The following is a 72,089-nucleotide window of genomic DNA, read 5'->3' as shown; positions in this document are numbered from 1 at the left end:
GGCATATTATAGAAGAAGAAACATGAATGGTCAACAAATAAATGAAAAAATGTTCAACATCACTTGTAATTGGAGAAATGCAAATCAAAACCACACTGAGATTTCATCTCATTCCACTCAGAATGGCAATTATCAAGAATATAAGTAGCAATAAATGTTGGATATGGGGAAAAAGGTACACTCCTACATTACTTACTGGTGGGACTGCAAATTGGTGCAACCACTCTGGAAAGCAATATGAAGATTCCTAAGAACACTTGGAATGGAACCAACATTTGACCTGATTATCCCACTCCTTGGCTTATACCTAAAAGACTTAAAATCAACATACCGTAGTGACGTGGCCATATCAATGTTCACAGCAGTTCAATTCACAATAGCTATGCTATGGAACCAATCTAGGTGTCCTTCAATAGATGAATGGGTAAAGAATATGTGATACGTATATACAGAGAAATATTATTCAGCCATAAAGAAGAATGTAATCATGGCATTTGCAGGTAACTGGATGGAACTGGAGGGTATCCCCCTGAGTGAAATGAGCCAAACCAAAGGCAGAATGTTCTCTTTGATATGCAAATGCTGACTCATGGAGGGGAGATTCACCAGATTGGACAGGGGGAATAGGGGGAAGGGAGGAGAGGATGGACATGGGAAAGACAGTAGAATAAGTTGGACATGACTTTCCTATGTTCATATAGGACTACATGACCAGTGTAACTCCACATCATGTACAACCACAATCATGGGAAATCATATTCCATGTATGTATGCTATGTTTCTCCATCGGTGTGCAGTCATGAATAACTAAAAAGAAGAAATAAAAAAATATTAAAAAAAGAAACTTACCTTGCTACCTACCACCTTGATATTGGACCTGCTAGGCTTCAGAACAATGAGAAATAAATTTCTGTTGTTTAAGTTATTCAGTCTAAGATGGTTTTTCCATGGAGGCCAGAGCAGACCAATACATGCTTCTTATATATTTTTTTCCAACTCACAGACCTTATTTGGATTTCATCAGTTTTACAGTGATTTCTTCTTTAAACATTTTTCCTTGGTTGTTAATGTAATTATAACCTTATTACAGAAAACTTGAAACGTAGAGAAGAAAAATTATTCTCAGTTCTATTCTCCTATCTAGCTATTTGAACTTTGTTTTTAATAAAAAATAAACGATAGACATTTTAATAGAAAAATTTTTGTATTCATTTTTATTGTAATTCTTGACAATTCTGATTTATTTTTACTATATTTAAAAAATATCTCCACTTTCCCCCAAGTACTGCTATTGTTTTTTCAATCCAGGTACATTATTAGGTTTGAGACTCATGTCTTGATGGAGCTGCCCAGGGTTAGACAGGGGGAATCTATTCCGTACTCAGGCAATAGACCAGGGGGGGAGCTGCCAGCAGGACTGTGCAGAGCCCCGAACCCTGGATGACCATCCTCTTCTGGATACAGGACCTGCTTGAGGGCCCATTTTGAAATACGCAAATTTTATTTGTGTTTTGTTTTTACAAAATCTGTGTTTGCTCTTGCATTTTAAAAGTTGAAATATAGCATTTAAGCTATTTTCACATAACACCATTCCAAACTTTCCCCCCTAAGTCTTACTCATCCTTCAGAAACCAAAGCGATGTTTCCTCTCTGCCTCAGATGTGGCTTTCACTTATAAGTCAATATAACAATCTGCCAGGTTTGGGGAGTTTAACAATTTGACTGGACTGATCCATAGCAAGGTATGAGTCACAGATCTACTTCAGCCTTTTATGATGAATTTGTATTAAAAACAAATTCACTAACTTGCATAATTATCAAGTTGCTGAAATTACTTATTTTAAAATCATATCAAATATAAACATTAAATGTTGTGGAGTTTTTTTTTTTGTTGTTGTTGTTTTTATGGAGAGATGAGGGTTGGTTAATCACTGGGTACCCCAAAAGCCAATTCTGATAGCATTTTTTATTTTAAAAAAATGTATCCACATCTGTCTGGATTTTTAGAAAGAATTTAAATTTCAAAGTTCTTTGTTTTTGTTTTGATTTTAACTGTAGTATCCACAGCAGTCCAGCTACATATAGGGCAGAGTGGCAGGGCAGGGCCAAAAGAGTCCATTATTAGGTCTGAGCTGTTCCTGATATGCTGTGACCCGTGCAGCTTCAACAAAGGATCTTGAGCAGGGGCAACAGGAGATGGAGAAAAACACCGGAGACAAAGAAAACACAGAGACATTTTAAAGCAAAGTTGGGGCCAGGTGGGACACTGCACAGTGATGGAGAAACAGTGACCCAGAACTAGCTCTGCAAGTTTATTACATAGGGTCTCATAATCAGGGAGTTAGACTCTAGGGAGACTGTAAATTGTTCAAGGCTTGTGAGCTATCAAGAGGTTTCTTTGTGAACTAAAAAGTCAACAGTACTAAAAACATGTTTTCAACTATCCTGCTGCACCCAGGAAGCCCATTGTACAGGAACGACTGATAACAACTGCCAGGCCAGAGCCAGGGTCAAGGTGTTAACATCCTCGCCTTTGGGGCAAGGAAGGTCTCCCAGGCTTGGCTTTTGCTGACCCTGCAGGATCAGCCTATGACCCAGGGCTCATCTGCTCTTCACACTGAGATGTATTTTTTTTTAGACCAGGGTTTCTGATACGGTAATGCAATTTCTCATTATAAAGTTCTTATAATAAACGGTGCCTGGCGTGTGTCCTTTCCTTCATCTGAAACTCCCCGTGGCTTCTTTGTCAGGGTCACCCCTGCTCACTCTCCAGTCCTCTCTGTAATGGCTCCTTCTCCCAGGAACCCTCCTGATTTGTGGTCTGACCCCCTAAGACGGCAGTGGTACAAACTCAAAGGCCTGGACTCATGAACAGACTCCCAGGAAACACCTTATCCAACACCAGGGAGTGTGAGACAAGCTGCACAGCAAAGCCATTTCCACAGCGGTGGCCCCTGGTCCCTGGGACTCAGTCCCTTGGATTCCCTTTTCTGCACTGCACTGATGGAAGCTGGCCTAGGACGGCCCATTGCTTGGGGTTTCACCTTTCCCCAACGGCTAGTCACTGAACTACCCGACTGACTCCCTTCTTTGGTGTACCTGTGAGTCCTGCATCCATAAATACAAGGTGTACTTAGGGCAGGCAGGCCACACAGAGGAGGTGTGTTCCACGGATATTTTTATTGAATTCCCTCACTCACCTTCCCCATCACAGGTTCAGTCAGTCAGGTTTCACAAACCATTCTGGTTCCCAGAGGTGAGAACTGGCCTGGATTTCTGGTTACGTGTTTTCCTGGTGGCCCTTTATTCTCGGAACACACTTATCAAGAACTCTGAGAGACTGACCCCCGCCTCCGACTCTAAGTACCCCAAGAGCACGGATATGTCTTTCAACCTTGCCTCCACGTTAGAGGGTTCCAACCGCGTCTTCCATGTTCAGTGAACACTTGTGAGTGAAGAAAGCTGTTGGGTGATTTTTGCTTCAGCTTTAAGGGAGAGTTTGGCCGTGATGGCTAAGCAGCATCATTGTCTAAACAAGTGGGACTTATTTCCCTGGGGAGCAGATCCATTGGTGGCACCCACGTGAGGCCACAGAGAAACCAGACCTCTCCACAGATCTGTGGGATTTTTCATTGTCTCCCAGCACAGAGAGGTAGAATGGAATATTCTTCTGACGTAGATATATACATTTTTTTTAACCATATGATTTATTTTTATTTTTTTAGACATACATGACAGCAGAATGTATTTTGACATATAATACGTACATGGAATGTACATACATCAATCATAATGTCCATTCTATTCTGCTGCCCTTCCTATCCCCCCTCCTCCTCCCCTCCTCTCCCATCCTTTCTCTCTATTCAATCTAATGTGACACACTTCTTTTTTTCTTTTTCTCCTCACAACATTATACATGTATTCTGTATAATGATGAGGGTCTCCTTCTATCTTCCGTGCAACTCCCCTTCTCCCTCTTTTTCCCTCCCACTTCTCTTCCCTATTTAGTGGTAATCTTCTTCTCATGCTCTTCCTCCCTATCCCGTTTTGAGTCACCCCCCTTGTATCAGAGAAGACATTAGGCATTTGTTTTTTAGGGATTGGCTAACTTCACTTAACATAATCTGCTCTAATGCCATCCATTTGCCTGCAAATGCCATGATCTTGTTATTCTTTAGTGCTGAGTGATATTCCATTGTGTATAAATGCCACATTTTTTAATCCATTCATCTATTGAAGGGCATCTAGGTTGGTTCCACATTCTAGCTTTTGTGAATTGTGCTGCTATAAACATTGATGTGGCTGTGTCCCTGTAGTATGCTCTTTTTGGGTCTTTTGGGTATAGTCTGAGAAGGGAAATAGCTGGGTCAAACGGTGGTTCCATTCCCAGCTTTCCGAGGAATCTCCATACTGATTTCCAAATTGGCTGCACCAATTCGCAGTCCCACCAGCAATGTATGAGTGTACCTTTTTCCCCGCATCCTCGCCAGCTCTTATTGTTGTTTGACTTCATAATGGCTGCCATTCTTATTGGAGTGAGATGGTATCTTAGAGTAGTTTTAATTTGCATTTCTCTGATTGCTAGAGATGGTGAGCATTTTTTCATGTATTTGTTGATTGATTGTATGTCCTCTTCTGAGAAGTTTCTGTTCAAGTCCTTGACCCATTTGTTGATTGGGTCATTTGCTTTTTTGTTGTTTAACTTTTTGAATTCTTTGTATACTCTAGAGATTAGAGCTCTATCTGATGTTTGAGGGGTAAAATTTTGTTCCCAGGATGTAGGCTCCCTATTCACCTCACATATTATTTCTCTTGCTGAGAAAAAACTTTTTAGTTTGGATTCGTCCCATTTGATGATTCTTGGCTTTAACTCTTGTGCTATAGGTGTCTTATTAAGGAATTTGGGGCCTGCCCCCACATGATGAAGATTAGGGCCAACTTTATCTTCTATTAGACACAGAGTCTCTGGTCTGATTCCTAGCTCCTTGATCCATTTTGAGTTGACATTTGTGCATGGTGAGAGAAAGGGATTCAATTTCATTTTGTTGCCTATGGATTTCCAGTTCTCCCAGCACCATTTGTTGAAGATGCTATCCTTCCTCTATTGCATGCTTTTAGCCCCTTTGTCTAATATGAGGTAATTGTAATTTTGTGGATTTGTCTCTGTGTCCTCTATTCTATACCATTGGTCCACCTGCCTGTTTTGGTACCAGTACCATGCTGTTTTTGTTACTTTTGCTCTATAGTATAATTTAATATCTAGAATCGCGATACCACCAATTTCACTCTTCCTGCTTAGAATTACTTTAGCTATTCTGGGTCTCTTATTTTTCCAGATGAATTTCATGATTGCTTTTTCTATTTCTGCAAGGAATGTCATTGGGATTTTGATGGGAATTCCATTGAATCTGTAAAGTGCTTTTGGTAATATGTCCATCTTAATAATATTAATTCTGCCAATCCATGAGCAAGGTAAATCCTTCCATCCTCTAAGGTCTTCTATTTCTCTCTTTAGGGTTCTGTAGTTTTCATTGTATAGATCTTTCACCTCTTTTGTTAGGTTGATTTCCAGGGTTTTTTTTTTTTTTTTTTTTTTTTTTTGAGGATATTGTGAATGGAGTAGTTGTCCTCATTTCCATTTCAGAGAATTTGTCACTGATATATAGGAATGCCTTTGATTTATTGGTATTGATTTTATATCCTGCCACTTTGCTGAATTCATTTACTAGTTCTAGAAGTTTCTTGGTTGAACTTTTTGGGTCTGCTAGGTATAGGATCATGTCATAAGCAAATAGTGCTAATTTAAGTTTTTCTTTTCCTATATTTATGCCTTTAATTTCTTTCATCTGTCTAATTGCTCTGACCAGTGTTTCAAGAACTATGTTGAATAGAAGTGGTGAGAGAGGGCATCCCTGTCTTGTTCCAGATTTTAAAGGGAATGCCTTCAATTTTTCTCCATTTAGAATGATGCTGGCCTGAGGCTTAGAGTATATAGCTTTTACCATGTTGAGGTAATTTCCTGTTATCCCTAATTTTTCTAGAGTTTTGAACATAAAGTGATGCTGTATTTTGTCGAATGCTTTTTCAGCATCTATCGAGATGATCATATGGTTCTTATCTTTAAGTCTATTGATGTGGTGAATTACTTTTATTGATTTCCATAATTTGAACCAGCCTTGCATCCCAGGGATGAATCCCACTTGGTCATGGTGCATGATCTTTTTGATATGTTTTTGTATCTGATTTGCCAGAATTTTATTGAGGATTTTTGCATCTAAATTCATTAGGGATATTGGTCTGAAGTTTTCTTTCTTTGAAGTGTCTTTATCTGGTTTTGGAATCAGGGTGATGTTGGCCTCATAGAATGAATTTAGAAGTACTCGCTCTTTTTCTATCTCCTGAAATAGATTGAAGAGTATTGGTATTAGTTCTTCTTTAAAGTTTTTGTAAAACTCTGCTGTATATCCATCCGGTCCTGGGCTTTTCTTGGTTGGTAGTCTTTTGATGGCTTCTTCTATTTCCTCACTTGATATTGGTCTGTTTAGGTTGTTTAGATCATCCTGACTCAATCTGGGTAGCTTATATGTCTTAAGGAATTTATCGATGCCTTCACTATCCTCTGTTTTATTAGAGTATAGGGTTTCAAAATAATTTCTAATTATCTTCTGTATTTCTGAAGTATTTGTTGCGACGTTGCCTTTTTCATCCTGTAAACTAGTAATTTGGGTTCTCTCTCTTCTTCTCTTTGTTAGTGTGGCTAGTGGTCTATCAATTTTATTTATTTTTTCAAAGAACCAACTTTTAGTTTTGTCAATTTTTTCAATTGTTTCTTTTGTTTTAATTTCATTGATTGATTCAGCTCTGATTTTAATTATTTCTTGCCTTCTACTGTATTTGCTGCTGATTTGTTCTTCTTTTTCTAAGGCTTCGAGGTGTAGTGTGAGGTCATTTATTTGTTGACTTTTCCTTCTTTTAAGGAATGAACTTCATGAAATGAATTTTCCTCTTAGTACCTCTTTCATAGTGTCCCAGAGATTTCAATATGTTGTGTGTGAGTTTTCATTTACCTCTAAGAATTTTTTAATTTCCTCTTTGATGTCTTCTGTAACCCTTTGTTTATTCAGTAGCATATTGCTTATTCTCCATGTGATGTAGGATTTTTTCTTTCTTATTTTATTATTGATTTCCAATTTCATTCCATTATGATCAGATAAAATGCATGGTAGTATCTCTACTCCTTTGTATTTGCTAAGATTTGCCCTGTGACATAATATATAGTCTATTTTTGAGAAGGATCCATGTGCTGCTGAGAAAAAAGTGTATCTGCTTGATGTTGGGTGGTATACTCTGTATATGTCAATTAAGTCTAAGTTATTAATTGTATTATTGAGCTCTATGGTTTCTTTATTCAACTTTTGTTTGGAATCTTTGGAAGATCTGTCCAGTGGTGAGAGAGGTGTGTTAAAATCTCCCATGATTATTGTGTTGTGGTCTATTTGACTCTTGAACTTGAGAAGAGTTTGTTTGATGAACGTAGCTGCACCATTGTTTGGGGCATATATATTAATGATAATTAAGTCTTGTTGGTGTATGGTTCCCTTGAGCAGTATGTAGTGTCCTTGTTTATCCCTTTTCATTAACTTTGGCTTGAAGTCTATTTTATTTGATACAAGTATGGATACCCCTGCTTGCTTCCGAGGTCCATATGAGTGGTATGATTTTTCCCAACCTTTCACCTTCAGTCTGTGTATGTCTTTTCCTATCAGATGAGTCTCCTGTAGGCAGCATATTGTTGGATATTTTTTTTAATCCAGTCTACTAGCCTATGTCTTTTGATTGGTGCATTTAAGCCATTAACATTTAAGGTTACTATTGAGATATGGTTTGTACTTCCAGCCATATTTGGTTATTTATGTTACTTAACATGATTTGTTTTTCCTCTTTGATTAGTTTTTCCTTTACTGTACTACCTCACGCTGTTGGTTTTCATTGTTATTTTTCATTTCCTCTTCCTGTAATGTTTTGCCAAGGATGTTTTGAAGAGCTGGTTTTCTAGCTGCAAATTCTTTTAACTTTTGTTTATTGTGGAAGATTTTTATTTCATCTTCAATCCTGAAGCTTAATTTCGCTGGATACACGATTTTTGGTTGGAACCCATTTTCTTTCAGCATTTGAAATATGTTGTTCCAGGATCTTCTAACTTTCAGAGTCTGTGTTGAAAGATCAGCCGTTATCCTGATTGGTTTACCCCTAAATGTAATCTGCTTCCTCTCTCTTGTGGCTTTTAAGAATCTCTCCTTATTCTGTATGTTGGGCATCATCATTATCATGTGTCTTGGTGTGGATCTCTTATGATTTTGTACATTTGGCGTCCTGTAAGCTTCTAGTATTTGGGTTTCTTTTTCAATCTTTAAGTCTGGGAAGTTTTCTCGTATTATTTCATTGAACAGATTGCTCATTCCTTTGGTTTGGACCTGTATACCCTCTTGTATCCCAATAACTCTTAAGTTTGGTCTCTTTATGTTATCCCATATTTCTTGGATGTTCTGCTCATGATTTCTTAACATTTTTGCTGAGCTGTCTATGTTCTTTTCAAGTTGAAAAACTTTGTCTTCGTTGTCTGATGTTCTATCTTCTAAGTGTTCTACTCTGCTGATAGTACTCTCATTTGAGTTTTTAATTTGGTTTATTGTTTCCTGCATTTCCAGGATTTCTGTTTTTTTTTTAATATCCTCTATCTCCCTGAAGAGTTGATCTTTTGCTTCTTGGATTTGTTTATGTAATTCACTGTCAAAGTGATCTTTCATTGTCTTATTTTGCTGTCTAATGTCTTCCTTGAGACTCCAGATCATCTGAAGCATGTATATCCTGAACTCTTTATCTGACATTCCATCTGCTGCAGATATTACTTCTTCTAATGTTGAATTAACCTGCATTGTTTGTGGTCCTTTATTTCCTTGTCTTTTCATACTGCTCATGTTTCTTTCTAGCTTTGTGAAACTGTTGTGTTAATGTTTTTCCCCTTATATATTTATATTGTTCTTGTATAGCTCCGAAATCCCTCTTTTTCGGAGAAAGACAGTGTTAACAGTTCCCAATATCAACAGTACATCATCTAAGCACAAGTTTTCATTATTAATACATTTATAGTTAGAATCTAAGTCTACAGATATTGGTTTCAATTATTATTTAAAAATATAGTCATTAGTTTCATAAAAGGCATACCATATCTGATGGCATATAGAAAACTGAATTTCAGACGAAGGATGTTATACTTAGAGGGAAAGGAGTGAGGGTATGAGGTAAAACTAACTTAGCACCTTTGGAGAACTCTAACCAATAGACTGGTAATTTATGGAACAATGTATAGACTCAACCTCCTATCTGTATTTATATAGTTACCCTATGTATAGATAGTAAAAGTTAGGGGGTTGAAAGTGGGATAGAGGGAATGTGAATGAAGAAAAGAAAAAAACAAGGAAGAAAAGAGAAAAAAGAGAGAAAGAAAACGAAAGTAAGAAAGAAATAAGGAAAAAAATGGGGGGGAAGGTGGGGCATATGCAAATCCTCTATATTATATTATTTTGGTGATTCAGTTGTTCATGCACAGTTCTTGGTTTCACATATGTTGAGGTTGTGAAAGAGAGAGAAGAGAGAAAAAATGAGTCTCTCAGAACTCTGTTTTCCTTTGTTCCAGTAGGTGGCGTTGTCTATTCCTAGCTTGAGCCTCTGTGTCCAGGGTGGTGGATATAGCCAGTGTGAAAGGACTTGAGCTTCCACCTGTATCCTCCCTACTCTAGTCTCTGAGGTGGAAACCAGGTGCCTGTACAGTTGTTATTTTGTGTTGATAGCTATACCCCCCAAAAGCTCGTGGGAAATATTTTGAGTTATTGCAGCTAAGGGTGGGGGAGTTGGAAACCAGGTACCTGGATCAGCTGCAGAACTGTGCTGGTAGCCACGCCCCCTTTGATGGGTTTTAAGGGTTGATGGGCTTCCTCCGAACTAGTGCGGGCCGGGGTCTAGCCTCCTCCTCTGGTCTGGCTTGGCGCCGGGCTTCCTCTTCCGGTCTGGCTTGGTGCCAGGCTTCCTTCTCCGGTCTGGTCTCTGACGTAGATGTTTTGTGAAATATCCCAACAGCGGTCTCAGTTGGCCCTTGCTTCTCTATCTGTCTATGTAGGCCATTCCCACTTCACAACTGTGTACCATGGTGACCCATGTGACTGGGCCCCCTTCTGGGCCTTGCAGACAGAATGCTATCAAGGTTTGTATGCAGTGCTGGATGTAATGTAGGCTCTTCTCATTCTGTCCTATGTCCCAGCTGTCATTTACCAGTGTAGAATAAGAGACATCCAGTTGGGAAAACTTGAAATTGGGATCCTGTCAGTGGAAACAAAACCAAAACCCAGACGTTCATTTTCATTCCTATAATTTATGGATACCAACATGTTCCAGAACTCCCAGACCTCTTCTCACTCCAAAACTGATTCACATGAATTACAAAAGTATACAAGGAAGAACAATCTTAATAAAGAACTAAAAAAAAAGAAAAAGGCACAAAGCCCTCCAAATAACCCAATTAATAAATGGGCAAAAGAACTAAGACCTTCTCAAAAGAAGAAACACAATAGGACAACAAATATGTGAAAAAAATATTCAACATCTCTAGCAATCAGGGAAATGCAAATTAAAACTACATTGAGGTTTCATCTCACTCCCATCAGAATGGTAATGATCAAGAATTGGCAAGATAAGCATTGGCAAGAATGTGGGGGAAAAGGTACACTCACACATTGTTGTTGGGACTGGAAACAAGTGCAACCACTCAGGAAAGTAGTAAAGAGATTTCTTTAAAAACTAGGACTGGAACCACCATATTATCTTGCTGAGAGCCATTAGCCAAGTAGGTATGACAATTTCCTTGCCAGTGTACCCCATGTTGCTTAGAGGAAGGACTGGTGGTAAAATGGACTTGCCTTGGACATTTTGCAGTGACATTGCATGTAAGGTGACCTTGCTCAAGGACCAGAGCGGATCCGGGTTTAGGGCGGATCAGGGTTTAGGGCTCTCCTTGGGTTTAGGGCGGTTCCAGGTTTAAGGTGCACCCTGCTGGGAATAGGGCGTATCCTGCTACCTCAGGCGTGCCTGCTCCTGGAGTTCCTGTTGAGTTCTCGTGGGATTCAGAGAGTTTTTGGGATCCAGAACGTGGAACTTGGCAGAGAACATGGATTTCCCCAGAAGGTGTTTGTAGAGTGCCGGTGTGAGATCGGGAATAAAGAATTGCTGTTTGAATCTACAAAGCTGTGAGTGGCTCGTGATTTTGTGCCCAGCCAGACTGCGGCATTATCTAGCTATCCCACTCCTCAGAATATATTCAAAATATGGATCTAAAATTAGCATACTGCAGGGACACAGTCATATCAGTGTTTATAGTAGCACATTCACAACAGCCATCAAAGGTGCCCTTCAAATGATGAATGGATTAAGAAAATGTGACATACACACACACACACACACACACACACACACACACACAAATGGAGTATTACTCAGCCATAAAGAAGAATGACATAATGACATTTGCCAGTAAATGGATGAAATTGGAGAACTACTATGCTAAGTGAAAAAAACCCCAACTCAGAAAATCAAAGGTCAAAGGTCAAATGCTTGAGTATGTGGAAGCTAGTCTAAAGTAAAGGGAAGCGGGGTGCCGTGGCACCTGCCTATAATCCCAACAGCTCAAGAGGCTGAGGCAAGAGGATTATGAGTTCAAAGACAGCCTCAGCCACTTAGTGGGGACCTAAGCAACTAAGTGAGACCCTGTCTCTAAATAAATATTAAAAAAGGGCTGGGGATGCGGCTCAATGGTTAAGCGTTCCTACATTCAATCTCTAGAACCAAAAAGAAAGAAATGAATTTACCGCAGTGAATCTCATCATCAGGTACATCCACAAGACACTAAAACAAATAAACAAACAAATAGGCAAATTGGAAAACAATAGCAGAAAGTAGAGAAAAAGGAATGGAGTGGTGGGGAGGGAAGAGAGGAGGGAAAGGAAATACTGGATACTGAATCAGACCTACGTAGAGTCGGTGCTTTTATAATTATGTCAAAATAAATCCTACGGTTACCTGTAGCTAAAAGGATCAATTTTCAAAAAATCACTAAAGAAAACATGTTTTTGTGCCTCTCTGACTCATCCTCTGGGTGGCTGCTCTCACAGCAGCCTCCAGGCTTGCTCTTGGTGGAGGCATTGAGCTCCAGATGTCTTAAAATAGAGGAGTAAGTTAGACTAGTTCACCTTTCACTGACTTTGAAAATGCAATGGCTTTTATCCCCTCCCCCAAGCTTTCTTGTCGTCCTGGGAAGAAAGATGAAAGAGCAGCCAGCCACTGATGGACACTGCTCTCCATTTCTGCTGCTCCTGCCTGACTCACAACTCAATGCAATTTTTGGTTCTTCTTGGGCTTGGGCTGAGTTTAGTTGGAGCACTTGCTACACCACAAATTGCTGTTCCGCTGCTGCCCAGCCCTCAGGGTTTCTGAGAATTTGCATTTCTAATCAGCTCCCAGGGAAAGCTGGAGGTGGCTGATTGGGGACCCACTTTGAGAACCACTGTCACTGCCTCTGACTTGGTACCTTGGATTTGGAGCATCTGTTTCCACTTAATGACCCCACAATGTTTCAGGACTTCCTGTAATTCTTGAGGCTCTTCGGAGAATATATGGTACACATTGGTATATGGATCTGTGTCCTTAGTCATCTCCTGAATGGGATGGCAATAGGTTACAGCATATCATTCCTTGTGCTTTTTCTTCATCTCTCTCTCTTATTGAAATCCAGATGCCCAGAATCAGCGCAGAGCTTAAGCAAGATGCTTTAATGGATACAAGCATTAATGAGACACTGCATTTCCCCAAAGCTACAGAATATCAGCCTGTTAGAATAGTACTACTTAATTCAGAGCCCAAAGCCTGCTCTGAAATTATGAAATAAAATAAGTGAATAATATTATTTATTTTAAATAAATTAAAAAAATAAATAAAATAATTGGAACTATTTTGTAGCACTCTGGGAAGTTTGATGTGGTATTATTTTTATGAACTTGAAAAAAAAAGCACTTGTAATCTCATTCTAGTAATCCATAAATTTCATGGAAAGATGAGTATCTGTTCCTAAGGAGAAATAACCATAGGTATGAGTTTTTAGCAGTGAACATATTCTATTGTAAATTACATTGTTAAAGAGTGTGACATAAAACTGTGTAACTAGGCTGGGTGTGGTAGCTCAGGCCTGTAATCCCAGAGACTAATGAGGCTGAGGCAGGAGGATCATGAGTTCAAACCCAGCCTCAGCAACTTAGTGAGGTCCTGGGAAACTCAGTGAGACCCTGTCTCTAATAAAATATTTTTAAAAAGCTGAAGGCTGAGGGCTGGGGATGTGGCTTGGTAGTTAAGCACCCCTGGGTTCAATCCCTGGTACCAAAAAAAAAAAAAAAAATGTGTAACTAACTTTGAAGAAACCATCAAAAAAATGAGAATTCCTGTATAAATACAGTTTCCTGAATGTGGCCCAACCAAAAGTTCATATTCAATATAATAGATATTTTAAAAGATAATTTAAAAAGAACAAAACAGGAGGAAAATTAAAAACAACGTCAGCAATGAAAAGCATACGATACAGTCCATAAGACAGGAGCAGAGGAAGGAATACAAGAATTATAAGAGAGGGTTACTTGATTGTTAGGAAAGATGCTACCCTTTGCTTTGACCTTCAAAAAATAGAAAACCTCAGAAGAAAAGATTGGAAATGAAATTAAAAGTCTTACCACTTAAAATGTGGCCAGAACCAAACTAATTCTTCTTTAAATTATACATATACCAAAGATAAACACATAATTTTTGTACTAGACCATGGTAACAAATGGAAAAATCCCTAACCCCAAATCTGATAAAGAAACAACAAAAACATTTATTGATCATTTTCAATGTACAAATTATGAATAAAATGTCTAATAATGTGTCAAAAGAATAATAACTGTGAACACATAGAGTTTATTTTAGGAGGACAAGAATGCTTTAGATTAAAAGATCTCTCAGTATAATAAATTCAAGAGGGAAAAGTTATGTAAGTCTACACATTGCCAAAAAGAAAAAAATATCAAATAATGTAAAATTCAGTATTTATTTTAAATGTGAGCCCCAAGAAAATGGGGGCAATGAGAAAAGAAACATTTTGAAGAAATAAGCATATTTTCGAATATAAGTTGTTATGTCCATTTCATTCAAATCAAGAATGAGAGGATGATAAAGCCATTACTATTGTTACTTGGTATTCTTATTATTTTTTGATTGTACATTGTGCAATAAGGCAAGAAACTGAACAGCTGAAACAGATATTAGGAAAAAGTAGCAAATTATCTTTGTTTATAAATTATAGTATTATGTGTTCAGAAAATCCAGGAGGTTCCGACAAACAACAGCAACTCACACAAGCAGGATTTGGAAAGTTGTGTGGGCATATTTGGAAACAAAAACTACAAATAGAAGTCAAGAGCAAAATAATAATACTCTGAAAGAGAAAGTTAATTTAATAGTATTAACAAATAGCACAAAATACCTATGGGTAATTGAATGGAGAGCCACATGGATGGCCCAAGGAGAACACTAAAATTTTACTTAACAGCATATAACACAAACTGAGAAAATTTAGATACATACCATGTTTCTACATGAAAAGATTTAGTACCCCACAAATATCAGTCCTTCCACAACTGTTCAAGAAAGCTAATCCAATTCAAATCCAATTGCCACAGGTAGTTGGTGGGTAGCTGGAAAAATTAAATTCCATGAAAATTAAGTCTCCTTAATGATTCAGGAGACTGAGGAAGGAGGATCACAAGTCTGGGGCTAGATTCAGCAACTTAGCAAGACCCTGTCTTAAAGTAAAAAATAAAAAGGACTGGGGATGAAGTTTAGTGGTAAAACACCCCTGGGTTCAATCTCTAGTATGAAAAAAGAAAAGAAAATTTTAAAATTATATGTATCAAAATCTCAATTAATAAGATAAAATAATGATAAATTGGGAAAAAATTATACTGTGTCTCATTCATGCTAGTATCCCTAATACCTAAAACACTCTTACATAATTTTAAGAATGACACAAATCATGTAGAACACAAGAATGGGATCCTAATTAGAATAAGCTATACTCCATGTATATATGTATGTCAAAATACCTTCTCTATATAACCGTCATGTATATCTGAAAGAACCACCACCACAACAACAGAATGGCACAAAAACCCAGTATAAATATTGTCAAAGGATATGAACAAACAGTTGTACAATAAGACACCATTTGTCATCCATGAGTTTAGTGTAAGTTAATATTCAGTGCTGAGGATGATGGGGGTTGGGGGAAGGTTCTTCCATTTACTTCTAATGGAAATAAAATGTGCAGCAATCTTTTGGGAAAGTAATCTGACAGTGATTACTAGAACTTTGGGAAAAAATTGCCCTTTATTTTGAAAATTTCCCTTGTGGAAATCAATCAAGTGAGAAAATTTTCCAGGTGTGAAGACTTGTAAATAGGGTGTTCATTGAAGCATTGCTTGTAGAGGCAAGAGCTGTGAGCACTTCAAAACCAACAATGGGAGACTGGTTCCATCATTACAGTGCATTTACTGCAATACTATATAGTTTTAAAAAGAATCCATTAGTGCTTCATTGATGGGCCAGGAGTGATGTCTATAGTGGGTAAAAGACAAAATAAAAAGTTATAAAAGAAGAAGTAGCAAAGTATGAATTCATGAGTTTGATACTACAATTACATTGCTCAAATACACATAATAATTATAAAGTTACAGAAATAGAAAAATACTTGATCATCTATAATTATTTAGTATGTGCATTATTATGAGCGAGGACACTTCAAGGGTGTGGGAAAGGAGACAAAAGGTTATTAACTCTTTAGAACAAAGCTGGATTTTTCACTTGCATTATCAGTGCATATTACTTTTGAGATTAAAACTTCATAAAGAAAAAAATTAAATATTTTCTAGTTAAATTTTCCTGCATTGCACTCTTAAAAGTTTTTATTCAAAATTGAATGGATATTTGTTTATTTATTTATTTTATTCTATTTTCATTCAATCAGAATGGCAAGCATCAATAATATAAATAACAAGAAATGTTGGTGAGGATGTGGGGGGGAAAGTAACTCTCACACTATGTTATACATGTATGTATGGCATGTAAATTAGTACAGCCACTAGGGAAATCAGTGTGGAAGTTTCTACAAAGCTGAAACTAGAACTATCATATGATCCAGCTATACCACTCCTAAGTATTTATCCAAAAGAATTAAAGTCAGCATATTTTAGAGATACATGTATACCCATACTTATTGCAGCACGATGCACAATAGCCAAGTTTGGGAATCAACCTAGTTGACCATCAATGGATGAATGTATAAAGAAAATGTGGCATATGTACATGGTGGAATTTTATTCAGCCATAAAGAAGAATGAAATTATGTCATTTATAGGAAAATGGATGGAACTGGGGAACATAATGTCAAATAAAATAAGTCATAATTTTCAGTGAAATAGATCAGACTTAGAAAAATAACAGATTTTTTTTTCTCATATGTAGTAACTACAAGGAAAAATGAGGAAAAAATAGAAGAACTTCATGAAATTAGAAGGGAGATCAGTAGACTAGAGGAAGGTGATCCAGGGCAGAGGTAAAGAGGATGGAGGAGGTATTGAGGGAGTGAAAGTGATTAAATTATGTTTTTATCTATGCACAAATATACCACAATGAAACTCAACATCATGTGTGATGAATATGCTCCAATGAAAAATAAAACATCAAAATAAAAAACCAAATTGACTTTTAATACTAAAAGGGTCATGATATACTATGGAAATAGATTAGGTAAATGAATTCATAGTAAGTTGCATTATTTCACAATCTTTCCATATTCTTATCATATACATGTATGTATATATATGTGTGTGTATATATATACATATATGTATACACACAATGGCCTATTTATATTTTTATTTATTGATTTAATAATCTAGTCTTGTTCAATACAATTAAAGTATGAATTCATGAGTTTGATACTACAATTACATTGCTCAAATACACATAATAATTATAAAGTTACAGAAATAGAAAAATACTTGATCATCTATAATTATTTAGTATACCAACTTTGAAGAAATTAGATCTGGAGCTTAATAAACTATGTGTTAATCAAACTCAAATTGTCAGGAAGCCAGTATCAAATGAACAACTTTAGGGCAAATGTCTAGAAGGAAGACACGGTGGGTCTGGGCTGGCCTGGTTGCTGACCTCTACACCCCTTAATTCCTCAAGTTAGGGCCACTTTATTACTTTCTGCACCACAGTCTTCACCCGACTTGCAAACTAGTCTTGACCAGGTTATTCCTATTTGGGGACTTGGCTTCTGCACTTGCAATGAAGCAGGGCTGGCCCTGAAGCTTTAGCTCACCACTAGATGTCCATGGATTAGGGAAGTTCATAGACTTTAGGGCCAAAAGAGATGTCAGTTTGCATTTTAGCTTAGTCACACCTTCGTGTGACTTCAGCCAATAACGATGGCAAGTAATATTTACAATTATATGCCATGTTCTAAATCTTTGATATAAAGTATCTAATTGAACACTTAAGTAATCCCATAAAAAGAGAGTGAGAATTATTCCCACTTTCCAGGTGATAACTGAGGCTCAGAGAAGTGTCTGTGGCCACATAGCTAATAAAATGGGCAGAGTCCATCTAATTTGAATTCAGGTCAGACAGTACTTTAGAGTATGGTCTTCCAAAGTTGCATCACTCAATATTTCTCAGTGTAGTTTTATCCTTTCTAAATCTGAGGTCTTAATGCTCATCTCCTGAAGTTTCTCTGAGGATGACATTCACTAACAAAGTTGATGAAAAGTTATCATCAGCCCCTTCTCTGTTTCCTGAGAGGCAATTTTTATTAGTAGATATCAGCCCTGGATTTTGGTTCTAAGTCACTGTTCTGATATCACTCTAGAATAGCCTCCTTTCAGCATTCACAGCTCCCCTGCTCTCTCAATGTGCCCTTTAATCTGCCAGTGCCAGCCGTTTCCTCCTTCTCCTCCTCTTTCATTCTTGCTTAGGGGATGCAGAGCCCCTCTGAGGTACCAAGTTCTGAAGGAGTGTCTTCAAAGTTTCCTGAGTTTTCTTTGGCTGTACGTGCATGCCTTGTGAGTCTGGACGAAGGAAGCTCCTCATGCCCTTTGGAGCTGATTGGTCCCACCCACCTGGTCTGTGTGCCCATCTGTGTCTGAGGTCTGATAATGACTGTCTGATACTCTCTGGCCAGGACTCCACCAGCACCTCCACGTTGAAGGGATTTCCGTGGTTGATGTAATACAAGGAGCCGGACACCTGCAGGAGGAGCAGAAGGGACTAGCAGAGGTTGGGAAGGTTGCCCTGGCATCCTCAGAGATGGGTCCTGAGTGTGATAAAGAAGAGAGAAACGAAGGCCCAGAGAGGGTAGCAGGAAGAGTTCAGATGGTCACTAGATGAGTGGTCTCTCCAGGACCATATGGGTGAGAGTGAAGCTACCAGCAAACAGGAAGGACTTGCAGGTGTCCTTGTGGCATGAATACCTCTGTGCACTAACCTCTCTGGGCACTTACTCTGCTCTTAGCATTGGCATTGCATGGATTTATTTAGTGCTCACACAAACTTCAAGAGGTAGATGCTAATATAATCCTATTTTTTAAAATTTTTATTTGTTTTAGCTAGTTATACATAACAGTAGAATGCACTTATATACTTTGATATACATAGATGGAATATAATTTCTCATTTTTCTGGGTATACATATTGTAGAATCACATTGGTCAGACAGTCACATACATACATACACACAGTAGATATATTCCTATTTCACAGACGAAGAAACCAAGGCACACAAAGGAAAGAAACCTGCTTAAAGTTGCCCAACTAGAAAGTGGCAGACTTGGCATGCATACCCATGTAGCTTGGCTCCAAAACCTATGCTATTAATTCCATTCTCCACTGCCTTCAGATGAATGATAAAACCTACAGAAGGGACCCGGCTGTTTCCTTCTGAGAGGCAGCAGCTGCTCTAGATCGGCCTCCTTCACCCCAAACTCCATCCTCATTTGTAGATAACCTTCTGCAGAAATTCAGGGAGGGGGGAAAAGAATTATGAGTCTACTGTTTTCTCACCCTCAACACCCTGTACCCATGTTCTTGACCTTCTGCTGCTCCCTCACCTTCAGGGATTCAGGGATGCTCCCAGCCAAGGATTTGTAGAGGGTCAGCAACTTCTGGGAACACTGAAGCAGCAACATTTCATGGGGTGCTTTGGTCCTCATGCCTGCCTCTCCCTTGACTTATCTTTTCAGAGTTTCTTTTCCTTCAAAAAGAAACTCTGAAAAGATAAGTCAAGGAAGAGTTTTAAGGGAGCAAAGGAATTTAAAATGCATTTTATACATATATATTTAAGCAATTCTCCTGAGGCAGGCACTGTTAGAATCATCCTCATTTTGAAGACACCAAAGCTCAGAGATACTAAGTAACGTCTTCAGATTGTACTAGAAATGACTACCACCATGGTGTCTTGTTACTATAATTCTATAGCATAATTTGAAAATGGGGACTGTGATGCCTCCAGCCATATTCTATTGTTCAGAATTGCTCTGCTGTTCTGGGTCTTTCATTCTTCCTGGTGATTTTTTGTTTTTCCTAATTCTGTCAAAAATGCCATTGATATTTTGATGAGGACTCCATTAAATCTGTAGATCACTTTTGGAAAAATGGCCATTTTAACAGTATTATTTCCTATCCAACATAGGAGGTCTTTCCATCTTCTAATGTTCTCTTCAATTTCTTTCTTCAGTGTTTTTTTACTTTTCATTGTAGAGGTGTTTCATATTTTTGGTTAGATTTATTACTAGGTATTTTATTTTATTAACTAAAATTTATTTCTTTTTCTTTTTTATTGTTACATTGCAATTGTAACTATAGGTAATCAGTTTTTTAAAAAATGACTTGTTCCCTTGAATTTTCATTGCTGAATTATTTTTTATGTTAGGTATTGTAAGCAAATAGGTATTCACACGATATAATTAGGCCCATTGTTTTAGGGATGCTGTTTTTGGCAAATATCAATCTGCTTATTCTTTGACCTTTATTCTTATTTTTCCTTTTTGTCTACCAGTACAAAATATTAGTTTTGATTATGTGTTTGTTAGTATTATGTGCCTGATTGTCTTGTGCCTGTTGTCAGGAGAATTCCTCAGGGAAACTGAGAACTAATACATCTGTCATCTGGTCTGAGGACTAGCAATTATAATCTAGTTAAATTAGTAACCAATCCATGAAGAGGCCTTTGGCCAAACTTTGCCTTAACCACCTCATTAAAATTTCCCTAAGGATGTTTCCCATCTTACAAAATTATGAAAAGAATGGTGAATTTGCTAACTCCACGTTCTGGGGCACAGAATTGTGAGATCATTGACTCTATGGCCCTACAATGTGGGAAAATGGAGACATCAATTCAAATATCTAGCTTGTGTAATACTGAGATTAAACCCGTTTAAATTCGATAAAATTATCATTATGGTTGGGTTTTAGCATATGATTTTTCTGTTTTCCACTTGTTCTCTGTTCCTCTTTTCCTGTCCCCTTTTGGAGCAGTTAGTGCTTTATATCACTTATAGAGACTTGAAAGTTACTTCTATCATCTGTTTTTAATAGTTAGTCTAATAATTACAATATGCAAGGTTACCCTTACCTCACTTTACCTTGAATTAATGTTAAGTCATATAAAAATAATTTCATTTTTCCTCTTATGCTATTCTTAAACAAATTTCCTTTACATATGCCAGAACTCTGCAGAATACAGTTGTTAGGCTTGAATTAAACAATCAATTTTTAAAAGAACTTTAAGAAACAAAAGGAAAACATATTGAACACATATTTCAATGCTCTCCCTTCCCAGATGTAGTTTTAAGATTCCATCAAGTGACATTTCTCATTTATTTTTAAAATTTTCTCTTTATATTCAGTTTTCAGTAGTTTAATTATATGTCTGGGGTTTTTCTTTGTGTTTATCCTGCCTGGAATTCATTGAATCCATTAAACAAGTAAAGAATCTTTACCCCCTTGTCTCTCTAAAATAGGTAATTTTCTTATACTTCATATACAGCCAGAGATATGAAAAATTGTGCTCCATATGTGTAATAAGAATTATAATGCATTCCATTGTCATGTATAAATAAAAAATAATGAAAAATAAATAAAGTAGACAATTTTCTTTACAGATGGTTGGGAAAAGAACTGTAATTCTACACATCAGCTATAAATAGTATCCAGCTTTTGCTTCTGCTGTAGGTGTCTGTGAGAGGTGCATACGGGAGACCCACCAGCTCCCAGCTCTTGGCCAGATGGTTTAACTGCTGAGTTGCTAAGTAGTGGCTGGAACTTCGGGAGCAGAACACAGTTCAATTCCTGGAAAAGAGTCTCAGAATGCACAATGCTAACCAGCCAAGTTCAGAGCCACCTCCCTGAGCATGGGACCTGGAGGGAGGGGCTTGACCTCACACTCAGATCTCAGATGTGTGCACAGCTTGGTGCCTGTTTCTATCAGGAACCTCAGCACTGCATTTCTGGAAAAAAAGACCAAAGTACCTTCCTAAATCGGCATCTTTGGAGGATATATTTCGTGATCTGGAACAGTCTCCTGACTCTAGTCTTTCCCTACAGACGTTTGCAGAGCCTGAATGAGAAGACAGCTTTCAGGTGAGAACAAAGGAGAATTGATGACCTGAGACCCCCCTCTTCTCCTTTATCTCCTTATTGAGGCAGGATGAACAAAATACTCCTGTTGGATGTGGATAAGAATTTCTGGGCTTATTTGGGCTGAGGATTTTTCCAGGGGTAAAAGAAATTCTTTCATTGGAAAATACACTTTCAGATAACTGCTATGTAAAGGGCAGTATGCTAGATCTGTCAGAAATTCTTGACTGGATGAAGCCAGGTCTTAGTCTGTATTAATGAATAAATATGAAGACATTTGGGAGCTTGCTATCAGTGGGTGGGAGCCAGAGACTATAATGGCACCTGAAAGGAGCATGCTGGCTCAGGTGGCATTTATTTGCCACAAAGTATACACATGCCATGCAAAATTATCTTTTTTAAAAAAGAGAGAGAGAAAGAATTTTTTAATATTTGTTTTTCAGTTTTCGGTGGACACAGCATCTTTAGTTTATGTGGGGCTGAGGATCGAACCCAGTGCTCCGTGCATGCCAGGCGAGTGCGTTACTGCTTGAGCCACATCCCCAGCCCCAAATGTTATCTTATGTAATCCTCTGTAGCATTCTAAGGAAGTTGGCTTTACCTAGGATGATTACTGATATACAGGGAATTTAAGTGCCCTGTTTAGTCATAGAGACTAGGTGGATTCTCACATGGGGACTGGAATACAGAGGAGATGAGTTGTTAATTTAAAACCATAAAAAATAAATGTAATGAAAAAAGCCTTCACCTACAATGTTATTTGATTTTTCCTTCTAAGCTCTTATCTTTGTATATGTTGTGTCTGAACGTACACAAAAGTGATATTTGTATCTTCAGACAGTTTTCCCCAAAGTATTTTTGCTCATTGGCATTGTTTTCTTTGGATGAGTTCCAAGCACTGGAGTGACCGTGTCAAAGGTTCCAAGTGCCTCCTATAGGACTTTGCTCATTGCTGCTCTGGCAACCCACCAGAGGACAGCTCCACTGGGTCCCCTGTGTAGGGTCTCAGAGGAGAAGCCTTTTTGTCTTTCTTTTATTTTTGTTTCTAATATCAAAGATGATACGATTTATTTAGGGAATAATGCTAGTATTAATTAAAATAACTGATACATATTGAGTCACCCTCAAGCCAGTCACTTTACTCTATACTAAGACATCATCCCATTTACTATGTGCCATTTTACATGGATTTAATCTCATTGCATCCTTTCTGATTTGATTCAAATCTGCAGCAAGTAGTTACACAGAAGAAATGTTACTCTGTGGAGTGTATTTGGATGGCACTGTGGATTGCCTGTGGCTTCTGCTGAAGACAGATGGAGATGCTTACCCCCTGATTTGATCATTATACACCATACTTATATATCAGCTGTGTACACTGTACCACATTGATTCATGAAATTCAAATAATAATTAATAAAAAGTGTATTAATAATTATTGAACACCCATTGTGTTCCAGATGTAGTTCCAAGCTCCTTATGTATATTGAATTAATTTAATTGTCTCACCTGCTCTGTGAAATAAATTCTATAATCATAACCAATTATTTATAGATGAATAAATCAAGAAGCCAGTGAAGACTAAAGCAACTTTCAGTATCATACAGCTTCTAAATGGCAGAGTCAGGCTTATCACTGGTGGATGGTTAATCTCAAAGGATGCTCATGTGTGCTTAGAGAATAGATCTGTTAATCTCAGTGCATTCTTAATTGTTGGAATTGAGGTGGTATAAAAATGAAAACAAATGTTCATAAATACTTTTAAAAGCTTAGAAGGTCTTAGTAATTCAGAAAGTAGCATCTGTACTTTCTACCAGCCCCATAGGCATCATCGGAACTGCAGGAATGTAGCTCACGACATTAACTAGAACTGCCTTCTCATTCCGTGATGTTTCTCAATCTTCTCTTTAGCCTAAAGCACCTGCCAAGATGTTTCCTTTGCAAAGTCCACAGATGCTGCAGATGCTAGAGAAGTCCTTAAGGAAGAGCCTCCCTGAGTCCCTAAAGGTGAGGGGGAAAAACATAAAACCATCTACAGACTAAGAATGAGGTGGGGGTAAAAGGGGGCCTTCACTGAGTACGTGTGATGTGCCAGTCACTTGCTCTGTGATCACTGATTTAGTTCCCATCACCCTCAAGCAAGGCAGGTCTATTAAATCCATGGAGCTGAAGAGGAAATGAGACTCAGGCATATGTCTTGACGGAGACCATACCAATAATGAGTGGCGATGCTGTGACATGAATCTCATATGATCTTTGCTAGGTGATGACTCAAAGTCATTCCTGTGTACTCTTGCAAGAATTGTGTTATATAACACTGGAAGTTTTCCAGAGTTGCAAAGTTGACTGAAATGAACACATTAATGTTTAATTTGTTTTCCTAAAAAAAATCATGTGTCTGGTAAGATATCAACCACATGATTCTTCTTTAATGTTAATAAGAAATCAATTCCTGTTTTGTCAAATCCCTGATGATTATATGCAGTGAGCAAGAAAAACGAATCAGTGATCTTGCACATAGAAGTTTTTCCACAGCAACATATATTGCCAAGGGACTGCAATATTACCAGGGTTAAAGAGTGCCTTTATATTATGATAAGGATGTTAATTCACTACAAAGATAGGAAAATGAGTAAAATCTATATACCTACTAACAGAGACTCTAGATGCATGAGATAATCACTAATAGACATGTAGGAAAAAAAAAAAGATAAACCTACCACTCTTCTCTCAGTAAATACAAAACAGGTGGAAAACCATAAGTATGTTGAAGACATAAGTAATACTGAACCAATTGACACTGAAAGAATATTTTCTTCAACAACAGCAGGATACATATTCTGGCCAAGTGCTCATGGAATATTTACCAAAATATATCACATTTTTTAAATAATTAAAATCACATGAAGTATCTCCTGATATAATAATGGAATAATTACAATAATAAAATTTAAAAAGTGAATATTTCTGGAAATTCTTCAATTTTCTTCAAATGACTCAAACACATCTCTAACAAAACCATGCTTCAAAGTCACAAAGAAAATTAGAGTGTAATAACTGAATGAAAATGAAAATGCAAGATATAACAATTTGTGAGATGCAACTAAAGCATGGACAAGTGGAAAATACGTAGCATTACCTACTTAAATAAAAAAATTAATCCTCTCATCTCAATGGTTCAAGTTTCCATCTTAGAAATTTGAAACAACTAGGTGGAAATTAACCCCTTAGAATGCAGAATTAAGGAAATTGAAAATATTCAGAAATTAATGATTGTGAATGGAGGAGGAAAAACAGGAAAAAAATCAGTACATCTAAAATCTTATTCTTAGGAAAGTTTCATATAGTTGATATTAAGATCAAATGACCAAGAAATAGAGAAGACATAGTTATCAATGTCAGGAAGGAAATAGGGGACATTACTACAAACTGAATAGATATTATAATCATAATAAAGACATACTATTATGAACACTGTACTCAGACGTTTTGCAATTTATTTTGTAAAAAGCATAAATCACCAACCTAAATTGCTCCATATCTATAAATGAGAACATTATAACAAGAAATCTCCTCATCAAGGTGGCCTCACGGCAAACTCTACCACACACACAAGGAAGAAATAATGCTAATTACACACAAATCCCTTCAGGATAAAGCAGAGTAGGGAGAACACCTCCAAGTTCATTTTATGAGTTAAATTACCCTGATAACAAAAGTGGAAATAGGTATTATAAGAAAATCACAGAACTACATCCATCATTAACACAGATGCAGAAATTCTCAACAAGATACTACTAAGTCAAGTACCGCAGTGTTAAAAGAATAACATTGTAACTCAAAGGAATTTATCTTAAAAATTCAAGACTGGTTCAACATTCAAAGATCAATCAATGAAGTCAGGTGTGTTCACGCATGCCTGTTATACAAGTGGCTCAGGAGGCCGAGGTGGGCAGAGGGCAAGTTGGAAACCTGCCTTGCCAACTTAATAAGACCTTGTCTCAAAAAAGGACTGGGGATGTAATTCAGTGGTAAAGCGCCCCTAGGTTTCATCCCTAGTACCATAAAAAAAAATCTATCAATCAATCAATGTAGGCTACTATATCAACATATCAATAGACTAAAGAAGAAAAACCATATGATCTTTTACTTAAAGGTGCAAAAAAGGTGTTTGATAATATGTAATGTTCCTGATAAACACAGAATTCTCAGTAATCTAAGAATAAAAGGGAATTCCTTCAGCCTGATAAAAAGCATATGGGCAAAGATCACCATTAATATTCTACTAAGTAGGCAAGACTGAGTATTTCCCTTAAGATGTTAGCAAGGCACAAATGTCCACCCTCACTTCTCCTATTCAATGTGACACTATTGTCCTTGCCAATAAAATAGTCTATTCACAGAGGTCATGATTGGCTAATGTAGAAAATATCGAGAAATATGCAAAACAATCTTCTAGCTATAAGTCAGTTTAGCAGTTTAACAAAATTCAAGGTCAACAAAACAACAGATATCAGTTATATATTCTAGCAATGAAAAATTGGAAGTAAAATAATTATAATTTATAATAGCATATACACTAATATTTAATATATATGTATATATATACACAGATATGTAAAACAATGTACACACACCAAACCCCTAAGAACTAAGAGAACTGAGTATAGACCCTTGTTAGCTTACATTTTATTTTGTTAATAACTCACATATCTGGAATCTTCTGGACAAAGTAAGGATGATGTGTTTAGTATAGTTACACATATAGTTATAGTTTTATGGAAACTTGGTAGGAACAATATAATGTTCTTTGTTACTTTTTCCTGGTGCTCTGATACCCTGTATAGGCATCACTTATGGACTATGCCACAGGAGCTTCGGGTAACCCCAAGTTACTGATCTGAGGGAGGTACTATAGAGCAGCTGACAAGAGGGCAAGGTCCAGAGTCAGACTCCTTTGATCCAGCAAATTCACTATTTGCTGGGCAACATTGCAAAAGTTAAACAGCTCTGAGTCTCTGTGTTCCATGTAAAATAAGTAAAATCAGAAAGTCAATATTTTTGACAGGTATTTCCACTATACGTCCACTAAAATCTCTGGTAAAAGGAAGACTAATATTGTGGCCTATTTCCTAAATGGTGGATACTGAATAGGTTTATCTTACTTGCCAACTCTAAGTTATTCAATTTGGGGGTTGCTGTAGGGAAAGAAAGGAGAAGTAATTGCCCTTATATCTGTAATTTGTAGTGTATATGAACATCAGTCATTCCAAATTCCAATGTTAAAAAAAGATAACCTCTTTATTTCCCCCCAAACTAGATCTAACTTCTATATTGAGCTTCTACTGTTGACAGCGAATTTCATAATCTGGTATGAACTGAGAACATACAAACATTTTAAGGGAAGGGTAGGGAATCTCAGGATTAGGTTTGGTCCTTGGATATTGAAAGGTTCATCATTCCACGGTCTTTGATCTTGGTGACTTTCCATCTCACCTTCTGAGGTACCATGTCCCATCCGCACTTAAGTCCTGAGGGAGGACCTCTCTGCTGTAACTATCCCCACAGCCAAGAACTTCTTCCAGTTTGGGAATGTCTTTCTCAATTTCTTTATTGTTCCTATTGAGGGCTCTAATGCTTGAATAGATGATTCTAGAGAAGGTTAAACCAATTGTGCAATGTGTGATGTTCCTGGACATTATTAATCACCAAAGCTCATGATTAAATAGATAGAAGCCCAGTTAACCTCTCTTAAATCTTTAAGTGGCATGTGACCTTTAACATAGAAATTTCCTCATCTGAAATTTGTAACAATAGGCGTATTTTCAAAGACTTAAGCAAAAATCATCCTCGAAGAACTAACCTAAATTATCAGAGAAAACTGAAATGACCAGCAATAAGAGGTAGGAAAATTGAATTATGGTCCTTCTGTGTAATAAACATGTACTCATGAAACATGACCATGGAGATTTCTGCATATTGACATGGAAGTACATACACTATACATAGTGTATGTGGGGAAAATATATGTTAAATTAATATATTTTAAGTGATTTCATCACATAAAATTATAAACATATTTAAATGTATGGATGAAAATAGAAAGAATGTAAGGATAAGTTCTGTAATGTATGAGTGATTGTTAATTTATTTTATCTGTATATTTGGCTATATGTACACACACTGAAGTATAATATTCTCAGTATTTCATACAAAAACATATTTGGTTCTCATTGGAAATAAAACACAACCTGAAGACTGAAGTCCATACTCTATTAGTCACAAACACTGATTCCTAGGAATAAGGCTTGTTGTGGTTAAACAAGGCACTTGGCTGTTCCTTTGTAATGTGCTGACTCTTGCGTTGTTGAAACGTTTTAGGTCTATGGAACTGTCTTCCACATAAACCAGGGGAACCCATTCAAGCTAAAGGCCCTGGTGGACAAATGGCCAGATTTTAACACAGTAGTTGTGCGCCCTCAGGAGCAGGTGAGTTGTCTGGGGTGGAATGAAAATGACTCTGTGTTTGTATTTGCTGTGTGTGTGACATGAACCTGGAAGGAAGTATGGTGGACCCCAGGGAAACAGTCTTGACCTCAAGGAGCTCACAGCCTGGAGAAAACAGAAAAGCAGAAGGATTGCAACTTGGTGTGAAAATGTGCACACAAGAGCACTTATGTTGTAGGGAGTTGTTTTTGTGTTAAAATTATACTTTAGATGACAGAAGTAGCACTGAGTGAAATATGATTTAAACCAGTGATTTCAGAGGTAGTAAGGAGAGGGTCAAAAAGACTTCCAGGGAGTCTGGGGATTTGACTCATAGCACTTGCTTAGTATGTACAAGGCCCTGGGTTTAATCCTCAGTAGTGGGAGGTGGGGAGGCTTCCAGGTAGCTATTTTACCAAAACTGGATTTTGATAGCTTTAAGAAGCTGACAAGAGCTGGTGGGGAGCACATTCTAATTTGATGAAAATATGTGAGGTTAAATATGAAGAATGATAAGGGAATATATGTTTACAATATCTATACATGGGTATTAAATCATCAATACCAGATCTTTCAAAATCATCCCAAATGATGAACATACTTCAAATGCAAATATATTTTATGCACATTAAGAAGGATTAGGTTTTACTACACTGAGATTTCATCTCACACCAGTGAGAATGGCAGTCATCGGGAATGCAAACAATAAAAATGCTGGAGATGATGTGGAGAAAAGGGAATGTTTTACACTGTTGGTGAAACTGAAAGTTAGTATAACCACTATGGAAATCAGAATGGAGGGTCCTCAAAAGACTAGGCATAGAACCACCATAGACCAGCTATACCACTCATTGGTATTTATCCTGAAGAATTAAAGTCATGTTACTGCAGTAATACATGCAGACCCATGTTTATAGTAGCACAACTAACAGGCAAATTATGAAACCAACCTAGATGTCCATCAATTACTGAACGGATAAAGAAAATGTGCTATATACACATAATGGAGCTTTATTCATCTATAAAGAGAAATGAAATTATGGCATTTGCAGGAAAATGGATGGAACTAGAGATCATTCTGTTAAGTGGAACAAGTCAAACACAGAAGGCTAAGGGTCCTGTGTTTCTCTCATATGTGGAAGACAGAGAGGAAAAAGGAAAACAAAGGTGGGGGTGGATCTTCTAAAAACTAAAGGGAGATCAGTAGAGGAAAGGGACCCAGGAGTGGAAAACAGGGAGAGAGGGGGAAGGACTGGGGAGTGATACTGACCGACTTATATTGTTATATTTTGTGCATGTATGAATATGTAACAACAAATCCCATCCATATGTACAATTATGATGCACCGTCAAAAAATATGTAAAAAATAAAAAAAGTAGGATTGGGATTTAAGTACCTTTAAAAAGACTCTGCATTCAAAAATATAAAGGTTAATCATATAGTATTATTTTTATATAAATTATAACATGTAAAATGTAAATTGTAGTAGTTTTTAAGCACACATAAGTAGACAATAACTACTAAAAAAGAGCACATATGGAAATATAAAACTCACTCTTAAAGATAAATACAGAGTGAAAACGTCAATATTCTGATACTGAAATACTGAATCTTACTGACCTCTAATATGAAGGTTAAAAAGTCAAAACAATAAAATGTAACTAAAACGGCAACAAATTGTTCAGGAGTATACATAGATGAAGCCGCCATCACTTTGATACCTAAGCCGGAAAAATACATCCCGAGAAAATGACAGGCCATTTTCTCTGCTGAACACTGATGCAAAAATTCTCAGTGAAATATTAGCAAATTTTGAAATTCAACAATATATCCAAGAGATCATACACTGTGACAAAGTCAGATTGATCCCTGGTATGCAAGGCCACATACAATCAATATGATATACCATAATAACAAGATGAAAAGTTAAATACCATGTGACTATTGCAATTGATGAGGAAAAAAAATTGACAAATTCCAGCATCTTTTTTTTTTTTTTTGACAAAAACTCTCAACAATTCAGGCATACAAGAAAAGCACCTCAATATAAAAATTTAACCCAGCAATCCTTCTTCTGGGCATGTATTCCAAGAAAAATAATCACTACCTTGTAAATATGTCTGCACTTTCATATTTATTGCAGAACCATTCGAAATAGCCAAGACATGGAAAAACCAGGAATCTGTGGACAGCTATATGCCACACACACACACACACACATTTCTTATATGAAATTTTCTGTTATGTATATAGTCCCATTGTTAAAACAGTAATATTTGTAACAAAATGTTAGATCTCTTAAAAAGAAATCCTTGCATTTTCCATAATGTGGGTGACTCTGGGGGACATTATGCTAAGTGAAATATACCAATCACACAAAGGATAAAAATGAATAATCTCACTTATATGTGAATCTTTTAAAAAATTCAGACCCAGAGAAGACAGCAGTGGTTAACCAGGTCCTAAGTGGTGGTGGTGGGGGGTGGGTGGGAGGAGACAGGCCAAAAGATTCAATGTAGTTGGTATGTAGAATGTCAGCACTCCATAACCTCATGTGCAACAAGAAGAATGAAAGCAATAAAATTTACTGTACTTTCTGCTAATTTAGTAAATTTGAGCTGCTATTCCCACAGAAACAAAGAAAAATGGTAATTCTGTGAGATGATGGATCTGCTAACTTGTTTCAGTATAATAAGCATTTTGCTAATTATATCATACCATCAGATCATGTTGTAAACCTAGAAACACAGACTTTTTATAAAAACACCACCAAATGACACAGAAAATAAACAAAAAACCCCAAGAAATTTAAATTATTAATATCTAACAATGGAATAATATTTGCTTTTTAAATGTTATGTTAGAAACAGTAAATGTCAATAGTTTTATTATCAAATGGTGAATCACTTCTGTTTGAAGTTTTCCACCTGCTCTGCATGCGCCAGGGATTTGTTCTCTGGTCCTTCCTTCACCTTCAGATAATCTCAATTCTCATTTGCTAACTTTGAGAAGGTCTTTTTGGATAAATGTTGTGTTTTCATTTTGTTAGGAAGGCAAACTGTTTATAACAATGATGCTTTGTGATTTATATTTTGAGAACAATGCGTGTTCATTTTGTATAGTTTTATATCATAGAGTTAAAAATTCTAATACAAGGTTACCTGTGCCAATTTAAATACTATCGAATTCAAAATGTTTGTTCTGAGGCTGTTTAAAATAGAGTAAGATTTACTCTTGTAACTGAAACTTACCTTTGACAATAATCACTTTTTGTCTTTCTCCTCGAAGAATGCAAAATTATAGAAAAAAAATGTTTCTTGAACTAGGGCAGCTTTGGTTGGTTCAAATTGTAATGGAACATTTATGGCTTAGCAGAAATTTTTAAACATGAATTTGAATAGAATCCTTGACTTGGTATCATGATGTACATGATTGAGAAAAGTAGTGATAATGTGTGCAAAAAAAATGTCTGTATTAAATTTATAATATAACAATAGAGGGGAATTTTAGACACAAATATTGAGATCTCTTGGTATAAGCAATCTGGTTTATTCCCTGTTGCCCAACCAAACAGGACATGACAGATGACCTTGATCACTACACCAACACCTACCAAATCTATTCTAAGGAGCTCAAGAGCTGTCAAGAATCGCTTGTCTCCTCAGATGTCATTAACTGGAAACAACATTTACAAATCCAAAGTAAGGGGGCTGGGGTGTGTGCTGGCTGCTAGACCCCCGTGTCTACCTCTGGGCCACTTTCCACCCTGAGAATATTCCCCTATAGCCCGCCCTTCCTTCCCCCATGCCTAGTGTCCACTGCTTGTATTGACTGTCACCACCTCTGCAGGAGAGTAGAATTCAAATATTTTGCACTATGTGGTTGTTACTAGTAACTCTGAGTAAGGTAATTTCTCCTAAGCTGAAGATTCAAGATACATTTTGCAACATATTCAGCATCCCTCAGGATGTTGGGTGTGAGAGCAGAGGTTGCCCTCTGGTCTTCCATTCCTGGAATAAAAATGAAGCTCCTAGTGCCATAGAGAAGGAGGATACCTGCTGTGGTTATAAACCTGCCCTCTAGAGTCAGACACCAAAGGGTGCATCCTTGCTCTGCCTCCTGCTTTGTGATCTTTAAAGTGATATAATGTACCTATTGCTGAGTTTCCTCATAAGTGAAAATGAGGAACCTAAAACACAGGGTCGGTGTAAGGACTAAATGAATTAGAAGACCAATACCTGGATATATAGCAAACGCACAGTCAAAATAGGCTACTATGAATTGTATATCCCTTCTCCCTTGATTTCAGAGTGACAGCCAGTATTTCTGGTGCTTTTTTGTATAAGAGAAAACCTGCTCCAGGGAGTGACTAGGCCATGTCATACTATTGGTGGCATTACCAGAAGCAAGAGTGACTCACTCTAAATCCTGCATGGTTCCTCTGGGTCCCTTCTTGTACCTTGCACGCAGACAGTTACTTCTCTCCTTCCTTCCTCACTCCTAGGTTCACAGTCCAGCTTGGATGAGGTGATACAAAGTCTTGCTGCTGCTAACTCGGTCCAGGTCAAGAGAACACAGTGCATTCTCTACATGATGCCTCAGACAGCAAGGAAACTGGTGCCTTTTCTGGTGGATACGAAGAACTTATGTCCTGAATCTGGGGAACCCAAGGCCATGTGAGTGTGATTAAAGATGCTCTCTCTGCACTGCTCACTTGTCACTAGAGTATCTTCCAACCTCCCTCCCTGCGTTCTCTCTCACCTCCCAGAGTCCCTCTCCTGGATGATCACCTGCTTAAAAGCCACCATTTCTCACCTCATCTTCAACAAAATGCAAAGTCCTTATAGACCCCACAAGACCTGCACCCTCACCTCCTGGATGTCACCTTGACCCTGCTGCTCGCTCAGCAGCCCTGGCCTTCCTTCTGCCACTTGACCTCATGCCCTTGCTATTGCCTCTGCATCACTGAACTTGCTCTTTGCCTGCCTCAAACATCCTTCCTCAGATCTCCATGTTTTTTTTCTTTTTGCTTCTCATACTCTCAAATTTTATTTCCTTTGACAGTTTTTTTGAGCACCTCATGTAAAACTTTTGACCTGTGGTAATTCTTTAGGATAAAACTCAACGTTAATTTTCTTTATTGGACATCCTATTACCTGAAAGCCGTTTATTGGTGTATCTAGCTCCCTGTTTGTTGCCTCCTCATGGTATTTAGAACAGGGATCTTCTTTACATTGTTCGCTGATGGATTCTCAATAGCCAGAATATCATATGGCACATACTGGATTCTTATTAAATATTCATTTAATGAATCGACTTTCAAGCAGAAAATGTTTCCAAATAATGTGAATCTAAACACATTACATATTTTCTTCCATCCATTGCCAAGGTAACTGATGATGAGAATTTAATCTGCAGATCACCCATCCCATGGCTCTCTGTGTGTTTATATGCCTGGAAGAGCCTTATTCACATCGTAAAGTCTAGAAACTAGCACTGCGTTGGGTCCTTCTGTCTACCTCGCAACGTAGTTAGAGTAGGGGATGTTATTCCTACTTCCTGAGAGAGCGGACTCCGATGTGTAAGTGGCTTGCTCACCACATGTTTGGGTGTAACTGAAGCTTGGATCTTCTAGCCTCACCAGGCGGTTTCCAGGATGTCTCCTGAAGCCTCTTTAAACCATCGTAGGAGTCTTCAGACTTCAGTATTCCCCAACAGGATCTGTCTGTACCTCATATTTTCGCCCCTCTCTGGACTTCATTTTCCCATGCATTCAACATTGTGGCCAAGATCCCTAGTGGCTAAGATTTCATGACTCTAAGCTCTGTCTTTACTTTTGCTAGCAGGTGCTTTGGGGCTCTCATTTATTTTCTTTTATCCACTTTTCTGATCTGTAACATAGGGATGATATCATCCGCTTCATCTTATGTAGAGAGTCACAGTAATGTTGAGGGGAATAATAGTAAATTTTTGTAGAATTTTTATTGTGTGTGGCACTATCCTAGGTATTTGCCATGCAATAGCTCTTATAATGTTTATTTTTGCTTTTGACAGCATGTTATTAATATCTTCATTTTATGTTAGAAGAAATGAAGGCAGAGAGACGTTGTTCCCTGCATGAGATTGCACAGCTAGTCAGATTACTAACCCAGTCTGGCTGCTGAGACTGTGCCTTCACCTCTGTTCCTATATGCCTCTCAATATAATTTTTGGGAAACAAATTTAATGCCTCACAGTGTGCAATATTATGGACTGTTTTCTTCCCCCTTTTCTCAACAGTAACCAAGAGATGTTTAAACTCTCATCACTGGATGTGACCCACGCTGCCGTGGTGAATAAATTCTGGCATTTTGGTGGCAATGAAAGAAGCCAGAGATTCATTGAGCGCTGTATCCGGACCTTTCCCAGCACCTGTCTTTTGGGACCTGAAGGGACGCCTGTGTCGTGGGGCCTGATGGACCAGACGGGGGAGATGCGAATGGGAGGCACTGTGCCTGAGTACCGGGGCCAAGGCCTCATCTCCTACGTCACTCACGTCCACGTCCAGGTTCAGGAGAAGCTTGGCTTCCCTGCGTATAACCATACGGACAGAGCCAACAAAATCATCCAGAAAATGAGTCACAATCTGCATCATGTCCCCATGCCCTGTGACTGGAACCAGTGGCACTGTGTGCCTCTGTGAAGCTGGCCCTGAACGCAAGTTAGCCTTGGATGGGCTGTGATGTGGCTGGAGGCGTGGAGGAGTAGACAGGGAGAGAACAAATCATAACCAGCGCTACAGGAATGGCATCGTTGGGCTCTGGGGAAGCAGTGTGCATGGTTAACAAGACCACTGTGGTCCCTGCACTCAAATTACCCTACGGATCCAGCAGACCTGGCATGGCCAGACCTCTCTGTAGTGGTCACTGGCCACGTTCAATTTCCTACCCTTCTGGATTCCAGTGACACTTTTTCTGTTTACCTGTGTGATTCCCTACTGCTTCTCCTGGAACTCTGGTCTCACACATTGATTATTACCAATGGCAGATACCACTAGTTATGTCAAAATGTGGCTTTACCTTGTAGATGGTATTCTTCTGTCTCTTTTCCTAGGACCTCTCTATTTAGTGATCAATTATGACTGTCTTTGACATACATAGTTTTTAGTGACCTTTTCACTGGTGCTGTCAGGTCTTTTTAATAACCGTGTTGCTATACTCCCTGTGCAAATATATGGTGGTAAGTGGCTACTATACCTGAGAGACTTATTTTTTAAAATAAACTTAATTATTTGTATTTAACCTACACAACTTGATTTTGTGGAATATATGTATACATATATATGTATATGTATTATAGCAAGGAAAGAACAGATCCATCTTGTTACAAAGTTGACCACTCTTTTGTTCTATGGCAAAACAGTTAAAATCTACTCATTGAGCATGATTCCAAATCTAGTACAATTTTATTACTCATGTTTAAAAAACATGCTGTTCTCAGGTTTTACGTTATATCTCTAGACTGTTCATACTACATATGTACTAGTTTTTATCCTTTGATTTATATCTCCTATTTCCCACCTCAGTTTTGTTCTCTATCTTTGCATATTTATCATCTTAAAGATTCCACATATGAGAGATCATACAATATTTTTTTCTGTGTCTTATTTTACTCAGCATCACGTCTTCTAGGTTCAATCACATGTGGCAGGATCTTGTTCTTTTTTAGGGTTCGATAATATTCAGTTGCATATATGTACATATATGTGTATACAAATCTGTAGATATATCTCTCTCTACAGGGAGTGACATCTATCTATCATTTATCATCTCTCTATCTGTATCACTTACTCCATTTGTTCATCAGCGGTCACTTAAGTTGTTTATATCTTGACCATTGCTTCAATGAATATGGGAATGCAGATATCATTCATGAGGTGGTAATCTCATTTCTTTTGGTCATATGCTCTGTTACGGAGTGCACAAGTGTTACAGACCACCCCGCTTATTGAGTCAAATTGAAAGGGGTAAAAGGTCCTTTAATGAGCAAGCCAGGCAAGCGACTGGTAGCAGGCTAGTGACTCAAAGAACTCCCAGCACTTGAATTTTGGAAGTACAGAGTTTATTAAGGCAAAACTCACAAAAAACACAAGGATGTACTTCAGAAAGACCTTGTTGAGACATATTTTGATTACATGAGAGAATGGTTTTAATTAGACATTTCAGAGTCATTTTGTTATACTTCGGGGCCTTCATCAGGGCCACAGGAAGGTCCAAATGTACTGTCAACGTAGATACAGCTTTTCAGGATGCTGAAAAGAAAACATTTTAAGCAAGCATATTATGGAGTTAGGTCAAAAAAAAAAATGGCGTTACTTTGGTTCTTTTACATTTCAGATCCAAAGGAAGGTTTTTAGGTCTCATGTAAGGAAAATAAAAAGAGACACAGAGACAAGATGCAGAGGCAGGAAAGAAAGATGGCAGAGTGGCGGAGAGGCCCAACTGCCAAGTTTTATTTATATCAATAGGCTACATAGGTCATTAGGGCCATAACTACATTATTATTTAGTATCGTTTTTTCCCAAGAGCTGAATGTGTGAAATCAAGGTCCAGGCTGATAAGACTCTAGCACAGAGCCTCTTCATGAAGACTATTACCATAGCAACTAAAGACTGCACCTATATTAGTCATTTTAATAGCCTCTAGGATAAACTGTCAAGCATTCCAAGCATGGGAAACAGAGTGCCTGTTACCCCCAGGGAGTTTGCTCACTAGAGGAACGTTTCCCCGTGTATTTTCATGATCAGAATCCCAGCACTTCCCTGTATATTTCCATGTTCAGCATGCCTACAGTCTTATGGTGTTTCTATTTTTAATTTCTTTAAAAAGTTCCATACTGTTCTCCATGAAGGCTGTATTAACCTAATTTCCCATCAACTGTGTACAAAAGTTCCCTTTTCTCCACACCCTTTCCAGGTAGGAATAGTTATTATAGAGGAGAAAACCGTTTATGTCCATATCCCCAGGCCACCCAACCAGCAAAAGCCAGTCCAGGAACTGAACTCAAAATAGCTCCCAAGTCACTGTTGATCTGTGAATAGATGACAGAGTACGGGGCTTAACAAATATTAACTAATAAGCTGCAGCATGAGTTCCTGACTACTGTCTCAGTTTCCTCTTCTGTAATTGGAAAGAATAATAATTGTGTTAGTCAGCTTTTCATTACTGTAACCCAATTACATGATAAGAACAACTGAGATGAAGAAATGTTTATTTTGGGCTCAGAGTTTCGGAGGTTCATTCCATGGTTGACTGAGTCCAGTTCTCTGGGCCTGAGATGATGCAGAGCATGACAGAAGGCTGTGGTGGTTGGGAAGCAGGAAGAGGGGAAGGGCCAGGGACAGATATAATCTGAGGCCACATATTCACTTCCTCCCCATCTGTCTTCTGTTACTACCCTGTAGTCCATTCAGATCATTTATCTATCAACCAGATTAACCTACTGATGAGGATACAGCTCTCATTATCCTCTATTTTTACCTCTGAACATTGCCAGTTGCCTAACACACAAACTTTTGGGGAGACATTTTTAGATATAAATCATAGCAATAACATTATTCTATTTTGCATGATTAGGTCAGGATTAAAGGAAATATCCTAACTAAGGTGCTTATTGTATAGTTTGGAAGATTATCTCTTAAACATATTTTATGTTTGGGTTGGTATTAATCACCTTACAATGTTATCAGACCCTGCATGATGTTCTCTTACTGACTATGATCCATTACATAATTCTGTACAAGAATTCTCCCCATTCTTTAGAAAAACTCCAGATAGTCAGCGAAGTTGGCTCATACCTCTTTAACCAGTCAATTCCATATAATCCCAGAGATAAAATTAGCTCAAGAAACTCTTACACAAATCTCAGACACTCATCCAATTTCCCAGGTATTTGCTAGATTATCATTGATTGGGTGGCTTCCCCTGAAGGGTATCAACCCCAAATGTTGTACCCAGAGATATTGATGATCCAGTATTTCTGCTTCAGTGGGATTCTGAGAGTGTCCTTAGTCCTCTGCAAAAACGAAACTAGCAAATGATTCCAACTTTACTCCTCTAGGAACCCAATTTAAGTGAAATGTGGAATTGCTCTGAGGTGCCCTTGGTTTGGGGCCCCTTGCTAATACCAAGAGAAGATGAGCAGTCTCCCAAACCACAAACTTGCTAAAAAGTTACCTAAGTTGGTTAGTTAATAGTATTTAGGTTCAAGTGACAGAGTTTAACTTGTGCTACTTTGAGAAAAAAAGCAAAATGTTTTATTTACATAAGGATCATCAATAAAAAAATTAAAGATTTTCAGATAGGAATGTAGATTGATTCCCCAATAAAAGGACGGGCCCTGGAAATGGAAGGCTGTTCTTTCTATGACTTTGTTTTCCCTGTACAGACAAGCTTCAAAACAAAAAATAGAAACAAATGTATGCAGTGGTAAAATATATATGACATATTTGTCATTTTAGCTATCATAAGTATACAATTCAGTGAAATTACATATATTCACCATATTGGGTCACTGTTCCAAGTACCTATATTCCAAACTTTTACACCTTCCTGGACACAAATTCTGTACCCATGAAACATTCACTCCTCATCCCCCTATCCAGCTCTTGGAAACCTCTATTCTATTTTCTGTCTGTATGAATTTACCTACTCTAGGTATCCCAAATTAGTGGAATCATATAATACCTATAACGTCCTTCCACATGTCTGGTTTATTTCATTTAACATACTGTTGTCAAGGTTCACGCATGTTGTAGCATTTATTAGTTTCCATCCTTCATGGTTAAATAACATTCCATGAAATGTACTTAGTACTTTCTGTTTATCCAGTCACCTGTTGATGGACCTATCGGGGTTTTCCACCTTTAGGCAGTTGTAAATGATGCTGCTATGAATTTGGGTATATAAATATCTGTTTGAGTCTTTGTGTTTGGTTCTTTGGTTTGTATCTCTTAACAGCAAAAATTCTGAGCCACGTGGTACTTTTACGTTTGATTTCTTGAAACTGCCAAACTGTTTTCCATAGTGATTGTACAATTCTACATTTCCATTAGCAAAGAACAAGTGTTCCATTTCTTCATATCCTTATAGACAGTTGTTATTTTATTCCTTTAAATATATGTGTGTGTGTGTGTGTGTGTGTGTATGTACATATATACTTAAATGTGTGTGTGTGTATATGTACATATATACTTAAATATGTGTATGTGTGTGTGTGTGTGTATATATTTGTGTGGAATAGTATTTAATTGTGGTTTTCATTTGCATTTCCCTAATTAAGGATGATATTGAGAATCTTTTCATGTCCTTTTTGTTCTTATTTATTTATTTATTTAGAGACACGACCTCTCTAGGTTGCTTACAGACTCACTTTACTGAGGCTGGCTTGGAACCTGAAATCCTCCTGCCTGAGTCTCCTGAGCTGCTCGGATTACAGGCATGTGCCACCCACCCCCAAATCATCACTCATTTTGAAACACAGCTTTAAAGTTTTACATTTCTATTACTCAAGATACCAGTGGGGAGAACCGAAATCTCCTGGTCACAAGTCCAAATCTGTCAGAGTAATTTCTAAATGGCCAGCTGTGGTGCCTACTTCTGAACCGGTCAGTTATAGCAATTTGTAAACCTGGAAGATGATACCACATCATTCCCGTCTGGGGTTTCTGTCAGAGCAGAGAAAGGAGTACAGGAAAGAAGTTAGAGAAGTATTTTGATGTAGAAATGCCAAAAAAAAAAAAAAAAAAAAAGTAAAATTTTTCTTTATTTTCTACTTGGATTGGAATGAAACCCCTAAATATAACAACTATGCAACATTTGGTAAAATTCTGCAAACTCATCAGGAGAAGTGGAATGCCTCTTACCCAGAAAGCTGCAGGTCCAGCTGCACTTGCTTCATGGTTGGTTTTCTGATGGCTCTGCACTAATTGAACGTTTAGGCCTCAGCCTTTCTACTTTGGGTACTTTGTTCTTAGAGGGAAAAGAAGATAAAGTATCTCCTCACCTTTGTCGTTTGCAACATTTTATGCTTCTCTTTCTTAATCCTTCAGAATTTTCCTCTAGGGTGGGGAGAGTTTTGAGGCAGCCCACGTGGGAGGATCTAGAAAGCCTTGTGCTGTGGGTGGTTGGGTGAGGTCCAGGGGAAGAGCTTTGATAGGGGGTTTATACAATCATCACTTTGCATGGAAACTTTCCTAACCTACCTGCAATTTCCACAAGGGATAGACAAGATAGACACAGTAAAGGCCTGAACAGTGGCCTTTCAAGAGAGATCATGTTATATTTCACTCTCAGGATGTGACACATTAATGATAAAGAGATGAAGACTGAGAGCTCAGAGACTAGGTTCAAGTCTCAGTTCTTGCTCTTGCAAGCTATGTGACTTATCGTAGGATACTTCAGCTGCGTCTCCTCATCTGTAGAATGGAATAATGATGCCAATTGATAAGAATGTCATGATCAAATGAGGTATGATATGCAGAGTTTCTAGCATATAGAAAGAAGATGTTCAAAAGCTATTGAGGATATTGTTGTTATAATAGGTATTGGAGGGGGCAGGGATTGAACTAAGGGGCACTCGACCACTGAGCCACATCCCCAGCCATATTTTGTATATATATATTTTTTTAAGAGACAGGATCTCACTGGGTTGCTTGGTGCCTCACTTTTGCTGAGACTGGATTTGAACCCGAGATCCTCCTGTCTCAGCTTCCTGAGTTGCTAGGATTACAGGCATGTGCCACCATGCCCAGCTTAAAATAGGTATTTCAATAAGCAAATTTCCCTATCCCCATGATTGCTGAAATACTTTCTTACTGGCCATGATGGGAGATGGACTCTTGACCACATCAGTCTTTAGAAGCATACTGAATTTATCCATCCATATTTCTATTCATTCAACAAATTAAGTCTTGATTCTTGACTTATGCCCAGAGAGTATGTTTGATCTAGAAGACACAAAAGTGATATGATACTCTTTGGGATCCAACAGCTCTCCACCTCAGGGGGATTCTAGCCATATAAAGAGCTAATTCAATGGAGAAATAAGAGTGTTCCAATGGAGTTATTTACAAAGGAAGCCCAGACCTAATGCCTGAGGATTTGCATGAACACCTCACTGCACGAAGCAATTGGAAGAGTAAGAGTCTGTCAGATAAAAAGGAGTAAATGCTGTTCTAAGCATTCATCTCAAACTCACAACTGGTTAAGTGTTAAGAACCTCAGAAAGAGCCAGGAGCGGTGGCACGTGCCTACAATCTCAGCAGCTCAGGAGGCTGAGGCAGGAGGATCTTGAGTTCAAAGCCAACCTCAACAAAAGTGAAGTGCTAAGCAACTCACTGAGACCCTGTCTCTAAATAGAACACAAAATAGGGCTGGGGATATGGCTCAGTGGTTAAGCACCCCTGGGTTAAATCCCTGGTAAACCTCCCCCCACCAAAAAAACACAAGACCCTGAGGAAGGAGGATAAATGTGTTAGGGAAGAGGTGTTTATTGGTGGCTTCCTTTATTATATATGGGACTTGAATTTGCTATCCTACTAGGAAAAAAAACAATGCCCTAATCTATCCTGCTTCATAGAATGTTGATCCTTTGGCTTCATACATTTTTGTATATTTCACCAAAATTCATATAGGAAGAACATTATAGTTCAACAATTTTACTTTAACTCCCATTAACAATGCCCGTCATCCTCAAGCATCTCCTCATACATAATTATGATTTGTACCTCCCACCCCTCCCTGAACCCCTTTCCTACACCTGTGTCTCAAGCCGCTGGGATACAGGCCTGCTGCCACACCCGGATGATGACTGCCATTCTTAACAGTCTCTTGAAAAGCAGAAGTTCTTCATTTTGACCAAGTCCAATTTATAAATATTTCTTCTATGGATCATACTTCTGATTTTTTAATCCAAGAAAACTTTAACTATTGTCACAGATTTCAGTTCAGTCTTCTAAAAGTTTTATATTTTTAGATTTTACACTTAGCTCTATCCCTATTTTTTTATAATTTTACATATTTTTTGTTTATGATTTAAGGCATGGACTAAAAGTTCATTTTATTGCAGATAGATATTTAACTTTTCCAGGATTATTGTTGAAAATGATAAATTTAATTTGGGCCTTTGTCAAAAATTGGTTATTTACTTTATTTACTATTGGTAGGAATACAAATTAGTACAACCACTATGGAAAAGAGTAATGTGATTTCTTTCTTTCTTTCTTTTTTTAAATTTTTTTTTAGATGTTGATGAAAGTTTATTTTATTCATTTATTTATATGTGTTGCTGAGAATCAAATCCAGTACTTCATACGTGCTAGGCAAGTGCTCTACCACTGAGCCACAACCTAACCCTTCTTCTTTTTTTTTTCTTTCTTTCTTTCTTTTTCTTTTCTTTTCTTTTTTTTTTTTCCTGGTGATTAAACCCAGGGCTGCTTAACCACTAATCCACATCCCAAGTCCTTTTTATTTTTTATTTTGAGACAGGTCTAGCTAAGTTGTTGAGGCTGGCTTTCAATTTGCAATCTTCTTGCCTCACTCTCTCATGCTGCTGGGATTATAGGTGTGCACTACCAAGCCTGGTGTGTGATTTTTCAAAAAAATAAAACTAGAACTACCATATGTTCCAGCTGTTCCACTCCTCGGTGTGTATCTGAAGGAAATAAAGTCAAATAAAGACATACCTGTATACCCATGTTTATTGCAGCACTATTCACACTGGCTAACATATTGAATCAATCTGGGTACCATGAACAGATGAATGGCAAGGAAAACACACACACACACACACACATACACACAGTATTATTTATCCATAAAGAAGAATGAAATCCTGTCATTTTCAAGAAAACGGATCGAACTGGAGGGCATCATATTATGTGAAATAAACCAGACACAAAAATATAACATATGCATACAAATATGCATGTTTTCTCTCCTATATGGAAACTTAAAAAAGAAAAAAGAGCTGAAAGTAGTAGGGACTTTCAGAGAAGGAAAAGGGAACCGGCGGAGAGGGGAGAAAGGGGAGGACAAGAGAGGGCATAGGAGGACATGATCAAGGCATCACATAAACATATGCAAATGTCAGTGAAACTCATTAATTTGCATAATTAATACGTGTTAATGATCATAAAAATAAAATCAGTTTTTAATGTATGTGCAGTTCTATTACCAAACTCTATCCTGTGCTACTGATTTGTGTGTCTTACCACCAATCACATATTGATTATTGTAGCTTTATAACAGGTTCTGAAATTACATATTAATCCTTCAGCTTTGTTCTTTTTCAAAGTTTTTTTTTTTTTGGCAACTTTTGCATAGCCAAATGAATTTTAGGATCAGCTTACAATAAACGCTTGCTATGGTTTTTATTGGAATTGAATTGAGTTGATCATTCTTTGCATAGATGCAATAATTCCAAATAAAATTTAAGGAAACTGAATCTAACAATATGCAAAAATGATATTAAATCTGATGAAGTAGGATTCATTGCAGGGATGTAAATTTGTTTTAATATTAAAAAATCATTCAATTTGATTCAAAATACTAACAAATTAAAAATGAAAACTCATATAATTATCTCAAAGATAAACACTTGACAAACCCAATGTTTATTCCTGAAATCTTTTAGCAAACTAAGATGAGAACAGAACATCCTTACCTTGATAAAGGGTATTACAAAAAAAAAAAAAATGTACAGTTAACATTATATATATTTTTAATCAAAATGTGGTAGTCTTTCAATGAATATATATATTCACTGTTGTTGTTGTTTGTGGTGTTGGGGAACAAACCCAGATTTGATCATGCAAAGTTCTTAAAGAAATCTTGGGGAGTCCAGGAATTTGTGAACTAACTACCCTTCGAGAACCATTGGCATACCCTAATCAGGATCCCCTCCATGCTGTTAGGAGTGTGAATTCCTGACCAACATTCTTAGAGGTATGAAGATTGGAGTTTGAAGGGGGGTGGGGGGGAAGCGGTGGGAGCGGGGGCTGTGCAGTGCTCCCATTAAAACACACTCTTTTTCCTCACTTTTAATTCCTGGTCAGTAATTAGGTAGGAAACTAAAGTCCAAAGATTTTTCAATGTGTTGGCTTTTTAGAAGTGTCTAAAAATAAAAGATTCCTCTTCCCCATTTTAAAAAAAGAAAAGCCTGATCGTTCTTTGGTCTCTTTATATTCGGTTTTCAGTAGTTTACTTACATGTCCGAGTGTGGTTTTCTTTCTTTTTATCTTGACTGGAGTTCACTGAACTCATTCAAAAAGTATAGGATCCTTACCCTTTTGTCTCTCTGGGTAAGTTTCTTTATGAATGGTTGAGAAAAAACACTCTGATTCTAAACATTAAATATGAACAACAGACAGCACTTGCTTCTGCTGCGGGTCAACTGTGAAAGGGAAGGGAAGCAAAGGAGTTTGCTGTAGAGATCCCCCTCCCCCCAGCTCTTGGCCAACGGGTTCACAGCTCAGAGTTGCTTAGTAATGACTGGACCTTTGGGAACAGAAAGTGGTATAGCCTTCTAGAAAGCAGCTCAGATGCACAGGGTGAATTGGTCAAGCCACAGAGCCACCCCGCTGAGCATTGGACCCAGAGGGAGGGGCTTGACCTCACACTCAGATCTCAGAAGTTTGCACAGTTTGGTTTGTGTGTGTGTGTTCTATTAGGAACCTCAGCACTGCATTTCTGGGAAAAACAAAAAACAAAAAAAAAACAAAGCACCTTTCAAAACGGGCATCCTCGGAGGATATATTTCATGCTCTGGAACAGTCTGCTGCCTTTGGTCTTTCCCTACAGACCTCTGCAGAGACTGAATGAGAAGACAGATTTCAGGTAAGAACAAAGGAGAATCAATGATCTGAGACCCCTCATCTCCTTTTATCTCCTTATTGAGGCAGGATGAACAAAATGCTCCTGTTGAATGTGGTTAAGAATTTTTGAGCTCATTTGGGCTGAGAATTTTTCCAGAGGTAAATGAAATTCTTCCATTGGAAAATCCACTTTCGGATAACTGCTATGTACAGGGCATTTTGCTAGATCTGTCAGAAATTTTTGACACTGGATGAAGCCAGGTCTGAGTCTGTATTGATGAATAAACATGAAGAGATTTGGGAGCTTGCTATCAGTGGGTGGGAGCCAGAGACTAAAATGGCATCTAAAAGGAGCATGCTGGCTCAGGTGACATTTATTTGCCACAAAGTGCACACATGCCATGCAAACATTAACTTACGTAATCCTCTGTAGCATTCTAAGGCAGTTGGCTTTACCTAGGGTGATGACTGGTGTACAGGGAATTTATGTGCTCTGTTTAGTCATAAAGAGACTAGGTGGATTCTCACATGGGGACTGGAATACGGAGGAGATGAGTTGTTAATTTAAAACCAAGACAAATGCAATTTTAAAAACTCTTCTATAATGTTACTGCATTGTTTTTCCATTCCAAATTTTTATTTTTATGTGTGTTGTCTATAAACGTTCACATAAAATCTGAGTTTAATGTGCTTTGCACAATTTTTCACAGAGCATTTTTTGTTCATTGGAATTGTTTTCTTTGAATACACCTTGGACTGTGTCAAAGTTCCCAGTGCCTTTGGACTCTGCTCATTGCCCATCTGGCAACCCGCCAGAGCATGCAGCCCCACTGGGTCTCCCCAGGCTTTAGTCAATTATACTAGTTAAACAGCATATTTGTGTCTTTGGGATGTGTGTACATGTGCAGAAGGTTGTCATAAATATACTTAGTGATACTTTAATGTTATATCTTCAGCATTCTGGTATCAGTTTCTACTTTGGTATTTTCTTGTAGTCTTCTTCTGAGGTGTTTCTAGCTAGAATATCAAATTAACCTTCACAAATATTGCACTTCTGTCTTGAGACTTTCATTCCTGGCACAGGTGCTTCTATTGTGCTCTGGGGCTATTTCAGTGGAGTGTCTGGTAATAATTCCTATGCCTTTCAATAATGGCCTTCAATTGGTAATTTATCTTAGTCTATTTTGGGCTGCTATAACCAAATACCATATACTGGATGTCTTCCAAACAAGAAAACTTTATTTCTGACAGTTCTGGAAACTGGGAAGACCAAGATTTTAGTGCTAGCAGTGTCAATGTCTAGAGATGGCTTGTTTTCTGATTCTTTAAAGATGTTTTTCTCCTATGTTCTCATGAACCAATCCCAAAAGTTCTTACCTGGTTAGTATTATCACCTTGGAGGCTAGTATTTGAAAATGTTAATTGAGGGGGGACACAAACATTCATATCATAGCTTACTTCTTGAACGAAGAATCTTTTAATTGGATTGGGGAAATGACTGATTAAAAGGTTGTAGTTACACAAATACTTTATACATTCCGTCATTAAGCAAATATGTACTTAATTCTTAATGTGAACTAGACAATGCGATAACCTTTGAGAAGGAACAGATTAATAATTTGAATAATAATTTCTGTCCAGTGAAATTAACAAACTAGAAGTCATTGTTACCAGATTTTCAAGAAAGAGAGTGACTCATTCTCTTTGGGTTGAGGTGTCTCAGACGGAATCAATCGGGGACAAACTGGCATTTAATCAGGACTTTGGAAAAGGAGCAAAAACTGGGTTTTGAAGGTGGTGTAGAAGTAGTACATAAATAAAATGAAGATAAGTCAGAGTGCTAAAGCAGGTATTGCATTAAAGAAATGTTCTTTGGTCTTATCTGGAAGAGACAGACTATAGATGAGATGAATAGTCAGCACTTCGTGGTTAAACGATCATCTACAAGGGGCTGCAGATGCCTGCCTGACATGTACAAGGCCCGGAGTTCAGCCCTCATCACTACAAAATGAAAAACCATTTACAAAAAACAAACAATTCCTACCAGGCCCAGGTCCTTCCCCAGAAACTACATTCAGAATGCAGCCGCTGCCTCAGTGGGTTCGTTTAAGACTCTCCTTCCCTTATATCACGAAGGGAGCACTAGGTCTGTTGAAAAACCTATTGTTGGTATCCCCAAATGACTGACAAAAAATCTTGGGGAAACACACATGAAAAAAACTAAAACGTTCATTAGTCCAAGCTTCTCCCAATACGTTAAAGCCACAGACCAAAACGTAGAGTGACATCTTTGGTAATTGGAGCCAATAGAAACTAATATCAGCCGTGTTTCTCCAACTACAGATCCTAGTTCATCACCCTAAAAGGACCAGCATTCCCAAAGACTCTAACGGACAAGGAAAAACATCCTATGATCCCATTCTTCAGATAACAGCAGTTGTGCTGCAGTAAGTCAAATGCAGAAATGTTTCTTCATATTTTTTAGCAATATACACTGTACAAATCCAACCCTTAGGTTTTGGGAGAGAGCAAAGTTCAAGAAGAGATAAGAAATGGAGATAGGGTGGGTGTATTGGTTTCACATATAACTTGGTAATAAAAAAATGACACATTAGACTATATGAATAATTTCCATATCAAGAACAGTACCTCAGAATGTGTTGAATTCTATACCCTGTTTCACACACATATAAATTTAATTCTTTCTCTATAGTATTTTTTTTAGTTTTGTATGTCTTGTTTCCCTTATTAGAGTATGAGTTCTTAGACAATAGGAAACATCTATTGTGGTTTGTTATAAGCTCACAGTTGCTCAGAGCATTTACCAGCGTATGTGAATCAGTCAGGATCAAAATACAGGATCAGAAATAGAAGATTTGTTATAAGGATTCGACCTTATGCAATGCTGTGTGCTAGTTAAGCAGTTTCTAGAAGGCTGATTCTTCTTTTCTGCTACTGGAGATTAAAGTGTGCACAAATGTTGGGAAAGGAAGATTTATTTAAAGTGTGAGAATACACATGGAGCTTACAGGGCACCAAAACCTTGCAGTTTTTGCTGACTGTGGCCTTGGCAGTGGGTGTCCTTCCAGGCTCCTTCCTTATGTAGCTGAATGCACATACTTGGCTAGCATGAGAGAGGTTGATGTAGATCTGGGAGACAATGAAGTAGCTGGCAGCCCATCCTTGTATGAAGAGGTGAGCTACCAAAATGGCTGCTGCTCCTATTTGCCTCCAATTATCTCACAAAAATCTCTCTGTGGCCCACGCTACCTGCAAACCAGTGGTTAAATGAATTGCAGGAAATACTGTTCTGCCTGGCCAAGGTGGTACCTTACAAAGCCACTGTACTAAGTTCTCAAACGAGATTCATTGTATAAGTGGACAGATTGATGAATGAATGAATGAATGAATAAAGAGTGATGCTCAGCTTACTAACAGAAGTCAATTTAACTTAAAATGAAGCTGCACCAAAGTTTTGTTTAAAAAGACATTTCAGACTTCCACAGGAGAAATTTTATTTAAAGGATTATTGCAAAACAGGGGGGAAGGGACTGTTGTGTTAGGGAGACTTCTCAGACCATAATATCTAGAAACATATGATAGTTAGAAAAGAAAAGGTCTTTTGTTTTATAGGGAGAAGTGAGCAAGAGAGGATATTTTCATAGTAAGGTGAAACTTTCTGCATGCCAGAACTCAGGCTGAGGGTAAGTCAAAGTTCAGAGTCCTGTGAGGAACAGAAAATTACAGTGTGATCAAGTTGGCTAACAAAAACTTTTGTTCTGATAGATCAGTGAGCATGAACAGTTTAGTTAAGCATTTCTGAAGGGGAAATGGACAGGGCAGGGAGGTCTCAGGGTGGGGAAGTGAACTAAGGGATGGTGTATCAATAGAGGCTCAGAGGACATATTACCCTGTGTTGAGCTTATTTTTGCTGGGAGCTGTTAAACAGGGATTGTAGGTGATTCGGCTTGGGGGAAGGAGAGAAAGGAATGAAATTTTGGTTGACAAGTATTGTCTTATTTATTAATGGGTATTAGCAGTTCAGCTCATCATTTGTGAAGCAAAGTATGAGGCATTGAAGGGTCCACATTTGGCCTTGTTCTAGGTGAGCAAGAAGGAAATTGGGGAATCCTGTCTAAGTAGTAGACTCAAATTGAATGGAGCAATTTTTTGACTGTTGTTATTTTGTTGAATTATAGCGCTTGAGTAAAGTTTACCATTGTCAGTCTCTCAGAGAACTGCATCTGTTGAAATACACTGTAGCTTTACCCATTTGGCCTTGAGAACTAGTTCTATGAACCTTCTTGGATACTGATTTGAAGGATATTGTTGAGGATTTTGCCCATGACATCAATGATTCCTGAACATGGCTGTGTAGAAAAGATTGATCTGAAGATATGCTAGAGATAATATAGAGCAAATGAAACCCTCACATACTGCAATAAGAATGTAAAATGGTGTAGCCAATTTGGAAAAAGGCTGTTTCTTATAAAGTGAAATATTTACTTACCATGCAACTCTGAAGTGCACTCTGAGGGAAATAATAACATATAGCCATGCAAAGACTTGTACATTGATGTTCTTTATAACTTTAATTAAGAATCATCCCAAACTATAAAAACCCAAGTGTCCTTCAGCAGGTGAATTGATAAATAAAGGAATTCATCTGTGCAATCCCTGCAATGGAAGACTTTCCAGAAATAAAAAGCGATGTACTATTGAAATGCACAGCAACTTAGATTTGATACAATAAACCAGTCCCAGAAGTTACATATGAAATAATTCCACTTAGTTGACATTTTTTTAAAAGCAAATTATAGGGATGGAAGGCAGCTTAATGATTGCTTGAAGCTGGAAGTCTAAAAGGGATTGGTGGGCATGGGAGAGAAACAAGCTATTGGAGAGTGTAGGAAATGGTCTGTATCAACACTCATGTATGTGAAGAGAATAGATCTGTTTAATCTTAGTGTATCCTTAATTGTTGGAATTCTAGGTGATACAGAAATGAAAACAAATGCTTATAAATACTTTTAAAAGCTTAAGGAGTTATAGTAAAGGTTATTTCAGAAAGAAGCATCTGTACTTGCCACCAATCCTATTCTTTCTTGGCATTAGAAGTCTAGTGAATAGGCATCATCGGAACAGCAGGAATGTAGCTCACGACATTAACTAGAACTGCCTTCTCATTCCGTGATGTTTCTCAATCTTCTCTTTAGCCTAAAGCACCTGCCAAGATGTTTCCTTTGCAAAGTCCACAGATGCTGCAGATGCTAGAGAAGTCCTTACGGAAGAGCCTCCCTGAGTCCTTAAAGGTGAGGGTGGAACATTGTGAGAAAAAAAATATGCAGCATTACCTGCTTATACTAAAAATGAGACTAAAAATGGGAATGATCTCAACTCAATGATTTAAATTCTCACCTTAGAAACTTAAAAAAGTAGGCGGGAATTAACCCTTTACCAAGCAGAATGAAGGAAATTGTACAATAAATAGATTTTTTAAAAAATCAAAGAATGTGAGTGCAGAAAAACAACACAAAAACCCAACACATTCAAATTATGGTTCTTATAAGTATCAAATGATGTTGATAATATTGTAACCAAACTGACCAGGAAAGAAGAAGACACAGATTACCAATGTCAGGAATAAAATAGAAAACACTACTGCAAATCCATAGACATTATAAGTGTAATAATAAATAAAATGTGCCTACTGTTATCAGTGCTGCATTCATAGGTTTCAGTATTTATTCTGTGAAAAGCACACATTACCAAAGGTCATTGAAGAAGAATACGTTACGTGAATTACTCTCTGTATGGAAATGAAAACTTTACAACACAGATATCTCCCATTTGGGTGGCTTCACTGGCAATCACTACCACACATATGAGAAAAAAATTATACCAGTTCTACACAAATTCCTTCAGGAAATAACAAAGATGGGAGAGTATCTTCAAGTTCATTTTGTGAGTCCAGAATTACCCTAATAACAAAACCAGAAATAGATAAGAAAACTACAGAATTGTATCTGTCATTAACATAGATGAGAAAGAAATTCTTAACAAAATACTATCAAATCAACCATAAAAACATTTAAAATATACATCATATCATAAACATGGAATTTTTCCTGAGAACTCAAGGCACATTCAAAAATCAAGCAGAAATCCCCCAGTGTGATGCACATGCCTATAATCCCAGTCACTGTGTGGAGGGGCATAGCTAAGACAAGTTCAAAGCCAGCCTGGCCCAGTCAGTGAGACCATAAGTGACACATATATGATATATATATATATGAATGATATGTGTAACACATATGATATATAAAAATATATATCTTTAATCTCTATGTAAAGTTTTTTTCCCATGTGTATCTCCAAATATATATGTGTGTATTCATATACATATACACATATATAGAGAATGCAAGAAAATAGATATTGAACTTATTAATTTTATTGTTTATAAATTTATGTGTATATGTAAATGAATGGAAGAATTTGTAAAAAATATAAAACTAAATTCTATATAATATGGACCAATTAGGCACACATGTAACAAATATATCACAATGAATCCCACAGTTATGTATAATTATAACATACTAATAAAAATTTAAAAGTTAATAATGTACCAATAAAAACTCTACAATGTAAGAGTGAGCATTATTTATTTTATTGATCTGGTATTTATATATATAAAATATTCTCATGATTTTATGCAAAAATCTGTTTTGGTTTTGCTTAGGGTAATGATATACATCCTGAAGACTGAAGTACACGATCTATTAGTGACAAACCCCGATTCCTAGGAATAAGGCTTGCTGGGGTTAAACAAGGCACCTGGCTGTTCCTCTGTAATGTGCAGACTCTCACATTGTTGAAACGTTTTAGGTCTATGGAACTGTATTCCACATAAACCAGGGGAACCCATTCAAGCTAAAGGCCCTGGTGGACAAATGGCCAGATTTTAACACAGTAGTTGTGCGCCCTCAGGAGCAGGTAAGTTGTCTGGGGTCGAATGACAATGACTTTGTTTGTATTTACTGTGTGTGTGACATGAACCTGGAAGGAAGTATGGTGGACCCCAGGGAAACAGAAAGGAATCGCGGTGGTGGTCTTCTAGTCTTGCTCTCAATGAGCTCACAGCCTGGAGGAAACAGAAAAGCAGAAGAATTGCAATATGGTGTGAAAATGTGCAAGAGCACACAAGAGCACTTATGTTGTAGGAAGTTGTTTTTGTGTTAAGATCATGCTTTAGACGAAGAAGTAGTTCTGATTCAAAGTTGATTAAAATCAGTGATTTCAGAGGTTGTAGGGAAAGGATAAAAAGACTTGCAAGCAGGCATTCCATCAAAACTGAATTTTGATGTTCAATTGGTCTTGAGATGATGACAAGAGTAGGGGAACATTTTGTAAGCTGAGAAAATAACTCCTACAATATGTGAAGTAAAATGTAAAGAATGTTAGAGAAATATGAGAATCAATTTACAATATTTAAGATGTATATTTTCAGTGCTGCGCTTTGAAAAGTAACAAGCAAGGTGATCAATACACTTTAAATACAAATACATTTTAACACATTGAAATTCATGCATACAAAAATACAAAGCTTAACCATATAGTATCATTTTGATATAAAACATTAACAAATGTAATATAACCATGTAGTGTTTTAAGCAGAAGCAAAGAGGTGATAATCATTACTATGTGTACATATAAAAGTAAAACTCACAATTAGAAGTAGATACCCAGTGAACTCCTCAATACTTCAATAATGTATTTGTGATGTATAGATCCTACACCTATCTATGTATGAATGTTGAGACATAAAATCAAGAAAAAAACAACTACAGTGTGTTGTTAAGGAGTATACAATGTTAAAAGATGCTGTTTGTAACATCAAGAACATTAATTGCGGGAAGTAGAATAAAAGTCTAGAGTTTTTGTAAGTGACAGAAGACTAGTTGTTATCAGCTGTAAATAGCCATTAACAGCATAAGATGTGCAGAGGGGAGGGTTGGGACAGTGCAGATGGGAAGAACAGTAGAATGAGACAGACATCATACCCTGTATATGTGTATGATTACACTACTGGTGTGACTCTCACCATGTACATCCAGAAGAATGAGAAGTTATGCTTCATTTGTGTACAATGTCTAAAAATGCATTCTACTGTCATGTATAACTAATTTGAGCAAATTAAAAAAATAGAGAAAAAAAGTATAAAATGTTTTCTGCAAACCTCCTAATGATCACAAACTACAGCAGCTATAGGACCAATAAAGAGAGAGTAATCACAATTAGCACTATAGGATATTACCAAATCACGAAGTTAGACAATAAGAGTGGAAGCAAAAAAAGAAAAGATGAGACAAACAATCAGAAATCAAATAAAACTACAATAAGTAGTTCTTACTTTTCAGTAATAACCTTGAATACAAATGGATCAAATATCCCCATCTAAATACGGAGTGGATGAATGGGTAAGAAAGCAAGCTACAACTACATGCTGCATCCCATTAAGTTTGGTAGAAGCAGTTCTAATAGCAAATGATAGCAAAAATGCTTTTCATAAAAAGAACGAATCCAAATAAATAATCTAATGTTATACCCCAAGAAACTAGAAAAGAAGAACAAACTAAACCCAAAGTTAGCAGGGGGAAAGAAATACAAACATCCAAAAAGAAATAAATTGAATAAGGAATCCAAAATTTATAGAAAGAACCAATGAGACTAAGAGTAGGTCTGTTTGAAAATATAACAAAATTGACAATACTAGTCTAAGTAAAAAAAGAGGGAAGATTCAAACTCAAAATGAAACTAATAATAACAAACACATCAGAAATAAAAAGGATTATAAGAAACTATTATGAATAATCATTTGTCCCAAATTGACTATTCTGGAGGAAACAGATAAATGTTTTAAAAAATACAACCTCCCAATATTAACTCTGGAAGAAATAGACAACAAATCAAGAGATTGGAGAAGTGATTAAAAAACAAAACCTCCCAAGAAACAAAAACTCAGGAGTAGATGGCTTCACAGCTGGATTCCACCAAACATGCAAAGAAGAATTCATACCAGTGCTCCTTGAATTCTTCCAAAATATAGAGCTTGAAGGAATACTTCCAAATATACTGTGGGAGGACTACCATTACCTTTAAACTCAAAAAAAGGTGTCACTAGAAAACTATTGGCCATTTACTCTGATGAATATTTTGAAGTAAAAATCCTCAATGAAATATTAACAAACTAAGTTACATAATACGTCAAAAGATGTTTACATTGTGACCAGTGATATTATCCCTGGCATGTAAGACTGGGTTAGCACGAGCAAATCAATCACTGTAATACATCATGTTGATAGATAAAGAACACATGGCCGTTTCAAGTGAGGTGGAAAAATTTTTGTTTTTTTGTTTGTTTGTTTGCTTTTTTTGACAATATCCAATATTCTTTCTTGGCAAAAATTTGTAACAGCTTAAGTATAGAATGAAAGTTCTTCAACATAAAATTAGAACTACCATTTGACCTAGCAGTCTCTCTCTGGCCATGTATCAAAGGAAATGAAATCACCATTGTGTAAAGATAGCTGCATTCCTCATATTTATTATAGCATTAGTCATAAAAGCCAAGATATGTAAATAACCTGAGGGTCCATGGACAGATGAATGGATAAATTGATACACACACACACACATGCACACACATACCTAATAGAATGTAATTTAGCCCCCAAAAGAAATGAAATCAATATCTGAAGATGCAGATCAAGTAGCAACCTCCAAGCCCTCCACAGCCCAGAAAGAAGGCAGTGAAAGAAGACCTGACTAGAGAGATTGGTGACAGAGTAAATTGCATAAAACTCAGTATGGGACAACCTGAGATTTGGAGAGACTTGAGGTTTGGTTATCAGAACAGAAAATAAGGACAGAGTTCTTTAACCCTGAACCTAGACCCCGGGGCGGGGGTGGGAGAGGAGGGAGCAGCAACAAAGAGAAAGAGGGACAGGGAAAGAACATCATCCGGCTTCTTGAGTAGTAGCTGAACATCAAAACAGTATAGGAGATGGAAAGTCAGTGACGGAGATGAAGCAGTTTAACCAGGAAAGCCATCCTGGTCATGGCTGCGGTTTTGTAGAATTCACATCTAGCCAGACTCCCTGAAAGAAATTCAATCAACGCAGTGTCTCCCCACTTTCAGATAACAACTAAAAAACAAACAAACAAAAAATAAAACCAATCCAGAGGAACACCTTTGCAGTGATTGGTCTAGAAGGAACTTGTAGAGTATTGCTGCTAACAAAGCTGCTGAAATCCCTTCTCCCTCATCACAGACAAGAGGAATGGGATGGAGCAAACCTAAGAGCTATGCACTCCCGGGAAGTTCTAGCCTAACCCTGCTGCTCCACACAGCAGCCCTGGGAGCTCAGGCAGACATGGGAGCAGATAGCCACAATTCACAGCCATGGGCAATGAGAACACAGTGCAGGGGAAACAACTGTCTCTGTGCCAGGCGGCAGAGGGGACAAGTGCCTGCAGATCACAGGCATGGGCCGCGGGAGCTGGGACATAGGCAGGAAAACTGTCTGTGTCTCAGTGGAGAGGAATGACGTGTAATTTACAACTGTGGGGAGTAAGTTTGGACATAGGCAGACTGCAGGCCGAGTCTGTTTTCCAATCACGGGGATGGCGCCCCAGGGATCTGTGATTTGCTTTGGTCAGGGGGGATGCTTTTGCATCAGAGACCCCCCACAGAGAACTCACAATCACAGGTCCCACTCTTACAGACAACCACCAGGCTCTATGCCACTTTGAAAAGGGCCCTGTGGAGGGGAGGGAGGGGAGCGGTGTCTCCACTGAAGTCAAAGCAGCAGCCCTGAGACCTGCATTCTGTGCCCTGGCACCCAATAGACACAGCCAGCAGGTGCAGCACAGTACGCCCCAAGTATTAGTCCCAGACCCCCGGGTTGAGGAAAAAGGACGAGCTGGTGGGAGGTCCATAGCAACCAGGGGAGTGGCTCCTGTGCCCCAACCCCTCTGGGGGACCAGAGCTGAAGAGTGATGAACATCATCTGAAGGTCTCACATATTGATGAAAACCAAACCGGGAAGACTCAGTAAGATGTCTCCACCTTGGTATGGTTTACTTTAAATAGCTCAAAGGCCAACTTTGGTCATACATATATTACTCTTCATTTTGATTAAAGAGTTATTTTCCCCTAGTATTTGACTGCCTTTCTTCTGAGGTTTTAAACATTAATTGGAATAACTCTCTTTGTTTCCCTAGCTTTGGTTTACACTTGTTCCACTTAGCACTTCCTTCCCTTTTACATTGCCTGCGACTGCCTCAAATCCTCCCTCCTCATCCCTATTTATCTTCTTTTTACTTTGGTTTGTATTATTCTTTTCTATCTTTTCTTTCTCTCTTCTTTTACCCAATTTTCTCTCCTCCTCTTTTCAGCCCCTATATAATGCAATAGCCATTTTCCCATCTTTAATAAATAATTTTTCAACCTCCTGAAGAACATTGCTGCAACTTTATACCTGGGTTAAAGGAACTGTGAAGAACAATATCAACCAGTCCTTGTTTTTCCTGAGGTTTATTAGTATGTAACTTTGCCCTGAAGTGTTTGAAGTAAATAGGGTTTAGTTTTTTCTCTCAAAGCAAACCTGATACTGGGAATAGCAGAGGACACACCACATTGAGAGTAAGTATAAATATCTGAATATTCATGGAGCCTGGAGTTCTTAAGAGAAAAAAGCTCACTAAATTGTTATACAAAAGAAGAAGTGATAGTCATAATGGTGGATATACATGCTGTATATGAAAACCACCCCAAATAGCCCACAGCACTTCAATAACTGATCCCATTGACACCAGTGGAAGAAATGTCTGAGAAAGAATTTAGAAAGTTCAGAGTTAAAATGTTCAATGTCTAAAAGAAGATGTAAGAAGTGAACTTAGAAACAAAATACAGGAAGTAAAATTAATTTCAAAGAAGAGATAAATGTTCTAAAAAAGCACCAAATGGAAATACTGAAAATGGAAGATGTAATAAATCAATTTAAAAAGTTAATGGAAAGTGTCACTAATAGATTTGAAGACAGATTCTCAGGCCTTGAAGACAAAGTATATCATCTTGAAATAAAGTTGACAATAAAGAAAAGATGTTAAGAGACCATGACCAGAATATTCAGGAAAACTGGGATAACATTATGAGACCAAATTTAAGAATCATTGAGGTTGAAGTTGGCTCCAAAATACAAATTGAAGGAATGTACAACTTTTTCAATGAAATAATATTAGAAAAATGCCCAAATCTTAGGAATAAGATGAAAATCAAAAAACAAGAATCAGATAGAACCCCAAATATGCATAATAAAAAAATCCCCTCCATGACACATTATAGTGAAACTGCCTGACATACAGAATAAGGATAGAATTTTAAAAATCAAAAGAGCAGGTCACATTTATAGGAAAGCCAATTTGGACTTAAATTGACTCTTCATCCCAGACCCTAAAAGCAAGAAGGGCTTGTAGTAATATATGTGGGCTTTGAAAGAAAAATAGGTGCCAACCAAGGTTACTATATACAATAAAATTATTCTTCATAAATTATACTCAGTGAAATATTTCATGCAGAAGAAATAAAAAATAAAAATGAAAGCATGTATAGGGATGAATAACACCAGAAGAATAGTCGATTAAAGGGAAATCAAGTCTGAATTAAGAATTAGAAATAAGTCAAAATGGCAGGAAATTAAAAAAAATCATCTCTCTATAATAATATTGAATGTAAATGGTCTAAATTCTTCAATCAAAAGACATAGATTGGCAGGTTGAATTAAAGAACAAGATCCAACCATATGATGTTTACAAGAAACTCACCTTATAGCAGACATCCACAGACTGAAGGCAAAAGGATGAGAAAAGATAAAATATATAAATGGAAACAGAAAATAAGCAGGGGTAGCTACTTTCATATCAGCCAAAGTAGATTTCAAGCCAAAATTAATCAGAAGAGAAAAAGAAGTACTTATTAAGGGAATCATCCAACAAGAAGAAATAATGATTATAAATATTTATTCCTAAAGCAACTATGGACCTACATGCATAAAACGAACCCTATTCAATATAAAGAACCAAACAGACAACATTATAATCATATTGGGTGATTTCAATACACCTCTCTCACCCTTACATAGGTCATCAAAATGAACCAAGTCAAAACTCTTCAGAACTAAAATATACTATTTATAAGATGGACATTTATAGAATATTAAACAACTGAAATAATTTCCTCCTCAGCAACACATGGAATTATATGTAAAAGAGATCATATTTAAAGGCACAAAAACAAATATTAGCAAACAAAAATAGAGATAATTTCTTGCATCCTATCAGAACATAATGGAATGAAATTAGAAATCAACAATAAGACAAAAAGCAAACCACTCTAACACCTGGGGATTAAACAATACACTTTAAAATGAGGAATGGATTGCAGAAGGAATCAGGGGAGAAATAAAAAATTCTTAGAAACAAATGGGCTGGGGTTGTAGCTCAGTGGTAGAGCACTTGCCTGGAATGCGTGAGGCACTGGGTTCAATTCTCAGCACCACATATAAATAAAATAAAGGTCCATCAACAATTTTAAAAAATTGAAAAAAAGAAACAAATGAAAATATAGATAAAACATATCAAAATCTCTGGGATAGTATGAAAGCAGTTTTAAGAGAAAACTTTATATCTGAGTTCCTATATTGAAAAAATATAAAGAAAACAAATAAATAATATAACATTATACCTCATGGTCTTAGAAAGATAAAAATTAAAACCAAAATCAATAGAACACAGGAAATAATTAAGATCAGAACCAAAATTAATAAAATTGAGAATTAAAAAGATAAAAAAAAAAAAACTGGGGTTGTGGCTCAGTGGCAGACCGCTTGCCTAGCATGTGTGAGGCACCCGGTTTGCTTCTCAGCACCACATATAAATAAATAAAATACAGGCCCATTGACAACTAAAAAACAAAACAAAACTTAAAAAAAAGATATAAAGGGGCAATGCAACAAAGAGTTGGTTCTTTGAAAAGATAAACAAGATTGGTAACAATCAAACTAACCATTGGTTTCATTGATTTTTGTGGTTCTATAATGAACTAATAAATAAATAGAAGGAATTATGCTTGCATAATTATATAGAAGGAAGACCAGTAGAGAAGAAGAAAGGGAATGGAAGAGGAAAGGGAAAGGGACTAGGGACTGAATTGGAGCAAATTATATTCTGCGCTCACATAATCATGTCAACATGAATCCCACCATTACATGTAATTATAATGTGCTAATAAAAAAATAAGGAGATCTTACCAGTTTTGATAAAATGAATCTGCACAACATATGCTAAGGGAAATAAGCCAATCACAGAAAACTTTTACATAACCTCACTTCTATGTGAATCTTTTAAACATCCACCTTATATAAATATAACAGTCATTAAGAAGTGTGTTTATGGTGAGGAGACAAAAAGACATCAGCTAGAGAAATCTAACTAGCAGACATAAATAATGAAGACGTGTACCTTCCAATGTATAGTAAAGACCAGAGCAATGAAATGTTACTTTTTTCCTACTAAATTAGTAAATTCTAGCTGTTATTCCCCCACCAAAAAAAAAAAACAAAAACAAAAACAAAGAAAGAATGGTAACTATGTGAGATTTCAGGTCTGCTAATTTGCTTCAGTAAATATTTTAATATCTATATGCATCCAGTAATATCATTTTGTTAGCTTAAATATATGCGATGAAGTTTTTATAAAAAACCAAGAAACAACACAGAATACAAAAATGAATTTAAATTCCTTACTAAACTCTAAAAATGAAAGCATGTTTGCTTTTTGAATGTTATATAAAAATAGTGAGTGCTAGTGATAATATTATTGAGTTCTGAGTGCATTTCTATGCAAAATTTTGCAACTGTTCTATAATAGCTGGGTATTTGTTATCTGGACCTTCCTTCAGCTTCAAATTATCCCCACTCTAACTTACTAACTTTGAGAAGGACTTTGTGAACAAATTCTGTGTTTTGATTTTGCTAGGAATATAAATTATTTTCATTAACACTAGTGTTTGGGGTTTATGTTTTAGAGATACCATGGATTCTCATTCTGTATCCCTTTACCGTGTTTAGATAAAAATTTATATATGATGCTACCCATGTTCATTTAATATTATAAGTTCAAAATGCTTTTGTTCTGAGACTGTTTAAAAGAGTAAGATTTGTTCTTGCAACTGGAGCTTCCTTTTAATAATATGATTTTTCCTTTTTCTCCTGAAGATTCTAAAATTAAGGAAAAGTGCTTCTTTAGTATGCCTTTGGTTGATTTGAAATTGTAATGGAACACACTTTTGGTTCACAACACTTTTCTAACATAAATTTAATGGATTTCTTAGCTTGGTTGCCTGATTTAATGATTCAGGCGTCATGATAATATGTGAAGAAAACATATTTAACCATATAATGTAATAGTATAAGGAAGTGTTAGACACAAATATTGAAATCTCTTGGTATGATCAAATTGACTTATTCCCTGTTGCCCAACCAAACAGGACATGACAGATGACCTTGATCACTACACCAACATCTACCAAATCTATTCTAAAGAGCTCAAGAGCTGTCAACAATCTCTTGCCTTATCAGATGTCATTAACTGGAAACAACATTTGCAGATCCAAAGTAAGGGGACTGGGGTATGTGCTGGCTGCTAAACCTGTGTCTACCGGTAGGACCACTTTTCACCCCAAGCACAATCCCAGAAATTCTTCCCCCAAGTCTCAGAATTTCAACCTAGTGTCCATTACTCGTATTGACTGTCACCACCTCTGCAGGGGAGCAGAATTCAAATATTGTGCACTATGTGGTTGTTACTAGTAACTCTTGAGCAAGGTAATTTCTTGTAAGCTGAAGATTCAAAATATATTTTGCAACACATTCAGCATCCCTCAGAATGTTGGGTGTGAGAGTAGAGACTGTCTTCTGGTCTTCCATTCCTGGAATAAGAATAACAGCTCCTAGTGCCATAGAGAAGCTCCCAGGTCACCAAGGAGGATACCTGCTATGGTTATAAACCTGCCCTCTAGAGTCAGACTCTACAGGGTGCATCCTTGCTCTGCCTCCTGCTTTGTGATCCTTAAAGTGATGTTATGTACCTATTGCTCAGTCTCCTCATAAGTGAAAATGAGGAACCTAAAACACAGGGTCAGTGTAAGGGCTAAATGAACTAGAAGACCAATACCTGGGCATGTGCACAATCAACATAGGCTACTACAGGATGGGAGTTTAGCTCAGTGCTAGGGAATCTTTCTAGCATAAGCAGGGCCCTGGATTCAATTTCCTGTACTGCAAAAGATAGGTTACTATGAATTATATATCCCTCTCCTTTGATTTCAGAGTGACAGCCAGAATTTCTGGTACTATTTTTGTATAAGAGAAAACCTGCTCCAGGGAGTGACTTGATCACGTCACACTGTTGGTGGCATTACCAGAAGCGAGAGTGACTCACTCTAAATCCTGCATGGTTCCTCTGGGCCCCTTCTTGTACCTTGCACACAGACAGTTACTTCTCTCCTTCCTTCCTCCCTCCTAGGTTCACAGTCCAGCTTGGATGAGGTGATACAAAGTCTTGCTGCTGCTAACTTGGTCCAGGTCAAGAGAACACAGTGCATTCTGTACATGATGCCTCAAACAGCAAGGAAACTGGTGCCTTTCCTGGTGGATACGAAGAACTTATGTCCTGAATCTGGGGGACCCCAGATCAAGTGAGTGTGATTAAAGATGCTCTCTCTGCACTGCTCACATGTCACTAGAGTATCTTCCCAACCTCCCTCCCTGTGTTCTCTCTCACCTCCCAGAGTCCCTCTCCTGGATGATCACCTGCTTAAAAGCCACCATTTCTCACCTCATCTTCAACAAAATGCAAAGTCTTTATAGACCCCACAAGACCTGCACCCTCACCTCCTGGATGTCACCTTGACCCTGCTGCTTGCTCAGCAGCCCTGGCCTTCCTTCTGCCACTTGACCTCATGCCCTTGCTATTGCCTCTGCATCACTGAACTTGCTCTTTCCCTGCCTCACACATCCTTCCTCAGATCTCCACATGTTATCTCTTTTTTGTTATTGCTCCTCATTCTCTCAAAATTTATTTCCTTTGACAGTTTTTTGAGATCGCCATGGGTAAATCTATCACCCCGGTCATAATTCTTCATGATGAAATCCAATTTTAACTTTCTTTATCAGACTTACCGTTACCTGAAAACACCTTATTGAGTATTTATATACCTGTTTGTTGTTTGAAGCCTCCCCTGACCCACTTAAAATCTCACGAGAGCAGGAATCTTCTCTATATTGTCCACTAACATATTCTCCATGGCCAGAATAATGAACATAGTAGGTTCCTAATAGATATGCATTTAATGAATCCACTTCACAGACAAAATATTTTCCAATATAAAGAACTTGAAATAATCATATATTTTCCCCCATTAATTTCCAGTGTAATATGAAGTAGAACCCATTGATAGCAACTTTATCTGTAGATGATCAATGTTGTTGCCCTCGGTGTGATAATATGCCCAGAAGAGCTTTATTCACATTGCAAAGTGAATTGAAGCCTGCAGAGTACCTCCTGGTCTAGAACCTTACTGGATCCTCTTACACATCCTATGAGATAGTCAGGCAGCATCATTCCTGTTTCCCAACAGAGAGCAGGACCCTTCATGATGTGGCTTGTTTACTACATAGATGGTGAAGGCCATAACTATGGTTTAAGTCTAAATCTTCTATTCCCACATAGAGGGATCTTTGCAAGATCCCTCTCAAAACCTCTTTCCTCTATCAAAGAGATCTTCAGACTTCAATATTCCATTATGTGAGCCATCTGAAGTCCGTATGGCTGCCTCTCAGGACTCCAGCTTTCCCAAGTGTTCAACATGGTGGTCAAGGACCATTAAATACACATACTCTAAGATTCTAAGATTCTAAGCTCTGGCTTTACTGCTTGCTAGAATGTTCTTCTTATAGGCATTTTTTTTTCTGTTCGCCCACTTATCTGTGAAATAGGGCTGAAATAATCAGATCTATCTTATGTGGAGAGCCAAAGCAATGTTGAGAACAATACTTAATTTTTGTGGAGTTCTTTAGTGTTTTGTGGCACTGAATGCATTTCTGTCTTTTGAAATTAATATTACCATTTTATTCAGTAAGAGATGGAGACAGAGAAATAGTAAGTTACCTGCCTGAGATCCCACAGTTAGTAAGATTATGATCCCAGCTTGGCTGCTGAGACTATTCCATTACCTGTGTTCCTACATGCCTCTCAAATAAATCAAATGCCTCATAGTGTGCATGATATTATGGCCTGTTCTTTTCCCTTTTTCTCAACAGGAACCAAGAGATGTTTAAACTCTCATCGCTGGATATTACGCATGCTGTGTTGGTGAATAAATTCTGGCATTTTGGTGGCAATGAAAGAAGCCAGAGATTCATTGAGCGCTGTATCCTGGCCTTCCCCAGCTCCTGTCTTCTGGGGCCTGAAGGGACCCCTGTGTCATGGGCTCTAATGGACCAGACTGGGGAGATGCGAATGGCAGCCACTGTGCCTGAGTATCGGGCCCAAGGCCTTGTCTCCTATATAATATATACTCAGACCCAGGTTCAAGAGAAGCTTGGCTTCCCTGTGTATAACCATACGGATAAAGCCAACAAAATCATCCAGAAAATGAGTCAAAGTCTGCATCATGTCCCCATGCCCTGTGACTGGAACCAGTGGAACTGTGCGCCTCTGAAGTTGGCCCTCAACAGAAGCTAGTGTCGGTGGTTGTGGTTTGGCTGGATGAGTGGAGAAAGAGAGAAAGAACAAATTGTAATCGGAGTAAAGGAGTGGGCTTTGCTGGGGTCTGGAGAAGCAGTGTGGGTGGTCCACAGGACCACCAGGATCCCTGCATCAAGCTACCCTTCAGATCCAGCAGGCCGGCATGGCTAGACCTCTCTGGCCTTGTTCAGTTTCCTGAACTTCTGGATTTCAGTGACACTTTTCCTTTTTATTCCCCCTACCCACCCACCCACTGGTGGTGCTGGGCTTGACCCCAGGGCCACCACTGAGCTCCATCCCTAGATGCTCAGTGACACTTTTTTGAGCAGCCTGATGACCTACTGCTTTTCCTTGAAATCTTGTCCCATCTCACATGTGGATTATTGCCAATGGTCAGAGCCTTTCAATTTTGCCAGGGTGTGTTCTTAAGAATAGTATGTCTCTCTCTCTCTCTCTCTCTCTCTCTCTCTCTCTCTCTCTCTCTCTTTCCTTCTTCTTCTATGACTCCTTTATTTAGTGGCCAACATGTGTCCCTTCTTTTTAGAAGATATTTTGAAGTGGTTCTTTCATGGCTTACTCTTTGATCTCTGTCTGACAACCATGTTAAATATTATAAAAACAAATGTATAGTAAAAGGTGGATATGGTAGCTGGGAGACTCATTTTTCACAATGTGTTTTATTGTGTATATTTCATGTATACAACATGATGCTTTGGAATACATATAGATAATAAAAGTCACTGTAGTCAAACAAATTAACAGAACCATCATCTTGCATAGTTACCTGTTTTTTTGTGTGTGTGTGTGTGCGTGGCAAGAGCAGCTAAAATCCTATTTAGTATGAATCTCATACAGTACAATTTTATTACTTATAGTCCTCAGGTTGTACATGAGACCTATAACCTGTCCTCTCTACATGTGTGTTATACTTTTATCCTTGACTTACATTTTCCCTCCTTTCTCTCCTTCTAGTAAACACTATTTTGTTCTCTATCTCTATTTATTTGAGTTTTTTTTAAGATTCTACATATACACGTCTTATATAACATTCTTCTCTCTTGATTCTTTCACTTAATACCCTCTAGATTTATTCTTGTTGGACAAATGTCATGATTTTGTTTATTTTTAGAACTTAATAATATTCCATTATATTTACACACACACGCACATATGTATATACATACATACATACATACACACTATAGTTTCTTTTTTCCATTTGTCCATCAGAGGACATTTAGTGTTGCTTCCATATCTGGGCTACTGAGAATAATACTGCAATGAACATGGGAGTGTAGAGTCTTTCTGAAATGGTAATTAATTTTCCTTTGGCTATATGTCCAAAAAGTGGATTTCTGGGTCATATGGTAATTATATTTTAAAATTTCTTTAAAAATATCCATGCCATTTTCCCATAACAGCTATACAATCTACATTTCTACTAACAGTATATAGGAGTTCCCTTTCTTCCACGTCTTTGCCAACACTTGTTGTTTTTTACACTTTTATAAAAAATTAATTGTAAGGCAGTAATGCAGAGTATTTTTTATTTACTTTTCCCTGATGATTAATGATATTGAGCACTTTTAATAAGCCCAATAGTTATTTTTGTGTCCTTTTTGGGAAAATTTCTGTTCAGGCATTTTTCACCTTTTTAAATTCATCTGTGTGTTTTCTTCACTCTTGAGTTGTATAAGTTCTTCATAATTTTTTTTCTTAACACTGGACCAGATCATATGGTTTGCAAATATTTTTCCCCAATACCTAGGCAACTATTTCATTTTATTGATTACTTCTTTTGCTGTGCATAAAATTTTGAGTTTGAAAGAAGCAGAAACAAAGGCCAATATAGTAGAATAGTGAATAGAGATAAATCCACACAGATACAGTCAACTGCTCCCTGTTAAGGGGAGCAAAAATATATATTAGAGAAAAGATAGCCTTTTAAACAAAGGGTGGTGGGAAACTGAATATCCATATTACAGAAGAATGAAACCAGATTCCTGTCTCCCATCCTGCACAACAATAAACTCAAAGTGAATGAAACACTTAGGATTTAGATCAGAGACACTACAACTGCTAAAAGAAAACATAGGGCTAACGTTCCAATACATTGGCACAGGCACCAACTTTCTTAACAAGACCTCTAAAACTCAAGGAATAAAATCAAGAATCAGTAAGTAGGATGGTATCAAATTAAAATGCTTCTGCACAGCAAAGGAAACCATTAAAAATGTGAAGAGAGAGACTACGGAATGAGAGAAAGTCTTTGCCAGCTTCTTCCAACAGGGAATTAGTATTTAGAACAAACTCAAAAAACTTACATACACACACAATAAATAACCCAATCAATAAATGAACTAAATAGGCACTTCTTGAAAGAAGAAGTGCAAATAGTCAACAAATACATGAAAAAATTTTCAACATCCTTAGCAATCAGGGAAACATACATCAAAACTACTCTGAAATTTTATCTCATTTCAGAATGGCAATCATCAAGGATTCAAAAACAATAAATGCTGGCAAGGATGTGGGGATAAATGTACACTTATACATTGCTAATTAGATTGCAAATTATACAAACACTTTGGAAAGCAAAATGAAATTACTTTAAAAGACTAGGAATGGAACCATCATATTAACAGCTATCCCACTCCTTGGTATTTATCTAAAAGAACTAAAATCAGCATTCTAGTGACACAGGTATGCCAATGTTTATAGCAGTGCCATTCACAATAGCCAAGTTATGGAACCAGCTTAAGTTCCCATCAAGAGATGAATGGATAAAGAGATTGTGGTATATACATACAATGAGTTTTATTCAGCTGTGAAGTTGAAAGAAATGATGTCCTTTGCTGGTAAATGGGTGGAACTGGAGAACATCATGCTAAGTGAAAAAAGCCAGAGTCAGAGAGAGAGAGAGAGAGAGAGAGAGAGAGAGAGAGAGAGAGAGAAGAAAAAAGAGAGATCTCATGAACAGGAAGGAGACCAGGAGAGTGGAGGAAGGGAATTGAGAGGGAGGGAGGAGGGAAAGGCATAGGGAAGTACTGGGGAATGAAATCCTTCAAATTATGCTGTCTATATATGAATATATCACAATGAATCCTGCTTATATATAATTCACTAATTAAAACAATTATAAAAAATAGACTAGATTAATGCATCAATAAAAATGTGAAAAGGAAAAGGAATAGAATGGAGATCAGTCGAGCAAAGTGAACCAAGGGTAAGGAGGAGGACAGAGAAAGGGAAGGTACAAGGGATAAAGTTGTTTTCAGTAAGAACAAATATGTCATTATGAATCCTACTATTATGTACAATTATAATGCACCAATAAAATATTTTTTAAAAAGTTTTTAGTTTGATGCAGTCCCATTTACATGGTCCGTAGTGCTGGTCAAGTCTCTTACTCCCTCACTCATCTTCGTTATTGAAATGCACTATTAGAATCCCCGACTGTTCTTGTGTTGCTGCTCATGCTTCCTCTCACGTTTGTCAGCGTTAACTTCACAGATTTGAGTGCACTGTGTTGCCTGCATATAAATTCATAATTGTGATTTCTTTTTTTCAGAACAGACCCTTTTGTCATAATGCAATGTTCTTCTGTTTCTCTTTTGATAGGTTCTATTTTGACATTAAAATTTTCTGACATAAGTATACCATCCCCACTTTATTTTGATTACCATTATGCATAGAATATCTTTTTCCATCCTTTCATTGTCTTTCAATCTAGAGCGTGCATCTTGCAAACAGCACATAGTGGGTGTGTTTTAAGTGTTTTGAAATTTTCAGGCGAGGCAAAGGGGTGCACACCTGTACTTCCAGCAACTTAGGAGACTGAGGCAGGAGCATTACAAGCTCAAGGCCAGCCTCAGCAACTTAGTGAGACCCTGTCTAAAAAGTGAAATAAAAAGGGACTCGGTGGTGAAGCAACCCTGGGTTCAATCCCCAGTACTGTAAAAGAAACCAATAAAGACGACAACAATCACTACCACAACAAAGAAGAGTTTTCGCTATTCTCTTATCTTTTGTTAGGGAAGTCAATTTATTTACATTAAATTAGTTAATAATAGAGAAGGAATTACTTTTTCTATTGCTTTGTTCTCTGTCTCTCTGTCTGTCTGTCTCTCTCTCTCTCTCTCTCTCTCTCTCTCTCTCTAGCTTTCTGCTGAGAAACTAATGTGACTCCATTTTGAGAAACCAGCTTCTACCTCAAGGCCTGTCCTAGGGAAGGGGGTGTGACCCTTGTCCTTGGAAAAACCCACAGAGCACTCCTAAGCACATACCCACCCAGCTGAGTTGTTTGTAAATAACAGGAGAGATCTGCAGTGCCAGGTGTCTCTGACTCAGTTAGGCTAGGTGAGGACCCATAGCAACCCCCTTAGCAACCACCAATCGGCATGAGACAGGGAAATACCTGGGATCACAGATGACCCCTCAGTAGTTTATGGTGGTTGATAACATGTTGGGAAAACATGTAGTTCAGCAGTACTCCCCTCGTGGCTTAAACCAATCAGTTCAAAGGAATACCCCTATTGTACTAACTAATCACCCCTACCCAACTTGTTCCTGCCATTGAATGTGCTAATCAATGTTAAGAGTTGTTGTTTGACTTTCCCGAGGTATGGAATGATTTGCTGTGTGATGTTGTGATGCATAGAGTACCCCCCCACCCCAAAACCTATAAAATCTCACTGATCAAAGGACCAGGACTCACTCTCCGGGACGACTGTGTCGGAACGGTTGTGAGTCCAGGCTCGAGCTTGCAATAAAGACTCTTGTGTGATTGCATCCAATTCAGCTCCTGGAGGTCTATTGGGGTCCCACGAATCTGGCATAACACTGCCTCTTAACTTCCACTTGCAGTTTTCCTTTGGTTTAGTTGATTCTTTTTGTTGTGACTTGGTTTGACTCTTTCTCATTGTCCTTTTTGTATGTCCTACAGGTATTTTATATGGGTTACCATGAGGCTTACACAAAACATTCCATAACCATACAATCTATTTCACTCTGATAACAACTTCACATCAATCACTTATAAAAACTCTCCCCTATAAACTTTGTTATTGATATTACAAGCTGCATTTTTGGTGTCATCTATCCATTAACTGATTTTTTTTCGATTCTTATACTTTTGCCTTTGAATTTATAAACTAAAATTAACCATGATTTATGATTTGAGGATATTCCAGGCATTATTTCTTTAAATAAATCTTCTTTTGCTCTAGTCTCCTTCTGAATTTTCTATAATATATGTATTATTTTACTTGAGGGTATTTCATAAGCCCATAAGCTTTCATCAATTTGACTCCTTTTCCTTTTGCTACTCTAATTGGATACTTTTAAATTATCTGCCTTTGGACTTGCTGATTCTTTATTGTGCTTAATCCTTATTTTGCAGTTGAACTCTTCTGGTGAATTTCTTTGGTTCCATTATTTTAGTTTTTAGCTTCCAAACTTTTCTTTTCTATTAAGGGTGTACGTGAGTGTGTTTCTTTGTTGATATATATATATTTTGTTCATGCATTTCTCTTATTTCATTGAGCATTTTTATGGTGGCGTTACAGTCTGGATCTGGACTGTCCCTAAAGGCTCATGTACTGATGGGTTAGTCCCCAGGTGGTGGTGCTATTGAGAGGTGGTGGTGCTAGACTTTAGGAGGCAGCCTTGTTGAATGAGATGGGTCACAGGACCCATCAAAGCCTACCTTTGAAGGATGTATTTTGTCCTGAAGCTCTTTCTCTCTCTCCTTCCTGGCTGTCATGAGATGACCAGCTCTGCTCTGCCTTGTGCTCGCTACCATGAGGTTCTGCCTCACCATTGATGGGGCTAAGCCCCCTTGAATTGAAACTTCTAGAATTGCAAGCAAAAATAAAACTTCAAGTTGATTTTCTCAGGTATTTTTTCAGAATGATGAAAATCTGACTAATAGGCAGTTATTTTTGGATTCTTTGACAGACAACACATATACCTCCATTTTGTCAGAATCAACTCTAGAGAGTTTTTTTTTTTTTAGCCCCATTTCCTGTTGCTTTATATTTTGTTACTTTATATTTGTTGACACTTTGTGTTTATGTCTATGAAAAGAAAAAAAACAGAAAACAAAACAGCCACTTCTCTCAGTTTTTATGCCCAGGCTTCTTGCAGGAGAAAACCTTTGTCAATCACCCTGACTATAGAGATTTGGGGGTGGCGGTGGGGGGGCTGAGCATCCAAAACTTTTCTGTGTATTTTTTTTGTGTGCTTATTCATATAAATTCCTAGTTAGGAAAACGGTTTTCCTCAGAGTTTGCAATCTCTGACCTTCTCTGATATCTGTCTGCTGTTGGTACTCTGAGCAGCTGCACAGTGACCAGCTCTTTTGGTCAGTGGCTCCCAGGTATAGAAGATGCTGGGTCCTACCCAGGATCCAGGACAAAGAAGGCAGAATCCAGTGTCTCAGGTAGACCCCCTCAAAACATCTGAAAACTGGACCTGTGTCTCATTATTCTTTCCTAGGGAATAGCTGAGGCTGGGAGTTTTCCCAAATATGTGATGCTGATGTAGAAGGAGGGGGCTCCTGTCGGTGAATGTGTGGTATTTCAGACACATTTATTCTCAGCAGCTTCCCAGGTACTTAGAGTATGCCAATCCCACTAGCACAGATGACACAGAAGCCTGTCCCTGGGGCAGCCCCATGGAAAGCAGGATGTTGAATGGGTGCCCCAAATCTTCCCTTGGTAGAGAGAAGACAGGAATTCAGGGATTTTGCTGCTCACTGTGTTAAGACAAGGAGAAGGACTATTGCCAGTGAGTGTCCAAACCATCACCTTTGATCTCAGCGGCTTACAATCTGGATTCCTCTCCTATCAGTGTTTGGACTCAGGCAAAACAAACCGATTCCTTTAGCAGCCTCCAAAAAGCCTGACCCTTGGACTCATGGTCCAGAGTCTTTAGCTCTCATGGCCCCTCATTCCTCTCCTTCAGGAAGTCACACTATTAGCTAGTCACTTGCAACTGATGCTTCTAAAATGAGCTCTGATCAAGTGTCTGCTAGTAAAAATTCCCTATATTCTAGTAAAAACTTGCCATTTTCTGGTAAAAACAGACAGCTATAGGTTAACCCCTAAGATAAGGTTGCTATAGTTCTATTTCTGTAAGCACTGGAACTCAATCTAATAATCTGAAACTGTTCTACCTCAAAATGCTTCCTTTTCTCTGTTTTCACTTTTAGAGATACTGTTAGTCGAATAACAAAGAAATTCAAACCTTTGAAGCCATGAATAATACCTAACAGAATAAAAAGAAGTTCAGCATTTTAGGGACAGAAGAAAACAGGGTGGACTAAATTTTATTGTCTAAAATCCATATGTTGAAATCCTAACCCCAAATGTGATGGTGTTAGGAGAGAGCAGGATGGAGAGGGATAATTAGTCATGAGGGTAGAGCCCTCCTGAATGTGATTAGTGTCTTCAAAGGTCCCAGAGAGCTCTCTCCTTCTCTCTGCCATATATAGAAACAACAAGAAAATGAATGTCTATGACCCAGGGAGTGGGCCCTCCTGAGACACCAAATCTGCCAGCTGCTTGACCTTAGACTTCTAGTCACCCAAACTATGAGAAATAAATGCTTGTTATTGAAAACATTCAGTTCATGTAATTTTATTAGAGTAACCCAAATGGACCAAGGCAATGGTAGAGGACACTAGCCTTAATCAACAATGCATCTTTTATAAGCAATATGTAAAAGAAGTAACATTGTTCTTAAGCTGGAAGAAGAGATATTCTTAGATGTAACTGAGAACATTTGTCATGTCAAAACCCAGTGATTAAAAACCCTGAAGCTCCGTTAACACTGATTACTCTCCTGTCAAACCCCTGGTTTCTCTGCATTTGCAGGGATCTGGCTCTTCTGTGCCAATCAAGGATGATGATTTCTAGTTCCCTGAACATCTAAGTCCATGTGTTTGAACGTCCATTATCTTTATCCCATCTTTAAGTGACACACGACTGCACTATTATTTACTTTCCTTCATTGATTCAGAAATGAAGCTAATGAATGGTG

At 37.6% G+C, this 72,089-nt stretch overlaps 2 protein-coding genes and 1 pseudogene across 2 annotated transcripts; 2 read left to right on the top strand and 1 right to left on the bottom strand.

The window, feature by feature from the left end:
- Window positions 1–9,976: 9,976 nt before the first annotated feature.
- Window positions 9,977–19,385, bottom strand: LOC143390540 (glycine N-acyltransferase-like protein 1; annotated as a pseudogene).
- Window positions 19,386–23,763: 4,378 nt separating this feature from the next.
- Window positions 23,764–35,003, top strand: LOC143391863 (glycine N-phenylacetyltransferase-like). The gene is made up of 5 exons (XM_076844625.1): window positions 23,764–23,841; window positions 28,216–28,323; window positions 31,896–32,022; window positions 32,826–32,997; window positions 34,601–35,003. Exons 1-5 carry the CDS (start codon window positions 23,764–23,766, stop codon window positions 35,001–35,003), a joined length of 888 nt encoding a protein of 295 aa, XP_076700740.1.
- A 15,404-nt stretch (window positions 35,004–50,407) lies between these two features.
- Window positions 50,408–64,043, top strand: LOC143390539 (glycine N-phenylacetyltransferase-like). The gene is made up of 5 exons (XM_076842913.1): window positions 50,408–50,485; window positions 52,065–52,172; window positions 60,787–60,913; window positions 61,824–61,995; window positions 63,620–64,043. The coding sequence occupies exons 1-5, from the start codon at window positions 50,408–50,410 to the stop codon at window positions 64,041–64,043; spliced, it is 909 nt and encodes a 302-aa protein (XP_076699028.1).
- The last annotated feature ends 8,046 nt before the right edge of the window (window positions 64,044–72,089 follow it).

The sequence above is a fragment of the Callospermophilus lateralis genome, chromosome 2 (assembly GCF_048772815.1).
Source record: "Callospermophilus lateralis isolate mCalLat2 chromosome 2, mCalLat2.hap1, whole genome shotgun sequence".
Taxonomy (NCBI): domain Eukaryota; kingdom Metazoa; phylum Chordata; class Mammalia; order Rodentia; family Sciuridae; genus Callospermophilus; species Callospermophilus lateralis.
This window is presented reverse-complemented; position numbering and strand designations above follow the sequence as displayed.

Bases quoted from the DNA above. Each gene is read 5' to 3' on its own strand.
- LOC143390539 (XM_076842913.1), top strand. From the start codon at position 50,408: ATGTTTCCTTTGCAAAGTCCACAGATGCTGCAGATGCTAGAGAAGTCC. The intron at 50,486-52,064 runs GTGAGGGTGGAA...GAAACGTTTTAG, and splicing joins GCCTCCCTGAGTCCTTAAAG to GTCTATGGAACTGTATTCCA. The intron at 52,173-60,786 runs GTAAGTTGTCTG...CCAACCAAACAG, and splicing joins TTGTGCGCCCTCAGGAGCAG to GACATGACAGATGACCTTGA.
- LOC143391863 (XM_076844625.1), top strand. From the start codon at position 23,764: ATGTTTCCTTTGCAAAGTCCACAGATGCTGCAGATGCTAGAGAAGTCC. The intron at 23,842-28,215 runs GTGAGGGGGAAA...GAAACGTTTTAG, and splicing joins GCCTCCCTGAGTCCCTAAAG to GTCTATGGAACTGTCTTCCA. The intron at 28,324-31,895 runs GTGAGTTGTCTG...CCAACCAAACAG, and splicing joins TTGTGCGCCCTCAGGAGCAG to GACATGACAGATGACCTTGA.